At 41.7% G+C, this 62,281-nt stretch overlaps 1 protein-coding gene across 2 annotated transcripts; it reads right to left on the bottom strand.

Annotated features, from left to right (window-relative positions):
* Positions 1-2,670: 2,670 nt before the first annotated feature.
* AAGAB (alpha and gamma adaptin binding protein) lies at positions 2,671-49,732 on the bottom strand. Of its 2 annotated transcripts, XM_049778284.1 has the most exons (10): positions 49,624-49,732; positions 33,820-34,010; positions 33,628-33,724; positions 32,801-32,890; positions 27,561-27,644; positions 13,694-13,776; positions 12,428-12,524; positions 4,627-4,731; positions 4,223-4,272; positions 2,671-3,029 (listed from the first exon to the last, which is right to left on the bottom strand). In XM_049778284.1, the coding sequence occupies exons 1-10, from the start codon at positions 49,694-49,696 to the stop codon at positions 2,952-2,954; spliced, it is 948 nt and encodes a 315-aa protein (XP_049634241.1). In that variant the 5' UTR covers positions 49,697-49,732; the 3' UTR covers positions 2,671-2,951. The 2 variants fall into 2 exon arrangements, with proteins under 2 accessions (XP_049634241.1, XP_049634251.1); XM_049778294.1 differs by lacking the exon at positions 4,223-4,272.
* Positions 49,733-62,281: the final 12,549 nt, after the last annotated feature.

Raw genomic sequence — 62,281 nt, 5'->3', positions numbered from 1 at the left:
ACATCACTAATCATCAGGGAGATGCAAATCAAAACAACGATGAGATACCACCTCACACCCCAGAGAATGGCACACATCACAAAGAATGAGAATAAACAGTGTTGGCGGGGATGTGGAGAGAAAGGAACTCTTATCCACTGCTGGTGGGAATGCTGTCTAGTTCAACCTTTATGGAAAGCGATATGGAGATTCCTCCAAAAACTGGAAATCGAGCTCCCATACGATCCAGCTATACCACTCCTAGGAATATACCCTAGGAACACAAAAATACAATACAAAAACCCCTTCCTTACACCTATATTCATTGCAGCTCTATTTACCATAGCAAGACTCTGGAAACAACCAAGATGCCCTTCAACAGATGAATGGCTAAAGAAACTGTGGTACATATACACAATGGAATATTATGCAGCTGTCAGGAGAGATGAAGTCATGAAATTTTCCTATACATGGATGTACATGGAATCTATTATGCTGAGTGAAATAAGTCAGAGAGAGAGAGAAAAACGCAGAATGGTCTCACTCATCTATGGGTTTTAAGAAAAATGAAAGACACCCTTGTAATAATAATTTTCAGACACAAAAGAGAAAAGAGCTGGAAGTTCCAGCTCACCTCAGGAAGCTCACCACAAAGAGTGATGAGTTTAGTTAGAGAAATAACTACATTTTGAACTGTCCTAATATTGAGAATGTATGAGGGAAATGTAGAGCCTGTTTAGGGTACAGGCGGGGGTTGGGTGGGGAGGAGGGTGATTTGGGACTTGGGTGATGGGAATGTTGCACTGGTGATGGGTGGTGTTCCTTTTATGACTGAAACCCAAACACAATCATGTATGTAATCAAGGTGTTTAAATAAAAAAAAAATTAAAAAAAAAAAAAAAAAAAAAAGAAATGAGGGTTGAGATTATCCTTATGCATGGCAAATTCCAAAACAGTAAGTTGAACAAACTTTCTCCTTATTTGTTATTCTTGCCTGAGATATAAGATATAAGGCCCTGCCTGCCCACTCACCACCCATTGCCGTCTCAACTACAAAATCATAATACACATCTACAGATTAGAAATCACTCGCATTTTAGTCACCTGTCTTTGTTTATTCCACAAAATAGGTTTCAGTTTCTTTTAGGCTGTTTCCCTTATCCACCACATCTAATGCACGTTCTAGAACAGTGATGGCTAACCTTTTTGAGCCCGTGCGCCCAAACTGCCGCACAATGCCCGGTCCTCCCAATGGCCAGTCCTGCCCTATTGCCAGGTGAGCTGCAAAGCAGACACTGACACACTCGCCTCCGCTGAGCCGCATCTTAATTGCGGACCTTCCCGCGTGCCAGCTGCAAGGCCTTCGTTTGCCACTGCTGGCATGCGTGCCATAGGTTCACCATCAAGGTTCCAGAACCTTGCAATGCTTTAAGAAAGCTTTCATTTGGCCACCCAAGAGTCAAACTCCCAATCCATTCCTCATCCACAGCTAATGCAGTTCCCTGAACAAGTGCCTGAAACATGGACAACAGACTGGGGCACCAAGCCCCTAGGCCTTCTTTAGAATAGCAACAAGAAGCAAGAAAGCTTCGAGCCCGCCATGTTCCCTGGAATGTTCCTTGGACAGGGCAGCCACAGAAATGCATGCTGTGCGTTCACTGGTGTTACACCTGGAATCTTGCATTTCTGGGGTGGCTTTTACGGAGCATAGGTGCTGGTGTTCAGGAGGCCCAAAATGTCCATGTGGGTGGTCTATGAGATTGTCCAATGCCCATGAGGCCAGAACTGGCGCAGGGCCTGGTGCCTGTTCCCTCCTGTGCCATGGGAAAGGTGACCATCTGCCATGTCCATAGAAAGGGGGTGCTACTTAATTTTTCTAGCCTTCCTATGGAAACTGTCCCTTAGCAACTTGGAACTTCCTGGAAAGTAGCCAGAGAAGGACACAAAAGTCTGGGAACACCAGCCCTGGCTGTCACATGATACACTTGCTCAGGGACACTCCCCACAGTTCTGTGTTGCCAGTTCTCTGACGCTTTAAGGGAAAAGAGAGTAAGCGTGCTCTTTTCTGAGAGCCTGACATTCCCCAGTGTTGAAGGGTTCAAGAAAGCCTTGTATCTCTCTGTCAGTACCACCACTAACTCAAGGGACCGATCTCAGACACCTGCAGGCCCAGAACAACACTCCCACCCATCCAACACACACACACACACACACACACACACACACACACACACACACACACACACACACATAAACTTGGCAGAAGGGTTGGTCTGAGCCCTACTGGAGTAGGGAAAAACTGTGCTTCATTTATTCTAAGTTAAAAATAAGAATCACACTGTTTCTCCACTTTCTTAGCAGGAGCTCAGACAGGTATTTCAAGTGAAATGCCTGCTGTGTGTTCACTGGTATTACACCTGGAATCTTCAACTAGAAACAGCCTAAGGCCACTATCTCTGGTGGTCCCAGTGCACACAGGCCACACCGCAGCTGTTTCTTTGACTCCTAGCAGAGGCTTCAAAACAAGGATCCCTGCACCTCTCAGAAGAACTGGGACCCCCAGGCCACAAGACCCAGCTTCTGTAGTGTGGTGGGAAGCATGAGCACAGCAGGGCCCTGGGTATTAAAAGGCCATGTGGGGTGGCCTGATGCTTCTTTCTACTACTACGGAAAACTGCACAGACCTTGGCATTGTCCAGCACTCATTCCTAGAGTAAACCAGGAAGTTTATTTGAAAAATTCTTGTTCCTTATTGTCATTAGAGTCCTCACTCCCTTACAATGGACTGAGGGGGAAAAATAGATTTCTCCCAAACCCCCGCCTACAAATTAACTTTAAGAGGACCTGGTAATCAAGGCAAGTGGTCATCATAATATGGGCATTGTCAATAAATTATAACTGGGTCAAGTGTGGAAGCACCTCAGGCAGAAAGAGTTATTATTAGCATCTTTGCTGATAAAGCCCCAGGTAATTTAGTGTTCTTCATCAGAGGAAAGGCCTTCGATTTCATCTCTGTCGCCCCCAATCGCCATCCAGAATGCTTTGGCCACCTGTAGAGAGAGGTGGGCAACAGATTTTAGGCAGCACTTCCATTTAGTTCATTCCCCCTGTCACACTCAGAATTGAGAACTGTAAGTCTGCTCCTGTTTCAGACCTTTAGCAACAGCAATCAATTAAAACCCTGTGATACGCCCATCAGGGATTCCCCCACTTCCAGTGTAGCTGCCAGAAGAGTTGAGATGTAAGCATGAGCACAGCTTCAAATTACTGGAGAAGATATGCACGTGGCATCATGTCCACAGGGAGTTGAACTAGGACAAAACCATTCAACAGAGCACCACAAACCATAGACAAAATATTTCCTGCTGAACCAAAGGTGTGGCAGTGATTGCCAACTGAACAGCTAAGACACCCCCAACCCATGGAGAGAAAGTATAGTGGGTAAGGTGCTTGCCTTGCACAACTAACTAGTTTAACCCATATATGGTCCCCTTAGCACTGCCAGCAGCAATCTGAGTGTGAGTCCAAAGTAACTCTTGAATCACTGGCTTTGGCTCAAAAAACAAACAAACAAACAAACAATTACTTTCCCCAGTCCAAAGGTGAGGAAAGCAAAAGCTTCAGGTCACTCTGTGTACAGTTGGAGAATCTTAGGTCGACTACCACAATGTATTACTGTGAAAATATTTTCTCAATTAGATCTGAGTTAACTGTCAAGAAGAAGCTCACACTAAGAGTCAGGAGGTGGAGAGTGCAAGTTGTACAAGTTCCCAAACTCATTGGTCTTCCACCCCTTTTTCAGAAAAAATAAACAAACAAACAAATAAAAACAAAACCAAGGGGCCGGAGAGATAGCATGGAAGTAAGGCGTTTGCCTTTCATGCAGAAGGTCATCGGTTTGAATCCCGGCGTCCCATATGGTCCCCTGTGCCTGCCAGGAGCAATTTCTGAGCACGGAGCCAGGAAAAACCCCTGAGCACTGCCAGGTGTGACCCAAAACACACACACACACACACACACACACACACACACACACACACACACACAAAAGATAATAAAATAAAATAAAAATAACCAACCACTTAAATTCTACCTTTTCTGATATGGGAGTTCCTAGCAGTGTTTTTCCACTGCCCCAGCAAGGATCTACAGTATAACCCCACTTTGGAAAACAGGATTCTCGATTTCATCATTCTAATTGCACTGGACTTTTTACTGATGATAAAGCCTGCTCACTCCTCACCTTTTCTGCGTGCACTTTTCTTTGCTCATGAGGAAGCGTCGCAGCCTTGTCTAGGGGAAAAATAGAGCTTAAGACATTTGTCTAACATCATGAATGGAGTGTAGAGATGTTCTAAGATGCCAAAACTGGGAGACAGGCGTTAAAGACCAAGATTACAGGGTGTTATTCTAGCACCTGGGAAATCTCACCAGATGGGAATAACAGGAATAAAGGTTAAGAGGCCTACTGACTCTTGTCAGTTCAGAAGAGGAGGGAGAGGAAGAGAAAAGGTAAGAGGAAAACTCCCTCCTCCCCGAATTGTTACCCACAGAACCACATCAGTCAGCTCTCCCCAATAAAATCCCATCACAGAAAATAGCAAAGCACTAACAGGGGAACATGTTAGACAAAAAGGATCTAATTACCTTTCATTTCTTTTAACTTCGAGAATAGTCTTTCAAAATTTTCCACATCTCCTCCACCAGTAGTAAGACTGGCTAGTTCTTGAATATCCAAATCTAACATAGGATCTGAAATAAGAAAGTGTCACATTATTTGCCACACAGTATTAGTGTTGGAACTAACAAGCCCACAGACCTAAGGTAACAGTCGCCCTTGCTCCAAGGAAAGTGACAGTGAGTCCAATGTGGCCAGCTTCACAGCTGCAGGTGTTGGTCCGATGCTACCTGGTTGCTAGTGGTCCCTTACAAATGTAAAGATAGCCTGGAATGAAGCCAGAGATCCTATTTCCAATTGAGAGACAAGAAGACTAGAGCTCAGAGCTGAGGGAGTTTTTTCCAGTCACAGCTCAGAAAATGGAACCCTGCGTTCAGGTTTCAATATTCAAAATTACCACTAAGGCATCCTAATTCTAAAGCATGAATCTGACTTTTCTATGCCCATACAGCAAATGTGTACACGCCTATTCCCTCTTACAATGACCTCTTACAATGGTCGTGTCAGACAGAATTTCACTCTTACACAGGAAGACATCTGGGTTTAAAAGGGAATTCTTGCACAATGCAAGAATTATTCAGAAGTTGTGCTCATTTAGATTTCCACTCAGGGATCACTTCTAGCTGGAAAGGGCACCAAATGGAATATTATATTTGATCAGCCCCTAAATTCTTTGGGAATAAGCCCTGAGCACTGCTGGTTATGATTCAGAAACCAAAAGAAAACAATTTTATGTTTGGGGCGGGGGGTTAGAAAGATAGTACAGCAGGTAGGGTGCTTGCCTCGAATATGTTGACCCAGGTTCAATCCCCAGGATTCCACAGGGTGCCCTGAGCTACCCAGGAGCGATTCCTAAATGCAAAACCAGGGCTAAGTCCTGAGTACCAATGTGACCCCCAAATTAAAAAATATACATACATACATACATACATACATACATACATACATACATACATACGGTGTTTAGTGGGTGCTCCCAAGCATAGAAGATTTGTGGTCAGGGGAGGTATTTGCGGTCATTTAAGGCATACAGCCTGCCTGAGCTATCTTCCCAGTCCCCAGATTCTGCTCTTCCCACTACAAATCCTTTACTAAATCTATTATACCTTGTTACTTGTTAAAAATCAGAGTTTGCTCTTAACCCCGAGTTTAAATCCTCTCTGCTGTGGGCTGATGACACTCCCAGGAAGAACACCCATCCTGGTGCATAGGTCTCCTAACTTAGAAATCCTTCCACGGGCCCGGAGAGATAGCACAGCGGCGTTTGCCTTGCAAGCAGCCGATCCAGGACCAAAGGTGGTTGGTTCGAATCCCGGTGTCCCATATGGTCCCCCCGTGCCTGCCAGGAGCTATTTCTGAGCAGATGGCCAGGAGTGACCTTTGAGCAATGCCGGGTGTGGCCCAAAAACCAAAAAAAAAAAAAAAAAGAAAAGAAATCCTTCCACAAGGTACTATACTGGCACATACGAAGCCTATGTAGTCTCCCACACATCTGTAACATTTGTAACACATTTGTAAAATGGAAAAATTCACATTTCTTCACCATTAACATACTGAACAGCCATTGCATTTCTACAACCAGCTGAGGAAAAACGTGTGACCCCGCTTACTGAGGGATACTGAGGACTCAGTGTTTGCTACTCTAAGTTCTTTTGTGATTGGCAGCACTTTTTTAAGGGGGTGGGAATTTGAAGCCACACCCAGTGGTAATGTTTAGGTGTTACTCCTGGCTTTGCCCTCAGAAATTACTCCTGGCATGGGGGCCGGAGTGATAGCACAGTGGTAAGGCCTTGCAAGTTGCCGAGATCTAGGGCAGACCGAGGTTCGATCCCCTGTCTTCCCATATGGTCCCCCAAGCCAGGAGCAATTTCTGAGCACATAGCCAGGAGTAACCGCTGAGCGTCACCGGGTATGGCCCAAAAAGCAAAAACAAAACAAAAACAAAACAAAAAAAAAAAAAAAAAAAAGAAAAATTACTCCTGGCAGGCTCAGGAGACCATATAGCATGTTGGGGTCTGAACCCAGGTTGACTGCATGCAAGTCAAATACCCTCCCTACCAGTTGTACTATCGATCCAGCCCCCAAGAAGTGCCTTTTTAAAACTAGCAATGACTCATCCTAAGCCTGTGGCTTTAGCCACTCTATTATAAGGTATTTCAGAAACTACTGTTTTAGACTCTTAGCTCCTTGAACACAAGGATGGTACCTTATTATCCTGTTACTACTATAATAATGCCCAATAGTGACTACTGTTATAATGTTAATCTGCTGTTCAAAATGTGTCCTGGCTAGGAATGTGGATCCATGCTAAAGATTTGCCTGGCATGTGTGAGGTAATAGGTTTGATGCTCAGCACTGCATGCTCCCTTCAGTCTTCAGATAATAATCTCAACACTAAGCAGAGTATGGCCACGAATGGCCCCACTGTACCTCAGCCCCCCATATGCATTCCAGTTAATAAATATGCTCTTGGAATTTCACTTGATAGACCATACAGGCAGCTGCTATAGAGGACTAGAGATAACATTTGATGATTTAACTGCATATACAGCAGTGCTTCTCAAATAGTGGGGTGCGCTCCCCGGGGGGGGGCATGAGGCTCCATAAAGGGGGGCACATTTGACCTCGGCAAACACTGTCATAACAAGCTAAGCCCTGTATTTATGTCTCTGTATGTCTCTGGAGCGGAGAGTTGCTGTGTCCTGCTTCAAACCCCGCTTCGAAAAGCTAAGCATTGCAAAACGTGCTCATTGGAGCCATTCATTCAGACATCACCTCTGGTTAAAATTCAGCTCAAATTATTTTATATATTTTTGTTTTGCGGGTTAAAGTTTTTTTTTTAAATAAAGATACTATTTACAGTTGTGCGGGAGGCGCGGAAAATGTTTTCTTCTTCCTAGGGAGGCATGACAGAAAATAATTGAGAAGCGCTGATACACAGTGATTAACTGTGGATATAGGTAAATTCACATATGGTTAAGTTTAAATTTGGCAATTTAAATCTGAACTGAGAAATGGCACTATTTAAAGACTGGGTAAAGAAGAGTATGTGTCCCAAAAGGAGAAAAAATATCCAAGAAACGTGTACTTTTGGGGGACCAGAGCAACAATACAGTGGGAAGGGAGCTTGCCCTTGCATGTAACCAACCTAGGTTTGATGCCTAGAATCCCACCTAGTCCCCTAAGTACAGAAATAACGACTGAGCATCAGAGTTGGGTGTGACCCCCAAACAGAAGTAAAACAAAAGAACAAACTCCAGACCAACCAGCAAAGATTTTTCCTCCCTAGGAAACAATGACACACTTTGTACTAGCAAAGGTATATAGAATTAGGGGCCAGAGTGATAGTATAGCAGGGAGGGAGCTTGCCTGGCATCTGGTCAACCTGGGTTTCATACCCAGTATCCCATATGGCCCACTGAGCACTGCCAGGAGTGATTCCTGAGAACAGAACAAGGTGTAAGCCCTTAGTACAGCTGATTATGGCCAAAAGAAAAAAAAAAAACAAAAAACAAAAAAAACCAAACAAGAAATAAAAGAGAAAATAGTACTTCAAAACAGAGATGGAACCTTAAAACTAAACAAGTACAATATTTGGTCAAAATGAGGCATAGATGATACCCAGGACATGGAAGTAGTTGAGAGCAAGGAACAAAAATTAGTTCAGCAGAGGGAGTGCATTACGGTGGGACCAGGGGTGTGTTGGGACTTTTGTTGGCTTGGTTTCTTTACAATTTCATTTAACTTTTTTTAAAATTTGAAATCAGGAGCCAGAGTGGTGGCATGGAGTGATAAAGCATCTGCCTCACCAGCACTAGCCTAGGACGGACCATGGTTCAATCCCCTGGCGTCCCATATGGTCCCCCAATCCAGGAGCAATTTCTGAGCATATAGCTGGGAGTAATCCGAGTCTCACCGGGTATGGCCAGAAAAAAAAAAATGAAATCACTTTAGTCTTGCAAAAATAGTAGAGTCCCAAAAGATCTTCCCCTAACTTCTCTTATAAACACCAAGTGAATAATGGAAAAGAGCATGTAACTATAGAATTCATTCAAATGTCAAAAGCTCCCCAGACATTTATAGCTCTAATACTTTTGCAGAGATTGAAACAGTTATTTTTTTTCCAAAAGTGAGCTCACCTGATGTAATCAGGTGATTACTAGTAATCTCTAGATTACTAGTGCATTTGTCAAGGATGAGTAAGTCTTACTCATGGTGGTGCTAACTTTTCTCTGTAAAGTAGAATCTGCTGAGGTTTGCTAGCAGAAAAGTACTAGTTTCCTCTGGTTAAAAAGTAGCTTGGGAGTGATGTGCATTCTTTTGTTTTGTTTTGTTTTGGGGTCACACCCGGCAGCGCTCAGGGGTTCCTCCTGACTTTACACTCAGAAATCGCTCCTGGCAGGCTCGGGGGACTATATGGGATGCCGGGATTTGAACCCACCATCCCTCTGCATGCAAGGCAAATACCCTACCTCCATGCTATCTCTCCAGCCCCCATGATGTGCATTTTTAAGACTATCAAACCTGACATTATTTGTCAAAGTTGCTATGTACTGTAACATCCACCACTGGATTTCACCCCCAGCACCTATGACTGCCATTTGTGTGTGGTCAGTGGCAGCTGATAAAACATGGAATTCTCTGTGACAGATAGTGGTGGCCTTTTCTTTCCCAGCTGCTCATTCATTTGTATTGGTGTTTGTTTTTCTATTCTGTGGATCAGAGCCCAATGCTATAGGAGCTTACTTTGCAAGTCAATGATCTCACCACTAACCACTGAAAGCCCTTGCAAATTGGGTGTTACTACTTTCAGCATGCCCCGCTCTGAGGACTTTCCTTACTGAGGGCACAGTGAGATGTTCCGTGTTCATGTTCATGCTCATGTTCATATGCCTGTAACCTAGAACTGACTTGATCTCCTTCACCTTATAGGGTCCCCGAGGGCTCATCAGGAGTGATTCCTCAGCATAGAATCAGGAGTAAAACCTGAGCATAGCAAGGTGTGGCCCTCACCCCCAATGAGCTTCTCCAAGTGGCCCATTTCCTTTATTGACTTAGAAACTAAGATGGAAATGCGCCCATTACCACTAGAGTATTGGTGCCTCTAGACCTTCTCAACAAAGATGGGGCAGAGGGGAGGTGAGCCTCTAAACATGTATACAGACATCTACATTTACTTCTCTATCACTTGAGAGTATTTCTTGTTTTGGGGTTATATCTGGCAGCTTTCAGGGCATACTCTAGAATCTGTACTCAGGGATCACCCCTGGTGGGGCTTGGAAAACCCTATGCAATACTGGGAACAGTGGCTGGGTTGACCACATACAAAGCAGACATCCTACCTGCTGTACTATCTTTCCAGGCTCTTCCAATGGCTTTTTTGTTTTGGGGCCACAACCAGTAGTGCTCAGGCGTGTCTCTGCACTCAGGAATTACTCCTGGCTAGTTTAAGAGAGTTTATGGGATGCTAGGTACTCTTCCCACTATACTATCTCCCTGGTCCCTCCAAGTATATCTTTAAATCCAAGGAGTTCATGCTAATATTTGCTTTTCCAGTCTCATGCCAAAGGGTTCATCCCTCTTTATTTCTTTTTTTTTTTTTTTTTTAATTTTTTTATTTTTTTTTGTGGTTTTTGGGCCACACCCGGCAGTGCTCAGGGGTTATTCCTGGCTCCATGCTCAGAAATTGCTCCTGGCAGGCACAGGGGACCATATGGGATGCTGGGATTCGAACCGATGACCTTCTGCATGAAAGGCAAACGCCTTACCTCCATGCTATCTCTCCAGCCCCCCTCTTTATTTCTAACTTCTTTCTCTATGGAAAACTTAGGTTTCATTAACTAAATGTCTAAAATCATATATATTTGTTCTAATGAATTATATAAATATATAAAAATAATTTTGAACTTTCTAGCCAATACCCCTGTAAGAATTAAAATTAAGTAGAATTCAAACATATTCAGGGTTCCGATTTGCTTATTTGTTTGGGGGCCATACCCTAGAGAGGTCAGGGCTTGCTCCTGGCTATGTGCTCAAGTATTATGTCTAGCAGTGCTTGTGGAAATATATGGGCTGCTGGGAATCGATCCAGGTTGCCTGCATTTTACCTGCTGCACTATCTCTCCATTCGTAGGGTTTTCTGTTTTTAACTTAAAGGTAGAGACCTATTTAAAATACTTGTTTTCTCACTTCAGATGGATTTTTTTATGGGGGTGAGGGCCACACCTTGCTATGCTCAGGTTTTACTCCTGATTCCGTGCTGAGGAATCATTCCTGATGAGCCCTCGAGGACCCTATAAGGTGAAGGGGATCAAATCTAGGTTGGCTGTAAGAGCTCTCTCCACAGTATTATTGTTCCATCTGCTTGAGTTGGCTTTTTTCCAATGGTTTTAGCAATAGTTAAGGAGTCTTCAAAGCAGAGACATTTAGAGGTTTAAAAGCCAGTAAGATTTCATTTAAAGGACAAAGTGGGAGTCATGGAGACAGCACAGATTAGGATTAGTACAGACCCACTATTTAGCCTGGGCTAAATATCACCGAGGGACCCTGGGCTCTTCGAGTGCCACTTGGGATGCCTCCCCTTCCCATCAGTAAATAAGGAACAAGGAGCAAAAACTACAGATAAAAAGGAGTCTTTTTGTAATTTTCCTCATGCTTCTATAACCAAACATTTCGATTTTCTACACAAATTATCTTAGAAAAAAATTGTTGGGTTTTTGTTCGTTTAATTTTTTACTCCAACCTGGCATTACACAAGAGTTACTCCTGGCTCTACACTCAGGAATCACTTCTGGTGGGCTTCAAGGGACCAAATGGAATGCTGGGGTTAGAAACCAGTTAGGTTACATGCGAGCCAAGCCCTAACCATTACACTATCGTTCTACCCTAAAGTATGAAAAATTCCATTTCTGCTAGAGCCACATTCTCTGTGACATTAAGAACAGAGATGTCGGGCCCGGAGAGATAGCACAGCGGCGTTTGCCTTGCAAGCAGCCGATCCAGGACCAAAGGTGGTTGGTTCGAATCCTGGTGTCCCATATGGTCCCCTGTGCCTGCCAGGAGCTATTTCTGAGCAGACAGCCAGGAGTAACCCCTGAGCAACGCTGGGTGTGGCCCAAAAACCAAAAAAAAAACAACAAAAAAACCAAAAAAAAAAAAAAAAAAAAAAAGAACAGAGAGGTCACGACTCCCACATAATATGCATCTCTAGTGATTGTCACTGAAACGCCTTAGCTTTCTGACTTTGGGACGGCAGGTAAGATTTCATTTCAGGACCACCTTAGACACATTTTATATAGCTCTGGAAATCTACTGCATTCCTGGAAAAGAATGTCTATGACAAAAAACTTCACTACTAAATAAAATAAGAAATTAGACAGCACAAGTACACTTTAGCCAGCTCTTCAAGGTCTTCTAAAGCAGCACCACTCTTGTCACCGTCAATTCTGACTTGGGTCAATCCTCTGGAGTGTGAATCCTACAACTAAAAGGCAGCACACTTCCTGGTTCTTTCTGTTCAAGCTAAAGTAATCATGCCAAGAGCTCTCAAGAGAAAGCTGGACCAAAAGATCTGTAGAAGATCTTGTCTTCCTCTTTTTTTTTTTTCTGACGGAATCCATGGGCTCCTTTCATTTATATAAAAATATATAAATAAAATAATAATATAAAATATAAATTTTCTTTCCTGCTCTTGTAGAAAGTCATCTTCCCCTAGATAGATGCTGCATGTCCAGTCTGGGCTCCACAACACCAGCTCTCAGGGGAACTTACCCACCAGACTGTCTGCCTGAGAATCAGCCTCATTCACTGCACCACCCTGGGAATGCTGGAGAAATTCAGTTCCATCAGCTGGTGGCACACGGGTCTGCTGTGGAAGAGCATACAGAAGGATTATTGCAAGGTTCAAGCCAATCAGGCTGACCCCTTTGCTTCCTGGCTGGCTTTAGGGAAAGTTGCTAAGACAGAGAAGAGAAAATGAGTGTTAAACACACACACAAGATCCACATTTTACTACACATGTGAAAAAGCTGGTGCCACTGATGACAAAGAGATCAGCAACAGGTGAGAAACACGTCTGGAACATGTCTGCCAGCATGCTGATCCAGTGTTTTGGAGGACACAGAGCTGAAATGACAATAAAGTTTCTATGGGTAGGGGCCTCACTCAGACTGTGCAGTGATGGCTAACCTTTCTGAGCCCGAGTGCCCAAACTGCTGCACAAAACCAAAGAATTTCCTCAAAAGTGCCAGCATGTCAATTAAACCTTAATAAGAAGATTTTACTATCTAAAAACGATGCATCATGCGCCACATATCTTAATTGTGGACCTTCCCTCGTGCCAGCTGCAAGGTCTTCGCGTGTCACCGCTGGCACGAGTGCCATAGGTTCACCCATCACAGGTAGGGTCTGTCTACCAGAGCTTCTCAGGAAGAATCTCCAATTTTATTTTAGATGTAAATTCCTATCAAGAAATTTCAGCCCATTTTCTTCAACAACTCAATAAAATAAACAACCTAAAATGCAAACACCTGGGAAGGGCTTATAGTTTGTTTGTTTGTTTTTCCTCTGTTCTGCTCGGGGATTACTCCTAGCACCAAAGACCATATAGGATGCCAATAATGAAACCTGGGTTGGCCACGTGTAAGGCAAACACCCTACCTACTATACTATTGCCCCAATTCCAGGGCTTGCAGCTTTAATGTCAAACAAGCCTTCATTCAACAAGCATCACGCACAAAGGGCTGTTCATCTATTTTCAGTTTGGTTTTGTGCTGGGTGCTCAGGATTTAGGATAGAGGTCTGGCTCTATGCTCAGGGATCACTCTTGATGAAGAACAGGGGAACATCTGGGGTGCTAGGGTTTGAATCTGGATTGGCCATATGCAGGGGAAATGTTTTAACCCCTGTACTATCATTTTGGCCTCTTTCATCTATTTTTTATATTCTCTGCCACCTCTCAGCTGGCAAGGGAAAGAGGATAAATGGGTGAGGATTTCCAAGGACAGGATGTATAGATAAAGCAAAAATGAGTGTTACCTCTGAGTGGCTCCGCTCTGCGGCCCCAACATTATGGTGGGCTCCAGCCAGCGAGCTGAGAAGGCTAAAGCCTTGGTTCCGATCTAAAAAGAAAAATACATCAGCACTGAATTTTTTAAATTTGCTGCTAAAATTTGAAAAGACTGCTAATAAAAAAGCAGCTATTATTTCACTAACAAAGCCTTATGTGTAAAAAAATAAAGTCAATGACCAAACTACCTCAATTCTCAATCACTTTCAAACTATCAGTTCAAGTAGGTCAAACAAGATGCCAGCAAAGCTATGAACAGCTCAGGACCACTCAGCCATTCCACAGCCACAGAGGAGCAATGTTAACCTGGTAGTGACCAAGAATGAGTGCTACCATGATGTCTTCACCAAAACTCTGGAAACCCTACTCCCAAGAAGAGCTGTCAGCAAAAAGGCACAGGACTGCATCTGGAGATCTGCTTTCCTAGTAGTCATAACTGAGTGGTCCCTCTGTGGTTCAGGAGACCTGATACTCTTGCTATCTTTGTTGACAAAGAGCAAGTCTCCTTGAACTAACCCAACAGTATTCCTCCAGAATCATCAGGACACATGCCTAAATGACTTCAGTATTCAAGGAACTAACCGTAGAATCCCTACAACTTATAAAAGGCTAAAGAAGGTGAATTTCAGGAAGTCAGGAACAGAGAAATTGAAAAGCAGCATGATGGCCTTGGAGTACAATTGGAGAACAATAATCCATAACAGCAATAATCCGTGACAAGGCAACAGCAATGTCTGAGGGTTGTGTCTTATTTCCTACCCTCCTCCTGCTCTTTTTCTCTCTCTCAGCCCTTCCCTCTTGTCTTGTCATAAAGGTAGCACATGCACACACACACACACACACACACATCACTCTGGGTGGCACATGAGACAATGCTTAGGCTTGCACACACATACCCCAGTTCCCTCCCTCTCTCCACAGAGCACCCAGCTTTCCAGCTTTCAGGTGTCCTTATCCTTTTCTGGTCTGAAATACCCAGGCACTGCCTCCAAGAAGGGGTGTGAGGGAGACTCACATTATATACCAACAGCTGAATCTGTGCCACCCCCACTTTCCTGGTAATGAATTTCTGGCTTTTGTTCCATGCTCCAATGCTCACCTCTCAGAGCTCTGCATGTTTGGTGGCACTATATGTATTTTATAATATGTTTGCTATATGTGTTTCTTTTATCCAAGAAAAATAAAGTGAATGCCCTCAATCAAGAAGTTCTCAAGATAAACAAGTCAGAATAATAAAAAGTTAACGGACTAGTGGTCAGAACACCTAGGTTTAATCTCGGGATCTATTTACCAGAAAATGAATCTATTCCTCTATGTCTCAGGATCCTGATCTGTAAAAGAAGGGTGCTGTGATGTGAAGGGCTTTTCTGCTCCAGAAGTTGGTGACTTTATGCAGTAAAGACACATTCCTTGGTATATCTTGGCAGTCACATTGAACTGGGGCCTTAGGTGCTTTTAATTAGTTGAGAGAATAAAATGAGCCTTGCGTTTCAGAATCCCTGCAGGTATCGGGATGCCTGAACTTAAAATGAGGTTTCAAACTAAATTTAAAGAGTTAGAAGGGGCTGGAGTGATAGCACAGCGGGTACTGTGTTTGCCTTGCATGCAGCTGACCTGGCTTCAATCCCCAGCAACCCATAGGTCCCGAGCCTGCCAGGAGTGATAGCTAAGTGCAGAGCCAGAAGTAACCCCTGAACACCACCAGGTGTGGCCCCAAAACAAAACAAAATAAAAGTTAGAAGGACTTTTGATCAGGTCAGTCTTCCTTATAATATTCTTCTGTGAACCAAAAAGAGAGTTCAACCATGTTCCACTGTTTATGTGCTCAGGAAGTTAAACTAATTTTTGTTTACTCAAAGCATGTTTATTTCATATTAATTACAATAGTTTTGAAATACTTTTTTTTACTTAAAAAAGTAATTAAAATAACTTTTAATTAATTTGATTTTAATTCTTTTGGAAGAATCCTGGTTTGGAGGACACACCTGGAGGTGTTCAGGACTTACTCCTGGTTGTATCAGGGATCATTCCTGGAGGAGCTTAGAGGACCATACGTGCCACGTGCCTTACCCCTCCCCTGTACTCTCTCTCTCTCTCTCTCTCTGACTTAAACTCTTTTTGACTCAGTACAATGTTTAGCAAAATTCTGCCTCTGTTCACCCATTATAAAATTATTCTTGTCATAGAAAAGAATTACATAAACCTTTCCCTCCTCTCTATCCTTGCAGTGGTCCTCAAACTATGGCCCACGGGCCACATATTGTATTTGTATCTGTTTTGTTTCTTCATTGCAAAATAAGATATATGCAGTGTGCATAAGAATTCGTTCATAAGATTTGTTTTTACTATAGTCAGACCCTCCAATGGTCTGAGGGACAGTGAACTGGCCCCCTGTTTAAAAAGTTTGAGGACCCCTGCTTCAGAGTTTTTTCCTGGGATTGGGGTGTGGAAATGCCATTCATTTCTTTAGTAGACAATTGTTGAACTGGGTTTAGCATTTCTTGTTTTATGGATGCAACAAAACACTAGTCTAGCAAGGAATAAATTAATCCACCTACGCTACTGATTCTTCTAGAACATATTAGAGATGCAGAAAAGAAAAGTTGGTGAGGTATAGTAAATTATTCTGAGACCATAAGAAGCATATTACACTCTGATCCTATAAACATCTAATTCAGTTTCAGTAAACTAGTTTAAGTTAGTACCTATGGAATAACACAAAAAATTAAAAAAAAAAATCTAGTGCTGCTGCTTATGAACAAAGAACTACAGGAAATGTCAAAAACTAAACTGTTCCTTCTCATAAGGCCTCTAAGAGGTGCTCAAGGTTACTGGACCTATTTTTTCTTTTTCAGAAGTCTCCTCTCAGTGCCCCCCTATAAATCTATCAAATAGAAAGTGCCCTACACCTGAGTCAACTGCCACCCCTTTTTCCCCTCCAGCATTTCCTGGGGAATAGTGTGACCTTCTTTGATAGAATAAACATTTGAGAGACAAACAGGTAGTACAGTGGGTAAAGCTCATGCCTTGCACATAGCTGAGTTAGGTTTGATACCAGCATTTCAAATGGTTCCGAGGCCTCAAGGAGTAACCCCCGAAAATGGCCAGGTGTGGCTTACAAACAAAATATCAAAACCAAACAAACAAATATTGTAAAAGGAAGTTCTCAAGCCTTGAGTATAAAATTTTATGTATTTAATTTTAAGGTAAAATTTTATTTAAAAAACATCAGGAGGAGGCAAAAGGGAGAAATAGGGACAGAGGACAGAAAGAGAGGAGAGAGGGAGAGAAGTAAAGGGAGAGGAAAGGGATATTCTTTAAACTATATTCTCTCTCTCTCTCTTTTTGTTTGTTTGTTTGTCTTTTGGTTTTTGGGTCACACCCGGCAGCACTCAGGGGTTATTCCTGGCTCCACACTCAGAAATTACCCCTGGCAGGCTCGGGGGACCATATGGGATGCGGGGATTCGAACCAATGACCTTCTGCATAAAAGGCAAACGCCTTACCTCCATGCTATCTCTCTGGCCCCATTGGGTTTTTTTGTTTGTTTGTTTGTTTGTTTGTTTGTTTTTTAGGGTCCCACCCGGCAGTGCTCAGAAATCCTCCTGGTAGGTTCAGGGGACCATATGGGATGCCGGGATTTGAACCACTGTCCTTCTGCACGCAAGGCAAACACCCTACCTTCATTCTATCTCTCCAGCCCCTAAAGTATATTCTTTAAATTTCAAGAAAACTTTAATGCAGCTCAGCTGTAAAACATCTGTCTTACATCACTAAGACCAGTCCAGAATTTGATCCCAGCTCCTCTCCATTCATATGCCCAGATTTCTTTACAAACCAAGAGATACATTGTTATTTTTAAAAGTTAAAATGCAATTCCATGGCAATTTTTACTTAAATTACATGAGACAACTGAAGAATTAAGGATCTCACTAAAAAGGGAAACTTTTTGTAGAGAGAAAAGACAAAAACAATTCTAAAAAGAGTTTTTGTTTTACCCATTTGTTTTGCTTCAGTCACTTGTTTATTAGTGCACCTTGGTGAGCAAATGGACTTGGAGACAGGTAGAGGCAAGATCTGAGTCCGCGTTCTGCTGTTTACTGTGCCACTTAAGTCATGCCAACTCTGAACCTCAGCTTGCCCATTTACACAGTGGGTACAACAGGAAGATGCTGGCTGTACTTATAGCCTGCTTGGGTTCAATCCCCAGAACTACATGATCCCCCCACCCCAGACTTCCAAGCATGATCCCTGAACATAGATCCTAGAGTAAGCCCTGAACACCTCCAAAAAGTAAAAAACAAACTGGGTTCCCATAATCCATTCCTCAAGTTCAATAATTTGCTAGAACAGCTTCTAGAACAGGGGTTTCAAACTCAATTTACCTGGGGGCCGCAGGAGGCAGTCGGGGTGAGGCAGGGCCGCATAAGGGATTTCGCTTACCGAATATTCACAATAAAAAACCGCATTAGTAAGAAAAAATTGCAAAAAATCACATTAAACATTTGCATACCCCGAACGGAAATGCTTGGGGTATGCGAATGTTTAATGCGATTTTTTTCTTACTAATGCGATTTTTATTGCAATTATTCGGTAAGCCAATAATCGCAATACTGCGATATTTGAAGGCCGGCCGTGGGCCACAAAATGTTGTACGGAAGGCCGCAAACAGCCCACAGGCCGCGAGTTTGAGACCCCTGTTCTAGAACTTTCTTAACAGATCACCAATTCCTCTAAAATAACTTTGAAACAAGCATCTGGGCAGGAAGCCCCCAGCCCCTCAATAGACTCAGCAGCAATCTAGAAATTCTCTGCAGCCAGCACATCAGGGTTTCCATGGAGGCTCAAAACTAGACACAACCAATCACCTCACTAGCCATTGGTCCAGAGATGAGGTCGAAAGTTCTAAGCCAAGGGCTAGAGCAATAGCACAGTGGATAGGCATTTGCTTTGCACGTGGTCAATCCGGGTTCGATCCCCAGCATCCCATATGGTTCTGAGCCTGCCAGGAGTAACCTGAGCATCACCAGGTGCAGCCCAACCCCCCCCCCCCCAAAAAAAAGTTCTCTACAAGCTGCTTTCCTTAGCAACCTACCCTCTAATCTTTTAAAAGACGTTACCTTCGTTTGCTCCCTAGCATCCCATATGGTCCCCCCAGAGCCAGAAGCGATTTCTGAGTGCATAGCCAGGAGTAATCCCTGAGCATCACTGGGTGTGGCCCAAACTCCCCCACTAAATCATTACCATAAACTCAGGTGTGGCACAAAGAGACAGATTATGAATAACAGAAGATGCCTCATTGACCTCCATTATTCTGGAACTATCTAAAGAATCAGAATAAAAATATTAAATTACTGTATAATGTGTTTTTTTAAATTATATAAAGAACTTACATAATGGGGAACTGAGACATACTATAGTAGGTAAAACACTTACCAGGGTTTGACCTCCGGCATCCCATATTGTCCCATCCCATATTGTCCCTTAAACCTGCCAGGAGTGATTTCTTAGTGCAAAGCCAGGAGTAAACACTAAGTATTGCTGGGTATGGTCTCCAAACAAACAAAGCAAATAAAACCAAAATACTCATACAACAACAAAACACCCAATCCGAAAACATAAAACTTAAAAACAGATCATCTGAATAAACACTTTTCTTTTTTTCTTTTTCTTTTTTTTTTTTTTTGGTTTTTGGGCCACACCCAGCAGTGCTCAGGGGTTACTCCTGGCTTTCTGCTCAGAAATAGCTCCTGGCAGGCATGGGGGACCATATGGGATGCCGGGGATTTGAACCAACCACCTTAGGTCGGCTGCTTGCAAGGCAAACACCGCTGTGCTATCTCTCCGGCTCCAGAATGAACACTTTTCTAAAAGGGCACAGAGTTGATCAACACGCATATGGGAAAATGCTAATCATCAACAAAATACAAAAGTAACAATATGGTACCAACTCCACCTGTATGAATGAATTTCATCTAAAACAACTGTAGGGGTGCTGACCCCTAGTACAGCGGGTAGGGCTTTTGCCTTGTACACAGCCAGCCTTAGTTCTATGCCTGGCATCCCATATGGCCACGTAGGCACACTACGAATATTACTAACTGCAGAAACAGGAATAATCCCTAAGCACCACCAGGTATGGTCCCCAAAAAGCAAAAACAACTATTGGAACAGGGAGATAGATAGGTTTGGAGTATCTGGTTTGCTTGGATAAAGATGCTATAAATTTGGGGTGGGAGCAATAGCACATAAGGTAGGGCACTTGCCTTGCACACTGCAAACCTGGGTTCAATCCCTGTGGTCCCCAGTCTACCAATAGTGATTTCTGAGCACAGAGCTAGAAGTAACCCCTGAGCACTACCAGGTGTGACCACAAAACAATGACAACAACAACAAAAGATGCTATTATTTTATATTAGAATATCATTCAGCTACAGAAAAAAAAAAGATGCCATTTGGGGCCGGAGAGATAGCATGGAGGTAAGGCATTTGCCTTGCATGCAGAAGGACAGTGGTTCGAATCTCAGTATCCCATGTGGTCCCCCAAGCCTGCCAGGATTGATTTCTGAGCATAGAGCCAGAAGTAACCCCTAAGCGCTGCCAGGTGTGACCCCCAAAAAAAAACAAAAAACAAAAAACAAAAAAAGATGCCATTTGCAGCAAAGAAGAAGGAGCTAGAGTAAAATAAATCAGTAAGAAAATGCCAAGTAGTATAAGATTTTGCTGTACAGTACTAGCAGAACAAAAAAAAAACCTTAATCAACAGACAAACAAAATAAAATGAATCAGTTGACACTGACAACAGAATCAAGAAACTTGAAGGAAGAAGGAGAAAGAGCAAGGTTGGGGAAATATCTTTCTTAAAAGTGGTAAGTTTTTTCTATTAAAATTGTTCTTAAGTTTGCATCTTATGAAAAAGATCAAGAATATAAAATAAATATAAAAATAAAAAAATAAATATAAAATAAATCACCCATACACCATATTTCCACCCACAAGGTGGACGGGTCTGAAGAAGTATGGTAACAGTGAAGAATTAATTAACCAAGCCAGTCAAGAGAGAGCCATGAAGTCTGTCTGCGCGTTGTGGCCTCTGGGCCTGCGCCCACCAAAAATAAAAGTGCTGTTTCTTTTATTCTTAGTACAAATTCAGCTGGGTGGGGGATGGTGGAGCAAGATCCAGGTGGGCTTGTGAAAAGGAAAGAAGAAATTGGGGGAACGCTTTGTTTTGGGTTAATGGCTGGGTGTCATCTTGCATAAAACGATATCAACTAACCAAACAGTTATACCTGTGTACCAGGAAGACATATTAATCTTTCTTTTTTTTTAAATTTTTTCTATTAATCTCTAACATAACATTCACCTTCGACTGCAGCACATAATTCAATCTTTTTACACTTTGAAATTAACAAAAGCACTGTGTGCCAGAGGTAGTCTTAATCCAAACAGAGGAGAAAAAAACCTGTTGCGACTAAGAAAAACAATTCAGGGGCTGGCGAGGTGGCGCTAGAGGTAAGGTGTCTGCCTTGCAAGCGCTAGTGTAGGACGGACCTCGGTTCTATCCTCCGTTGTCCCATAGGGTCCCCCCAAGTCAGGGGTACTTTCTGAGCATCAAACAATTCAAAAACAAGTATTTATTCCATTGATCCAAAAGCCTTATCTGCAGCTTGGATTAAATGGACTAGATATTACACCAACATTATTTCAGGTAACTTCTTAGAAGGTTTTATTTAAAAGGTAATAAAAGAAAAGCAGTACAAAATCTCAGATATGATCATTACCTCCAAATTAAAACAAAACCTAGTTAAAACTCTAATAGGGTTAGAAGACCTGGGTTGAGGGGCTCCAGCAGGGAATGAAGTCTGGCTCCCCAATAATTTTCCATGTAGTCCAGGTAAACTATATAATAGCCCTGTGTTCATTACTCTGATTAGCCATTAATGTGAATCAACACAGCGTCAGGGAAAAACACAACAATCAGGAGACCTGAGTCTCACTTCACCTTAGCCCCTAACTTCATGAGTGAATGTGACTTGTCACCTCTCCCTAGTGGATCATTTTGCTCATCTGCTTAAAAAAAATATGCCACAGCAGAAGCAAGCGTGGGCAAACTATGTTCTAAATGTTGTCACCAGGCTAATTCACTATACTGTCTCAACAAACAAAAGTGTCCCTTATAAAATTCTTTAAAGTTCCAGAAGATGTGGTCTGGATACACTCAGACTTGATTTAAAAACAAAACAAAACACCTTTTTACAAAAAAAAAAAAAAATAATGCAATGAAAAACATGAATTCTCTGGAAAATAGGTTCTTTCTTTTTTTTTTAAAGTAGGATGACATGGTTCCAGTAGAATAAATGTTTTTGGTTAGGGGTGTCAAAATAGTGCACTGCACTCAGACTCAAAAGTGCTTGAACCTTCACCAATGTCCCTTCTCTGCTCCCTCCCTGCCAACTTCCACTTCTCTGGTCACCTCCGTCCTATTAAAGATCTGAGAATCTAAGGCTGTGTTTCCACTGGACACTGTCTATTTCCTCACTGTCTTGCCACTGACCATGTAAGCGAGATTATTTGATGGCTTTCTCCTCACTTATTTTACTTAAAACAATGACCTCCAGTGATATGCTTGCTCTATCAAAATCTAAGTTTTATCTTTCTCAGAGCTCAATAGATCCACTGTGTATGTGGACAACTTCTTTAGCCACTCAACTGTGGTTAGACACTTGTGTTTCAAAAAATCATAGTTGTAAAAGTTTAGGCAAAGTACTTTCCTATCTACTTTCTGCCCAGTTCATCCTAGTCTCAAATAGTCTATAAATTATTTCAAACAGTAGTCAATAAAGGTTTCATTTCGTCATTTTCGCCTTAAATTTTTTTTTAATTTTGAAAACCACTCCAGTGATTCTCAGTGGACTGTGCAGTGCTGGGGACTAAAGGGCCATGCATATTCAAGACATGAAAAATAAAAATAAAGACAAATCTCTCTATATAAATCCTACACTACAGAATATCAAATTAAACCCTTCGGAGCTTGCTCATTTCCAACTTATTACATTAGATATCCTCTGTTCTTCACATACCCTTGACCACTTTAGGAGCTTTGAGCTACATCTCTTCTGGCTCTGTTGGAACTTTCTTCACCTATTAGGAAGACTAAAAAGAAGAGTGTGAGAATGGAATTCAGTGACGGGAGTACAAAAATAATCACGGAGATAGAAAATCTTCACCACTGTGCTCAGCTCTAGGACACAATATTAAATGATAGTACTGCCACCCTGCCACCTCAGTTACTACACCTAAAGAGATTTTACCTACAATGAATTTAGAGAACAGGTCTTGACTTCTCTATGGATTAACTGCATCTAGGACTGCTTCCCTAAGTTCTGCATTGCCTGGTAATCAAAGTATTCAACCAAAAAAGTGAAATGATCATCTGGCAAGACTAGTATAATCACACAGTCACACATCACAAGCCCACTAGAACAGTCACAAGACATACATGAGCATAGTCACACACACACACAAAACACACACTGACTAGCACAGCACAATCATACAGACTCTCTCTCTCTCTCTCTCTCTCTCTCTCTCTCTCTCTCTCGATGGAACAGACTAGCACTCAAATTCCTAATGGTTTTTGATCCAGATACAGTTGAGAGACAGAACCCATGCTTCCCTATCCTACTGGTAGGACTGTCGGTGAAGGGGCCGTGTTGGGAGCAGAGAGTGGAAGGCACATCTGACAGGCACCCCTGTGGGTGTCTCAGTCTCCATTCACTCTGTATTAAGTCCCCCCTTCCCTGCAGTTCACAGCAACCTATTCATCAAATTGCTTGGGCCCAAATCCTAGAATTCTCCTTTCACTCACATTGTTATATATATTTACTAAGCACAATTTTTGTTTTGTTTTGTTTTGTTTTGTTTTGGGCCATACCCAGCAGTGTTCAGGGGTTACTCCTGGCTGTCTGCTCAGAAATAGCTCCTGGCAGGCACGGGGGACCATATGAGACACCGGGATTCGAACCAACCACCTTTGGTCCTGGATCAGCTGCTTGCAAGGCAAACGCCGCTGTACTATCTCTCCGGGCCCAATTTTTGATTTTTTAATTTCAGGACACACCCAACACTGCTCAGGGTTTACTCCTGACTCTGAGCTCTGGGGTCATGCCAGGCAGTGCTAAGGGGACCATATGGGTGCCATGGATCAAACCTGCAATGGCCATGTACAAGGCAAATGAAAAAAAAAAAAAGTGCCAGAAAGATGGCTCAAAGGACTCTGGGTCAGTTTTGTATGCAGAAGCCCACGTTCCAGCCCAAAAATATCAGGTATAGAAAAAGACAAAAAGTGGAAAGTGTGGGAGAAGAAACAGCAAGAAATTAAAGAGAAGCTGCCACCTGCTGGCTGTCATCCCAGAAAAACCCACAAAAAGGAAGGTGCTACTGGGCAAACAGCCAGCAGGTCAGCCCACCAGAAAAGCTCCAAAAGTCTACCTGGGCTGCAGTCGGCTCAGGAAGAAAGGGGGACCCACTGCTACCTATTCACTTGGCCAGGTTTCTAGTACCAGACAGGAGTGTATGGGTACGACCCTGCTTCCTAGCAGCTGCACCGTATACAAATGTTTGCACATAAACACCCAATTTGCGAATGAATTATGGTTCATGACAAACCAACATATCAAAGCTGTAGAAAAAAAGGAGAAAACAAAGATTCTTCAGGACAAAGAACTCTGACCAATCCAATCTGTCTCTTTGTTTTGCCGTTCCCTTAAGATCAAGGCTAGCTAACATCTGAAACCAGGAGAATGGCATTGTTTTCCTCAAGAAAATACCTTTGACAATTCCAAAGTAATAAAACGTGTTCAGTCCAGCTTCTAAATTCAGAGCCACAAATATAAATTATAAGGCATTACATCTTTATTATGTGGACATATTGGGCATATTTTTCAGAAACTGGAAGAAGTCTAATAAGCTTTTCTGAAAATATTTCTCATAAATCTAATAAGTGTCACTGAATATAATTTTATTCCAAATTGATCTAGTTTATGTACCATACCTCAAATATATTTTTATGGAGAAAGTACTTCTCAGCAATGTCTCAGTCTAACAAAGGCATGGCAAGAGGAAAGAGAAGGATTGGGTCTCAATTTGAACATTCTTGTTTGACTCACAAGAAGGTCATGTATGCTAAAGTCCCCTTACTCTATCTACCTCCATCAGGGTCTCTATAACTGTTATGAAAACCGAATAAACTCTGACATCTTTGCCATTCAAATGCACCAGGCAGGGTCAGAGCAATGGTACAGAGGATAAGGCATTGCCTTGCATGCAGTCAACTTAGGTTCCTATATGGTCCCCAAGCCTGCCAGGAATGATCACTAAAATGCAGAGGTGGGAGTTAGTCTCTAAGCATTGTTTGATGTGGCCCCAAACAAGGCAAAACAAAACAAAATCAAAAGCATCAAACACATTAGATTCTGTCTTAAAAGAGAGAAGAAGAAAGAAAAAAAAACATGGTTGATTACATCTGAAAAAGTTTCTCCAATGGTGGCATGATCTGAGCTCAGGTAAGCTGAAAAACAGCCAATCTCACTAATGCCCCAACTGTGTGTGTGCGCGTGCGTGTGTGTGTGTGTGTGTGTGTGTGTGTGTGGATGTGGGTGTGTAGGGGGGGGGTGACCCCAACTGTGGTTGAAGGGGTGTAAAACATTCTCCTGGGAAGTGGATCTACCTACCTGTGTATCTAGGCTGAGGGTGACTCCCCTCCCACCCCCTAAAATCCATTGAACCAGTCCTTCCCTACCACCTTCAGAGAGAGAGTGGCCCAGGATTGCCTTTAACTGCCTTTACAACAGCGAGACAATGAACACAGACAAGCAGCAGCAGCAGCAGCTATAGGCCAACTGTGTTGATCAGGCCCTACTCTTCTGCTGGACTACAAGGGACCCCATCAGCCTTCAAGCCTGCAGTCCCTGGTACTGCAGCAGAGCACACCATGCTGGGTATGATTCAAACTTGGGGCCTCAAGCACACAAGGCATGTGTTGTCCTTTCTTTTGGGGAACCCTCCCAAGAGGTGCTTAGGTGGCCCCTGGGATATCTTCCTAGAAATTCTTGGGACCATCAGGCCCTGAGTATGCAATGCTGCCCGGGCCCTGTGGTCCTAGGGATCACCCGGGTCACCCTAGGGGAGCTTGGGGCATCTAGGACCATATCTATAATGCTTGGGGGGATCTGGTCCAATGGTAACAGAGAAAGAAACCATTCAATGAAGAGGTTCTGGGGTGGGTGGGTGGGTGATGAAGAGAGCCCGATGATCCATGAATGACCCAAGATACACTGGAGTACTCAGGGGAACATACAGTGTCAAGGACTGAGTTAGGTCAGGTTACAAACAAGGCATGGTCTTAGCCCGCATCCTTGCTCTGACCATAGGATTGTTCTTCTAAACTAGTCCCAATTGATACACCAGAATACAGTGTTCTTATTTATTTTTAATTATTAATTTGGTTTTTGGTCCACATCCAACTATACTCAGGCTCACTGGTGGTAGTGCTTGGGGAATAATATGCAGTTGGGAGTCAAACTGGGGTAGTGATATACAAGGCACAAAACCATTATTTTATTAATTTACTTATTTTGGAATTTGGAGGGTGTTTGAGTTTTATGTGTTTGTTTTGGGGCCACACCCAGTGACGCTCAGGCTTGGGACCACATGGGACGCTGGGGTATCAAACCACAGTCCGTCCTAGGCTAGCACAGGCAAGGTGGATGCCTTACCATTTGTGCCACTGCTCTGCCCCCCGCCCCCCAGACTCTGTGCTCAAGGATTCTTCTGGGGGCCAGAGAGATAACACAGTGGTAAGACGTCTGCCTTGCACATGGCCAACCCAGGATGGACCCGGATTTGATTCCTAGCATCCCATATGGTCCTCTAGCCTGCCAGGAGCGATTTTTGAGCACAGAGCCAGGAGTAACTCCTGAGTGCTGTCGGGTGAGGCCCAAAAAAAGCAAAACAAAAAAAAAGAATCTCTCCTGGTAGGGCCTGTGGAGGACCATATGGGTTGCTGGAGATGGAAATCAGATCAACACACATAAAGCAACTGCTACTAGACTATCTCTCTAGCCCTATACCACCATGATTCTAAAGACATACCTCCTCCTCTTCTCTCTGTGAATTTCCCCTTTTACCACTCCAAATCTGGGATAGTTCATGAAGACTACTTATTCTATTACTTTCTCCTTTTGGCTGTCTCAGTCACTCATGCCTGGAACAAAGACATCCCTTTCATCTCTATGCATGATCTCCTCTGCCAACCACTTTAGACCACCTGGCATAGTTGCCCGACATTTCTCATGAACATGCTTTGACCTCACAGTAGCCCTCATGAGCTTCTTACAGTATGGTTCCTACTGTAAGGAACCCTAGGAGGCAAGAGCAAGAGTACTTCAGGGAGGTAGCTTGCCTTGCATTTGACCAATCTGGGTTCAATCCCAAGCACCTGATATGTCCCCTGAGCCCTGATAGAAGTGAGTAAGCAAAGCTGAGTATGCGACAGTCCTCCAAGAATAAGGTTGCCATCTTACAATTTGAGGGTTATTTCACAAAGCCAGTAATAATACTAGACATATTAGAAGCAAGCTCAAATGCTTACTGAATTATTAAGCATGTTTTAAAAATCCTTATATATCTTAATATTGGTTCTTTCTGTAATTGAGTAGTACTTAAAGTTGAAAAACACGCACAGATCTCCTAGAATCTCAATAGTTATGCATCTAGTTGAATAATTTTAAACTTAATAAGAGAAAAAAAAAAAGGCTTTCAGTCTAAGTTACTTACCATTCTTCATCACTGCATTGGGCCAGACATTGGCATTCAAGGCTTGTACAATCCGCTTTACTCCTGTAGACTCTGGGAAGTCATCTAATCAGGGAAGAAAAATACACATATTTATATATACATATATCACCTAAGCCATGCTGTAAATGATTTAAATAACTATGACTAATTTCACACTATAGTGCATGAAATAAGGAAAATAATCAATCTAGAGCTTAGCCCTCCTGACACAAATATACTAAAAATTAAAACAATGAAGTAAACAAAAGAGTTTTCTATAATAAAAGTCATTCCCCTTACCTAACCAACGGCAATACCACTCTTTTTCTCCTGAAAGCATTATTCCCATTAATTACATAATCCTAGATTGTGTTAGAGGTACTAATCTTGGTTATTTATAGAGAGTGGGTTTCCTAAAAGCAGAAATGGTCTTCTTCATGTGCTATGAAATCCTTTAAGTGCCCTCTTTCTCCTTAGAAGCATAGTAATGAAAAATAAAAATAAAAAAGCATAGTAATGATTATTCATCATGGGAATTTAGAGAATAACTTCTTAATCAGAAAAAAAAGGGCTAAGACAGATATCAAATTGCTAAAATCCTAAGTGTAAGAGACAGAAGATGGGCAGTAAAAAACAAGGTAGTTAATTTAGTATTGGTGCTACACTACTTTTAGAATTTCACTAAAACTGGGGCCAGAGAGATAGCATGGAGGTAGGGCATTTGCCTTGCATGCAGAAGAAAGGTTTGAATCCCAGCATCTGATATGGCCCTCCAAGCCAGGAGCGATTTCTGAGCGTAGAGCCAGAAGTAACTCCTGAATGCTGCTGGGTGTGACCCAAAAACAAAAATACAAACACAAACAAACAAAAAAGAATTTCACTAAAACTGCAGAAGGAAGGAAGGAAGGGAGAGAGGGACGAAAAAGTAAAAGGGGGAAACAAATAATAAGATGGGGGCTGGAGCAATAGCACAGTGAGTAGGGTGTTTGCCTTGCATGTGGTCGACCCAGGTTCGATCCCCAGGCATCCCATCCCTCAGCCTGCCAGGAATGATTTCTGAGCACAGAGCCAGGAGTAACCTGAGCACTGCCAGGTGTGGCCCAAAATCCGTCACCACCAAAAAAAAGAAAAAGAAAAATCCCCATTACTGAGACTATAAGCAACGTCAATCAATAGTGAGGTGAGAGTCTCAGCTACACAGCAGGTGGAGTGCGTACAAAGTATATTCTGCCAATAATGACTATAGGCAGCACATGGAAAACAATGGCACAAACAATTTTCCAGTGTTTCAAAGAGAAAAGTCTTCAGTTTCTAAAGCACAATCTACATGTATCAGAGTTACCTCTGGCAACTGACGTGGGCAGTTTAATACAAGAGTACACAATCAGAACTCAGAAGAACTGAATTTAACATTTTAATTTTAAATTAAAATTTAAAAGAATGTAATGTTTGTAACTTATTAGTTACAAACTAATGAACTGAAAAAAGGGCAAGTCAGTCATAGCATTCTCAAAGAGTGGGAGATGACACTCTAAGGAAAGATCTTCCTGAACATAGGATCTACTGGGGTAATCTCCCACTCGAGAATAGACACACTTTGAGGGAAGAATCCTGCCCCGCTGAGTTCTTTTCATCATTCTCACTATCTGATATGGCACCTGAAAGAGAGTCACCAATCAGTAACTGCTGGACAGACGACTCATTAAAAAGTACTAATCCAGGGCCCAAGATAATATAGCAGGTAAGATGCTTATTGCATGTGGCTGACATTGGTTCAATCCCCAGCTCCACAGCACTGCCAGGAGTCATCCTTGAGCATGGAGCAGGCATAGAACCTAAGCACCAAGAGGTAAGACTCCAAAACAGGAAAACAGACAAGAAACCCACAACCTAACACGGTGGGGATACTCTTCAAAGATGAGTTTATCATCTTCAATATTTAAATGAAAAAAATTGTTAAGACATGTTAATGCTCACTGTGAAAGACTTAATTCTTAAAGACCAGCAAACTGAGAATATGCTCCAATATTTAAATGAAGACCAGAAAGGCATGTTTATCTTTACTGTGAATGACTCAATTCTTAAAAGACCAACATACATCAAGAGCTATAATGAGCAATCCAAACCATCAACCACAGTACAAAGCTAGAACTCTGAAGATTTATGATACAGTATAGTTTGTATCTTAAAAATCTAGGAAGGTCAGTACTTTCCTAAAATTTATTTTAGGGACTTGCACACCTATTTTCATAGCAGCACTTAGTACAATATATGAAAACAACCTAAGTGTCCCACATGGAAGAATGGCTCAAGCAGTTGTGCTCTAAGAGGGGAACACCATATACCAGGGGTGGCTAACAGGCAGCTTTCAAGCCGCATGCGGCTCCCAGCCAAAATGAATGCGGCTCTTTGCCTCTTATCATTCTTTTGTATACCGTGGCTCTTTGCCAAGTTTGGATTTTGTTCTGCTGCTTCTAAGGAGGGACTTCTGAGGAGAGATCTCTGAGCGATCTCATAGTCCCGCCCCCAGGCTGCGTCATCCTGTCTCCCATCCCTCGGAAACAACTGTACAGGCCAGCGAGCAGGGGACCTGTGTGTCACCTGTTGTGTCACATGTTGCCGAGAGTTCTTAGTGTGGAGGATGTAGCACACCCTCATCATCACTGCAGGATTTTTACCCTCACTCAAAATGGCAAAATGCAATATGTGTTTATTATTGTTAAAATGAGATGCTTTTCTTTGTTTTGGCAGGTCACTGCGTGGTGTGGCTCTCTGACTCTCACAGTTTAAAATTTTGGCTCTTTGTGTTGAACTTGTTCGCCACCCCTGCCATATATAGAACAGAATGGAATACAATGCAGCTGTAGGAAAAGACGAAATGCAGCAACTCGCCAGTATGCAGATGCTGTGTGAAGTCGATTAAGAAAAGGACAGCTACAGAACACTTTTTCTCATATGTGGGAAATAAAGATACACAATAGGGGAGTAATAAAGGGTCAAAGGCAACAGAACTGGAGAGTTTGTTCACAGAACTAAGCTTCCAGGAGGGCTAGTAGGACACTGGTGGAGAGGAACAGACAATAATAAAACAGTAAATAAAATAAAATAGTAAATAGTAAAAATGGAAGGAAAAATAACCAGAATGTACTATCTTCATGGTACTTCCATACCAGTATTTTACATACAGCTAGACTGATTTGCTAAATGTTTATAATTCTATATCTATACTCAAATAAAAGTACTGAGAAATGGGCCCAGAGAGATAGCACAGAGGTGTTTGCCTTGCAAGCAGCTGATCCAGGACCAAAGGTGGTTGGTTCGAATCCCAGTGTCCCATATGATCCCCCGTGCCTGCCAGGAGCTGTTTCTGAGCAGACAGCCAGAAGTAACCCCTGAGCACTGCCGGGTGTGACCCAAAAACCAAAACCAAAAACAAAAAAAAAAAGTACTGAGAAAGAGAGACAAAGAGAGAGACACAGAGAGACAGACAGCGAGAAATTCCTTCTACTGGTTAATGTTCAATGTCTGATAGTTCTTTCAATGTACAGGGAGAAAAATCAACATCCTTTTCTTTTTAGTCTTCTCTGGCATGGCTTTATTCCTTGTAACAGCATTTTTGAAAAGAAATTAAAGAGCCAGAATATAAGGGGCCAGGAGATAGTATAAGCAATTATAGGATGCATGCCCAGCATGCCCTGGACTTAGGCTCTGTTCCAGGCAAGGTCCCCCCAACACTGCCAGGTGTCGCCCTGAAGTTTCCCCAGCACTTCCAGAGTGGCCCAGATATCTCAGTGCTACAGGGCTCTGCAGGACAATCCTTGGACCCTTGTACTGAAGCACTGACCCAGATGGCTGAGCTCATCAGAGGGGCTTGGACCTCCACAGCACTGCTTGGGAGCCCACTCCCCACTCCACCCCCCCAAAAAAAGCCAGAATGTGAAAAGTTATTTAATTATTAAAAAAAAGTTTCATAAAAAAATATGTTTTCTGTAATGATTACTTCCATATACCTAAATTCACACTGACTGCCCCTGTTTCCAGGATCATTTTAGTGAGGGTGGGGCTGTAAAGAGCTCACAGGGCCAAAGCAGGGTTTATAAACAAAGGAACAGGTTATATCCCCAGCATCACACAGTCCCAAAGGAACATCTAGATGTAACCCCTAAGTATTGAGCCAAGCCAGGATTAGCTCCAGGGCACCACTGGGGGAGAGGCCCCAAAGCAGAACAAACAAAATAGACTACTGTTTTGGAGCAAATGGCACCTTTTCAAGGCCTCCTCCCTACCAACTCTGTAATTCTAAGACCAAAGGCTTTTCCATTTCTTCTCCCCAGAGTAGCTAACATGTGAGTTCACAGGGCTAAAGCTTAACATTCCAAACAGAGAAACTCTTACCGATCTCTGAAATCCCACAGCTCTAATCTTTTCCTTTGTAACTCTTAACATTCCACCTAGAAATGCAGTTCTTTGTAGAAGTGACTTATCTCTTACCACTTGATTTGGGTAGCTTTCAAAATGGAAGAAGAGCACATAGGAAGAGGAGTGGAGAGAGCAGAAGAAAAGGCCCCAAAGTACTGGAGAAAGCAGTTCAAGGCAGCTACCCAAGGGATGGGGCACTCTGGGTCCGTTTTATTTCAAATGTCAAAAAAAAAAAAAGACATCCAAGAACTGGAGAGGTAGTAGGTCAGACAAGCCACTTTCCTTGCATGCAATCGATCCAGGTTCAATCTTTGGTATCCCATATTGTTCCCTGAGCCCCAAGACAAGTGATCCTAACTACTGAGCCAGTAATTACCCCTGAGCATCATCAGATATGGCCAAAAAACCAAACAAACAATAAACACCACCAACAAAAAGAGACACATGAATAAACCTGAAGTGCCCCTCAGGTTCCTGCACATTCGAGGAAGGAATATAAGGCAATGGAATATAAGGAATGAAGGCAGTTATCTTTATGCACCAGAGAAAGAAAAGAGATAGGAAAATTAGTAAATTTTAAACCAGGAATCTTTTCAATAAGAAAAGTAAGGAAAATTTCGAAATTTCCAAACACATAGGTTATCCAATTACAGAGATTAAAAAAGATTGAAAAGAAGACCACATAAATGAACTTTGAATATGTGCTTTCAGCTGGGGGATGAACACAGCGGATTCATAATTCACTCTGATTCTTCTACCCTGAATAATCTCTTGTATTTGAATCCAAATGCCATGTTTACCCGTGACATATGAACACTTACCATCCTCCTCAGGCAATTCTTCCGGACTAAGTTCCACCAATTCAAAGCTATGTTTGATACACCATTCTTGAGCTTTCTGTCGAGTCACACCTAAAATAATAGGCAAAAGAATTTTCATAAGTAAGAATACATAAACATCACCTACAATATTATCTATATATCTTAATTGTCAATAACATTCTAAAGGCACCTTAAATGACCCATCAGGTAAAGAAAAGTTTGCAGAACCAGAGATAGGAGGGGGAGGGGAGGCTATGGGAGGGGCTAGGTGCTTGTTTTGCACAAATTGATCCCAGTTCGATAACCTGGCACTATACATGGTCCCTTGATCACTGACAGGAGTAATTCTTGTACTAGAGCATAACTAAGTGTGGCCCCTAACTGCCCTTTCCCACCCAAATGTTTTCATATACTCCCCAGTACCAAAAAAAAAATTTCAAGTTCAAAGTGTTTGGCCTCCTTTTTAAAAAAGAAAAAGTAATGTAGGCCAGAGAGACAGCATAGCAGTAAGGTGTTTGCCTTGCAAGGGGCCTACCCAGGACAGACCCAGTTCTGATCCTGCATCCCATATGGTTGTCCCCCAAGCCTGGCAGGAGCAATTTCTGAGTGCAAAGCCAGTAGTAATGCCTGACTGAATCTGGGTGTGGCTCAAAAATAAAAACAAACAAACAAAAGTAATGTAAATCTTGAACGTTCAAAAGGGAAAATAATGAAAATATTTTTGATATAGGTATACTAAGGATACTGCTCTAAGAAGAAACAAATATAAATATTTATCAAGGAGAGCGAACATATGTACCAACCACCAGTCCATCCAAGTACCTTACCATTTTCACACACTCGATCACAGACCAATATCATGACCTCAGGTAACCATGCTTCTGCTAGTGGGAGCCATGAGGAGACACTATCAAGACCAGATTTCTAGAGAAAAAGAAAATGCATAAACAACAGAAAAAGAGATACTCTTAAGAGAATTCACAAAATATGCAGAGGTGGTGGGCAAAACCAAACCTTACTTGTGTGCTATCAAAGTAGACAACAAAGGCTTGAACAGTCTTAGCAATTTCTGCAGTGACGAGAAACTTGTTGGGCACCACACACAGATTGATGTCTGCCGAATAGTATTTATTATCAATGGTCCAAGGGTAAAATCTCACAGCATCGTCAGCAGTTGATTCTACCACAAGATCTTCGATCCCAAGGATATCTAAGTAAATGATACAGCATCACCAGAGAACCAGTAAAACTAATGGTGAAAAATCCCATATGGTCATTCTCAATGAGAAAACAGAGCAGTAATATGGTACTCTGGCTGGGTTTCAAAGGGTTTTATGCCACCTAGATTCTTAAAGTGCTATAATGATGTTCCTTAGGGCCATACTGTTATTAGAGCAAAATATGCACTTTTAAAACACAAAAACGATTGAGACTAGAGAATAAAAATGTTATTTAACCAGATACCCAGAAAGGAGAAAATAAATAAGAAACAAGACAACTGCTTTTTTAATTTTATTAAAACCACTGTGATTTACAATATTCTTCATAGTTGAGTTTCAGACATAAAATCATTCAGGGCTAATCCCACCACCAGTGTCAACCTCTCTCCATCAATATTCCTGTAGTGCATCCTATGCTACCACCCATTCCCCCAGCCTGCCAGCATAACAGGTCCATTTTAAGTTTAGATTGTTAAAGTTTGGGTCTCTTGATTCCAGTGTCGTTGACTTTGGCTTGGATATTTAGTTCTGTCCTTTGGTAACATCATCAATGCACCTGAGAATCCTGGGCCCTAGCCCTCATCCTTTCAGATTTGTGTTTCTTCTCTACTCAATTTCTTTCCTTCTCCTTGCTATATTTTGGGCCAAGAGTGTTCAAGATAACTCCCATGTTAAACCTTTGCATTTCTTCATGTAGTTATTCTGAAGACCACGTATAAGTGATACCATTCTGTATATATCCTTCTTCTTCTGGCTGACCTTATTTTACATAATATCTTCCAGTTCCATTCATGTTGCAGCAAACTGCATAATTGTGTCATTTCTTATAGCTATTAAGTATTTCACTGTGTGTGTGTATGTGTGTGTGTGTGTATATATACACACACAACATCTTCATGCTAGACATCTAGATTGATTCCAAGTCTTAGCTATTGTACTGAGAGCTGTAATAAATAGCAGTGTGCATACTCCTTTTGGATGGATGTTTTTCAAGATAGCCACTTTTATTGCTTCATAGAAAATGGAAGAGTTTAACAACCTTCAATAGTTTATTACTACTTCTTACCTTTTGCATGCTAAGAAGACATTAAGGATAAATAAGATTTATTTATTTATATTACAGATAAATAAGCTTTTAATCCATATTTCTTGGGCTAGAAGCATATTATTATTAGAAGCATGTATTAATTCAACCAGTAAAATGAAAGAATTGATAATGATTGGGGCCGGAACGATAACACAGCTGTAGGGTGTTTACCTTGCACACAGATGACCTGCGACGGATCCGGGTTCAATCCCCAGCATCCCATAAGGTCCCTGCTAGGAGCGATTTCTGCATACTGTACACAAAGCCAATAATAACTTCTGAGCACCACTGGTGTGGCCCAAAAACAAACAAAAAAATTGATAATAAAAAAATTACCCAAATTTCATTTCCTCTTACTTGAAAAGACACTCCTGGCAAATTTTAAATATCTAATAACCATGCAAAGTAAATTATTTAGGATATAACAATATCTTTCAGAAACTCTATGCATCATGACTATAACTAGATTTAATGTGGTCATTAAATCATGGAAGCATTTTGCTTCCGTAATGTCATAATATTTAGAACTGGCAGAAATATTAATAATTATTTTAACCAAACACCCATTTTTCATATTTATACCCACAATGTCCATCTCAAACAGTGTGGAAAAGTAGTTAGAAATGTAAAATGACATGCCACTAACCAGCTGCTATAAAGGGACTGAAGAGATAGCATAGAGATTAAAAGTGCTTTCTTTCGAGCCCATTTTGAATACCTGGCACCATATACGGTCCCCTGAGACATCCCAGGTGTGATTCTATAGAATTGAGCCAGGTTTAAGGCCTGAGTACTGCCTGGTGTGGCCACAAATCATCCCACCTTTTTTTTTTTTTTTTTAAAAAAGAGAATATTACATACTAAGATAAACATAAAATATTCCCCAAATTCACAATTAACAGACTAAAAGCTAGCAGTCATTTCAAATTTTAGAGCTAAGATTATGTATTTGAAACACTGAACAGTTTTTGCTCAACAGAAAGATATGGGAAATTACTTCTTTCAAAAGACTGACTGCCAGGGATATAAGGAATAAAATTAAAAAGTTTCTGTGCACATTCTTTCTTTTCATTGGAAAGTATTTTATCACGTGGTTATTAGAAAGAACTGCAGAAAATAAAATTTCTGTTTTAAGAAAGACTGGGTCCAAAGGTTCGCTCAATAGCAAAAAAAGTACTTGCTTTGCAGATGTGAGGCCTTGAATTTGACCCCCAGTGTCACCACATGCACCATGCATGGTCCTGATTGTTTTGCTTTCTGGGACCTCTGGGCAACAACAAAGTACGCCAACAAAATGTCTGCAAGTACCACAGTTAAAATTGTGAGCCTGTGTAGAAGTAATATAGCACCCCCTGGGGAGTACTCAACCAGACTGTTGTGAGCACCACACCTGATGGAGGGTGTCCCCAGCAAGCAGTACAGCCAAAGTACACAAACACCCCGGTTGTCACAGCAAAGCAACAAAGGAAAGGGGAAGTAATAAAAATAAGAAATTTAAAATATATGTAAGGACTGGAGTAACAGCAGAACAGTTTTAGTCACCTGGAACCTGCTTCGGTTCCCAGAAGCACAGCTCCCCTCCTCAAAGCATGGCTGGGTATCTATCACCTGGCAGCTCCTAACCACAGTCCTGTGGTCCCGAAGGGCCCCAATGCCACAATGTACAGGCATCTAAGTTCTGAAACTCAGATACTGAACCCTAGCCTAATTGCCACATACTGCAGAGAGCTTGGGGGTCAGGAGGCCCCCCAAATAATAAAATTAATTCCAGACTTCATCTTTAACGTATAACTTATTTAACATCTAACTGATTTTTTAAATCAAAGCCAGAATTATTACTTTTCAATTACAGTAATAGGCATGTGCCAATATTTTAAAATATGAGTTTACCATATTTCCCTAAAAAGCCTCTTTACTTAATTTTCTAATGAACGCATCATCTTTTAGGAAGTACCCATCAATTCGAGAGCAGCAGCTAGGTACAATATCCCTTCAGAAGCATTATGACAAATTTGGGGTGAGAGAAGGAAGCAGGAAGAACAGAAAGTTACAAATTCTGTTTTCATGTAAGAAATCTAATAAAAGATTAGATTTCTAAGTCTAGATAAGAAATCAGAGTTAATATTCCAACATCAAGGGCCCGGAGAGATAGCACAGCGTGTTTGCCTTGCAAGCAGCCGATCCAGGACCAAAGGTGGTTGGTTCGAATCCCGGTGTCCCATCTGGTCCCCCGTGCCTGCCAGGAGCTATTTCTGAGCAGACAACCAGGAGTAACTCCTGAGCATCGCTGGGTGTGGCCCAAAAACCAAAAAAAAAAAAAAAATTTTTTTCCAACATCAAGCAGGTGACAGGATGTGTGGCTGCAAAAAGTCCATGACCAGATTTTCTTGAAGATAAGACTGATCCACCCATAGAACCAGTCTTTATTAATGGATACTTTAAAAAAAAAAATCTATTATATCTAGAAGCACAGAGAATAAAACAGATCACTAGTGGTGAGCTCTTTTCTACCATCCCCACAAGCGGTGCCATCTTCAAATAGTCCCACAGATAAAAATTGCCAGAAATTCTGAGCTATAGATCTCAAATCAGTGTCTCAAATAACATGAAATAAAATAAGTAAAAATGTTACCAACTCACCAGTTACCATTTAGAATGCTTAGACGCATTACAAATTTTATTGATCAGTGTTTAGAATACAAGATAACAGGACCAGGGAGATGGTTCATGGAGCTGAGTGCTTTGCGTGCAGGAGGTCTGGGGCTCAATTCCCAGAGCTGCCAGGTGTGGTCATAAAATAAATGAAATAAAATAAATCCTGTCTAGAATACAGGAGGACAAACCAGCCTGTCACCCAGAGCTCTTAAAACATTTCCACTTTGTACTTCGATTTTCAAATGGTTAATTTGTTTTGTTTTGTTTTTTTGGGGGGTCCACACCCATTGACGCTCGGGGTTACTCCTGGCTCTGCACTCAGAATTCGCTCCTGGCTTGGGGGACCATATTAAGATATTTACAACACGCAGAAAGAAGCTATTTGTTTCTCTTCCTAAACCTGGGAAATATTTTTAAGAAAATGAACGTCACCTCTCAATGTTCGTATTTTATGTGTATTTTATTCATGGTACTACCTAAAGAGTGTGCTCAATTTACAGGACTCAAATATACTTTTATTTCTTTTTCTTTTTCTTGACGCATCTAAAAGTGAACCTCCCACATGCAAAGCTTTTATGAATTCTCTCCTGGGCCCTCGGGTCTCCTTTGTTCTAAAGACTGGTTAATAAAATGAACCATCTGCAATGAAGTTTAATACGTTAAGCTGAAACTGGTGAGTTTGGGACACTATACTCATTCATTGTATTTCACATTAACTGAAGATTCTAGTTTGAAAAAGTTGCCATCTCTCCACTGGACTACATTCCCTGGCCCTTTGGCATTTTATATTCGATCAGATAAATTCAAGGAAGGCTATAAGTGGGCTTTACTATCACACCCGTGCCCTCTTCTACGGTGAGGGAAGAACTAGTCATTCTACTTTGTTTTAATGTCCTTATTTAAGCACCATTGTTATAAACATGTTTATAGTTGGATTTCAGTCATAGAAAGTATACCTCCTCTTTTCATCTACTCATTATACCTAAGCTTAAATGTTGTTTTCTTTTTTTGGGGTTTTCTGGCCACACAAAGTTCAATGTTGGTATTCAGGGGTTACTACTGGCTCTACGTTTAAAAATTACTCCTGGTAGTCTTGGGGAACCATATGGGATGCCGGGAATTGAAGCTGGGTCAGCCCCATGCAAGGCCAACTCCCTACTACTATGCTACTGTTCAAGTTCCCTGAACTTATTTTTAACGTGAAAAAGGGGGACCTGGAGATGTAACGCCTGCCCAGCAAGTATGAGGGTCAACATCTGATCCTTGACATTGGCCAACAGCATAATCTGTCACACCACACCAAAGTGTGTGCACATGCCGCAGTCAAATGTGTGAGCCCTGAGCCCCACCACCACATGTGTGCAATCCCTGGCACTGCAATGACCACCACGGCAACAAGAACAGAGATCAGCAACGGGAAAGGGAAAAATAGACAAGGTGATACCAACACAGCGTTCTCCCCCCATCTTTGTAACTTGGGTTCAACAATTAATTTTTCTCCAATTTCAAACAAAAATCACTCACATAATTGTGTACCTGGCAAAGACTACTGGGAGGCCGGCCAAAATACAAACCTCTTCCCTCGCAGGAACCAGGCAGGATGGCTGCAGAATCAGGTCACCAGCTCTGCTCCATGGTCACGAGACCATAAGCAAGAGTCCACAGAACACAAGTGACAGCAACATGGGCTAAGAGCACCTTCGGTTCTTTCTTAAATGTCATGTCAAAGAAGGCACCAGAATCTACCAGCCCTGCAGCATTGCCTAAGATCCAAGAACCACTTCTGGGTTCCAAGATTTGCATGTCAAGAATGAGCTACTTGATTTTTTTGGACCTATGCAAACAACGGCTCTTCCTACTATCACACCTTTACTTTTTTTTACTTTTATTCTTTAAGGAAAAAAAATACAACTTACTGAACTTAAAAACAAATGTAGTAGAATGCCTGTCTTGAATACAGGCGAGGGATGGGAAGGGGGTAATTCTACACTGGTGAAGGGGGGGTGTTTTGGTTATGACTGTAACCCAAATATGATCGTGTTACTTAAAAAGTGTTCTTTACATGACTGAAACCCAAACACAATCATGTATGTAATTAAGGTGTTTAAATAAATTTAAAAAAAAATCCATTGATAGTACGCAAAAAAAAATATATATATATATTAAAAAAAAGAATGAATGAGGGAACTGGAAAACCTGTCTAGAGTACAGGTGGGGGGATTGGGATGGAAGGAGATTTGGGACATTGGTGGTGGGAATGTTGCGCTGGAGATGGGGGGTGTTCTTTACATGACTGAAACCTAATCACAATCATTTGTAATCAAGATGTTTAAATAAATAAAAATATTAAAAAAAAAAAGAATGAGCTACATGACAGTGGAAGCCAGGCAGATTTCTAGAAAAAAAAAAACACATAACAGTTTTCCTGTTTTGTTTTTTTTTTTTCTTTCATGGTTCTTCACCCAAGTGAACTTTGATAGCACCAAAATAATGCAAATATAAAATCCAGAGCAGCATCCCTCACTCCTGGTGCTGGCAGCCACCTGGTGGAGCTCTGATCCATTGGTTCAGAGAGAGATAAAAGGCACTTGCCAGGGATCACAGGAACATCCTTCATGGGTTGTGTTTTTAGATGGCAAGTTTAATGTCAACCCAGTCCCAGCAGGAAAAGGAAGCATACAAACCTTTACCACAGTTTGAAATACAGGTCTAAGTCACTTTCCAGTTGAGAAACTTGTTTTGTGGCCACATTCAAAACAAAGCACAGTGAGAGCTGGACCAAACCCCAGTTAGCTGTGTGCAAACAAGTGCTCTACCTGCTATACTATTTCTCAGGTAGCTAACAGTTTTCCAGCTACTCCTATTGCTTTCTAACTCTGTTGGTGAATTCATTTCTCCTATGACTCCACAGGGCATATTGAGAAGATGCAAAAGGCCAAAGAAAAACCATATACCAAGGAAGCTATTTCAGCTCAATGATACAACTTCAACTCTTCTCACCTGACCTTGCACACTACTCCTGATCTAGCTTAATGTGCCTGCCCTCAGAGGAAACACAGATTTGGCAAATAACAAGTGAAGGGAAGCAGCAAACTTTATATGGCTCAGAATCAGCAAGAGGCCCTTGTCTATCGGTCTGACTTTTCTTGTTCCTTCCGTTGTCCCACTTTCTCTCCCTCTCTTTCTTTTTCTTCTCTCATATACACTAGAGTCCTTCACACTAGCCCCCACCAAATACACACACACACACACACACACACACACACACACACACACACACACACACACACACACACTCACTCACTCACTCACGTGAAGTCCTGGGGCCAGAAAGTGTAATGAAGACACTTGCCTTGCAGACCCAGGTTCAATCCCTCGCATCCCATATGGTTCGCTAAGCACCACCAGGAATGATTCCTGAGTGCAGAGCGAGAAGTAATACCTGAGCATCACCAGGTGTAGACTAAAAATGAAAACAAACAACATAAAAAAAGGAAGTGCATTTTAAATAAAGTACAATGATGTTCTAGAGTGTTCTCACCTCCAGTAAGTAGTAGAAACTAGGAAGCTTTGATAACAGTAAAATAAAGACACTGAATTAATCATGACCTTCTGGGTAGAAAAAAAAGTTGTCTTAAAGTTTTTTTTTTCTGGGGGTCAGAGAGATAGCACAGCGACAGGGCATTTGCCTTGCAAGCTGCTGATCCAGGATGGACCTGGGTTCAATCTCCAGCATCCCATGTGGTCCCCCAAACCTGCCAAGATTAAGATTTCTGAGCAAAGGAATCAGGAGTAACCCCTGAGAGCTGCCGAGTGTAGCCCAAAAACCACAAGTTATTTTTTTCTGGGACGATGCACACTCAGCAGTGCTCAAAGCTGCACCCAGTTCTGTGCTCAGGTGTCACTCCGGAGCCACCTGCCTATGTTTTATCTCAATTCCAGTAGGGAATGAGAGGTGCTGCCTCCAAGAAATCAGTGCTTCTGAGCAGGTGGTGGCTACTTTCTTTCTCACAGAACTGAAACAGCCTCCTAGCCACACATCATGCCCTCCTAGCCCACAAGTGAGCGATTCTTCTGACTCTTTTGGTTTGTTTGTTTATTTTTTGTCCATACCCAGTCGTCTGGACTTATTCCTGGATCTGCTCTCATGAATTATTCCTGGCGGTGCTTAGGGGACTCTATGGGAATGTTGGGGATCAAACTCCCCAGATGCAAGCAAGACAAGTGCCCTACCAACTATAATCTCTGTCCCCATGGGTCTTCTTGTGAAACCCAGAAGCAACCCTCTCCCTCCCTGAGGGACAACAGTGTTAACCACTGAGTAGGCCAGAAAAGGTAGCTCAGCAGAGTGCAGTTCAGTTTTAAAACACGGGTTGGCTCCATAAGAATCCTCTACCACACATTCCCACCCCTGAAATGGAAACACAAAGTCGTCATGCGAGTTCTTTAAGATCAGGCCACACAATGGACAGGACAGCAGAGTCTGAGCCCATTCCCCTCCTGTCCTGGCTCCTTCTCAGGGTCTGGGGCTCAGAGGTTTGAGAGGTGCTGTGGAGAGTCAGTAAGAAACACAGCGGCTCCCCAAAGCTGCTGGCCCCAATCCCGTCCCCAAATCTGCCTTCTCAATTCTATTTTCCATTGCGAAGGCACAGACTGAGACGGAAGAGAAAGCAATTAAGAAAATTATAGAAGGCAGCAGAGTCTGACATCAGCTAAAGGAGAAAGTGGCTATTATGCAAAAGAAAAATTGAGCAAAATGTGAGTTGAAGGGATAAAAATATGAAAGCCACCATTTTCATTAGCCAGAGGGGAGAAGCGAAGGAAACTGTTATAAACACATTCCCCAAGGCTGCCACCAGTTACAAGTTCAGAACCTGCGTTTCTCACAGCTGGCAAAGCACTGTTCCTGCCCTGCAAACACTTCCTAACACTGATGGCTCTGTTACTTCTCAAGGACCAGGACAGAGCCTCCAGTTGGAGCTCTAGCTATGGAGCCCTGAAGCCGCAAAGGTTTAAAAGTAACAGTTGTGCCATAAGCCCTGCCTTGTATGTGTGAGGCTCGTGGGGCAATCTCCAAGTTCACAATAAATAAATAAAGCATACAAACAACAAAACAAAGATTATATAGTGTCAAAGTCCCATATTCAAATAGGCTCACGTCAGGATGGTCCCTTTGATCATGTCTGGTGCCTTCTGATATCTTGGTTTCTCGAGGACAGTAACTAGACAAAGCTCAAGTAGCAGCCCATTGCTGGGGACAATGGTACGGCAATCCTGGCTTTTGTACAACAATTACCTTCTCCTCACACAGGCCTCTCTGCTCACTCCACAGCCAGTGTTCAACATGCTTTGGGGCTTTTTCGAATAGCAGTGGGAAAGTTTTAAAAGATGAAGCCAAGGAAAGTCAATTCAGTCCTGCCTTCCCTAAAGTTTCATTTCTCCCAGCAGCCCTGTGGAATTGGTCACCGAAGTTTCATCAGGAAATAATTGGAGGGGAGGGGCCTTGCACGGTCTCTGCTCACCCGGAGAGACCTCACAGCCCAGGGAGAGACAAAATGCACACACAGAGGGAAGAAGCTGGAGAAGTGGGGTTTCAGGCCACAGCACAGCCAGCAGCTAGCTGCTCTGGTAGAGGCAAACCTCTCATGAACAGTTCTGGAGACAGGCTCGTGGCCTGGCCCACCTGCAAAGGAGGTCCTTTGAATTCCATCACAATCTTTACTCAAAATGAAGCCCCAACAGCTCATACCAGGGTTCTTTAATGGTCAGGGAGGATCTGGAACGTCCCGAACAACCATCAATGCAGTGACATGGTCACTTGCAGAGAAATGCTACTGGGATCCAGAAGGCAGAGACCAAGGATTCTGAAGGAGATCCTAACATGTGAAACCGGTCTGTCTCTTCTCTCTCTCTCTCTCTCTCTCTCTCTCTCTCTCTCTCTCTCTCTCTCTCTTTCTCTCTCTCTCTCTCTTTCTCTCTCTCTCTCTTTCTCTCTCTCTCTCTCTCTCTCTCTCTCTCTCTCTCTCTCTCTCTCTCTCTCACACACACACACACACACACACACACACACACCATATACACAGTCACTTACCCAAAGGGTGGAGGAGGGAGCAGACGGCCCCAAAAGTTAAAGCAGAAGAACTTTAGAACTGACAGTGGTCAGCAGGAAACAAAAGTATACCTATTTACAGTCTTTCTCAAAATTCAACATCATAACCTTTCACCCCAGCCAAACGTCTTCAACTGGATCTGTTATCTTATAACCAGAGGTTTTTTATTTTCCAAACAGTGCTAAGGGGAGCTAGGGTGCAGGTGGTTCTCCAACTGGCTAGGCAAATCCAACCTGTGAATGCCAGGGCCCAGAAAGCATATCTGATGGTGTTCAGTAAGCCTAGAACTCTCTCTCACCAGCTCCTTCTTTTGTCATCCACACCATAAAAATCATTGTTTTGATTTATAAATGTATCTTATGTGCTTGGAAATAGCACCTAATTAGGGGCTTTCCCAGAGAAAGGATGTTTAAGCCTAAATGTGAGTTATGAGATCAAGTAATTTTTATATTCTGATGGTAATTATTCATAAACATATCAACATGAGAGTAACACCAAAAAATATTAATATCCACTCAGATGACAACAGTCCCTGTAGCAAATACGTAGTGACTTACTCCAAGAGAAGGACAACGTATCTTGAGATGACATTTCCAACAGCGACTAAGTTGAAATAAAATGCTTCATTTTTTTAAACTTTAAGCTTCATTTTCACTAGAGCAGAACCAGTGTTCTGCCAGCTAATGTTTCTGTATTCAAATACTAATAAGAACAATCCACTGGAAAGCATCATTGTTATTACACACAATACACCATAATCAATGCAGCCCTTCAAGAAGGAGAAAAATCACAACTAGATACACATGATCCATGAATCAGGGGAAAAAAAACCAATAAACTGAGTTTCATCGACACTTTCATTTTTCTCTTTCAAGCGATAGTTGCAAGAAAATCAATGGGAGAAGGTATCTGCAAAGTCTAAACTGTGATGAGGAAAATGTGACCATAATATATACACTTCTTATTAATAAGAATCCAAAAGTGACTATAAAGTTTTTTGTTTCTATTTGGTGTTTGGCTTCGGCCATACCCAGTGGTACTCAGGGATTACTCCTGAGGGATTCATATGAGGAGCTGAGGATAAAGGGCGTTCATACAGGGTGTAAAGGAGTGCCTTCCCCACTACACTGTCTCTCTGACCCGAAGAGAAATGAACCATGTGTGCACAATAAAGTTGTGACAGAAACATAACCTGAGCTGCCATCTCCCATGCGCCAGATAACAAAGATAAAACCATGTGTGCCAACAATGAGCAGACAGCAGAATCCTCATACCTGAGCAACTGAACAGGGCACTTGCCTTTCACACAGCCAAACCAGGATTAACCCAACACGACTTAGGATCCCTGGTCCCCTTCAGAGTGATCCCTGAGCACAGAGCCAAGAGTAAGCCCTGTATCTCCCCCTCTCCCCAAAGAAAAAAGTAAAAGAAAACAGAACTCTCACACATAAATGATGAGACCATGAAAATGAGTAAAGGAGAAAATAGAAAGTATGGCAGGTTCTTAAACTACTACAGTCCTTTTTCTGGAGGGGAAGGGGAGAGGGCACTGTGGTGCTCAGAGGTGAGTCCTGGCTCTGTGCTCAGGGGTCATTCCTGGCAGTGCTGGGGAGAGCATATAGGATGCTGGGGATCAAACCCAGGTCAGCCCCATGCAAAGCAAACACCCTACATACTCTGCTATTGCTCCAGCCCCAGTAGATCATTTCATAGCAGATCCACTGCAACATTATTCATAATAGCCCCAAAGTAGAAGCAACTTAAATACCTATCAACTGATGAATGAATAAACAAATTGTGGCCTCTGCATATTGAATATGCATATATATGTGTGTGTATATATATATATATGCGCAACATGGACCCATCTCAAAAACATCCATGTGCACTCCAGGAAAGAACCAAGACACCAGAACTCACCATTACCTGATTTCTATTCTAGAAAATGTCCAGAGTAGGAAAATCAATTAAGTCAAAAAGGGCCTTGCAAGGCTGCCTAGATGTTGAAATAGAACAATGAGACAATGAGATGAATGGCTACAAATAGACATCCTTTTGGGATAACGGAAATGGTCCATACTCAGAAGAGGTAAATTTTGTGGGATATAAATTACCCATCGAGATAGTTGTTTACAATTAGGCTGGTATGTGGAAGGCAATGAGATAGGTGAACTGAGGCTCTTCATGTTTTAGATGATTTAGGATCACAACAGCACATGTAAAGACATTGGCAAAAGTATGGCAAATGAAAAGTTGGTATGCTTAAAATCTGGTGGTTGGGAAAAGGGCAGAGCAGCTCAATTCACAAATATTTTCCTCCACAAAATTCTTGCCCAACCACAACAGATTTGAGACAACACAGTAATTCTGCTAGGTTAGCCTAACAGGACTATTCATTACTAAAATATTACACATATTCCTGCTCTAAACACACTAATTTTGATCCAAGCAAAGCAAAATTTTGATCTCTCCCATCTCTGTGTAAAAGTACTTAGGGCTATACACAAAATTAAACCCTATGGAGCTTCTTTGTGACTATACCTAAAACATTGCAAAGGCTCTAAAAGGTCTCAACTGTCCTCTCTTTGTCTAAGGCCTGCAATGGTGAATCTACGGCACGTGGAGGCTTTGCAACTGGCACATGGGAAGGTCCGCAATTAATAGATTTATAAAATGTATAAAGATATTTAGATACTAAAATCTTGTTATTAAGGTTTAATTGACGTGCCTGGCACTTTAAGGAAGTTCTTTGGTTTTGTGCGGTAGTTTGGGCACTTGGGCTCAAAAAGGTTAGCCATCACTGGTCTAGACCAATCTGGCATCAGGTAAATAATTCTAAGAGCTAAAACTGGTGTCCTGTAAAGTGATGCCAACATAAATACAACTTTGAGTCCAAATGGCTATTCCTACCAGTCTTATTATTCTCATACTTCAACATTTCTTTTAAAAAAATGGTTTCATACCAGATTTGTTTGAGTGTCATCATTTGTTGAAAAATTGTTTCTGCAGGGTAAAAAAAGCAACACTTTGTTTAAATTAATGATTTAACTGCATCATTTCTAGATGTTTTTACCTTTTGTGCCAAACAAACAAACAAAAAGGCAGTAAGTGAACCAGATATAAAGGTCTAAGTTTAGATATGCTCTGAATATTCCAGGATGATTATAATCTCCCCTCAGTGCAAATGGTTCTGTCTTAGCCTAAAATTCTTCCTTTGGGGTATCACCTCCTACTCTCCACCCTCAATTATTAGTATGTCATTTACTGGGACAACAAACACCTTATAATTATTTCCTGCATCAACAATTATCTAGAGAATCTGTTGAAAATTTAACACATTGCAACTCTCTTCTCCAAAAGTGAAACAAAATGGGTAGTAATATGGATCACAGTTCATCTATGAAGGCTCCATTAAAGTAAACTTTCACTTATTTTGAGTCACAACAATTCTCACTCCTGTAGTAAAAATGCCCGCTGTCATTTCTGCTATCCATACTACCTCCACCTTCAATACATGTGGTTTCCAGCTGCTAAGAACTTTTGATCAAATGTCATATGTGAGGAGAAAATGAATTTGTATTTAATCTTTCCCTCTCTCTTTGGCTGATGACTTAACATCCTTCTTTCAATGAAGACCAAAATTAAAGCCTTCTCTCACTAGTCATTAAAAAGCAATTAAAGAGTGGCTGGAATCTCAGTATAACAGGTAGGGCATTTACCTTGCATGTGGTCAACCCAGGTTTGGTACCCCAATGGGCCCCTCAACACTGCCAAGAATGATTCCTAAGTGCAGAGCCAGGAGCAATCAATCTCTGAGCATCACAGGGTATGACCCCAAAACAACAACAGAAAATTTAAATATCAGTATCACAGCTAGTAACAAATGACATTGCTATTGAAAGTATGAATACGGGGCCTGGAGAGATAGCACAGCAGCGTTTGCCTTGCAAGCAGCCAATCCAGGATCAAAGGTGGTTGGTTCAAATCCCGGTGTCCCATATGGTCCCCCGTGCCTGCCAGGAGCTATTTCTGGGCAGACAGCCAGGAGGAACCCCTGAGCATCGCCGAGTGTGGCCCAAAAAAAAAAAAAAAAAAAAAAAAATTAAGTATGAATACTTTATGCATCACTCTGTGGTGACAACTCTACGACCTTTGTAATGAATCTTGTGGCCCATGCTTTCTGCCTTTGAAGAAAATGAACAGGGAGATACAGATGCCAATCAAAGTTAGAGTCCTCCTACCAGAACAGACTAACAACCTTGCTTAAGCAAGAATCGTCACAAATCTCCCCCCACCACAGTAAAGAATAAGTACTCATAATATCTCAAACAGCTATAAAGGGGGATGCGCATTTTATGGCTGAAACCCAGTTATACTCTAAATATGTTTGCAAATATGGTGCTTAAAGAAATTATTTTTTAAAAAAGAAACTAATACAAATTAGGAGATACTAGTTAATTCCCATTTTGTTGCTAATTTTCTAATTTTTTGTCTAACTTGTACAGCACCTATTTTTGAAATAATCATATTCTCCTTAGTCAATGACCTCCAAGTCCTATTGTCCTGCTGGAGAGAGAGGACAGAGGGTGAGGCATTTGTCTTGCACACTGCTGAGCATTGTTCAATACCCCAAACCAGAGGTGATCCCTCAGCTAAGAACCAAGAATAAGCCATGAGCATAGCCAGGTAGGATCCAATGCTGCTCACCTTCTCTCTCCTCAAAAATGGAAACAAAACAAAAGATCCTGCTGCAAGTTTAGGGGACCTGAACAGATCCAAAAAAAATCCACGTCATACATGAGAAATGGCTTTGCTTGTCATATAATTGTTCTATCTGGTTTTGCAGTTTAAGCAACAAAGGACCAGTAAACTTTCTGTGCTCAACACGAATTCTGTACATCACAAGTGGAACATCCACTGCAACTTTAAAATGAGGTTACTGGGGCTAGAGAAGACAGTACAGCAAAATAGGAGCTTGACTGTGACTTGCACACAAGTGGACGGGGGGGGGGGGGGGTTCCCTCCTCAGCATTCCATGTGGTCCCCTGAGCATTACCAGGAGTAATTCCTGAATCTGTAAAACAGGGCTGATTCTTCAGCTTTCACCAAAAAAAAAAGAAAGAAAGAAAGAAAGAAAGAAAGAAAGAAAGAAAGAAAGAAAGAAAGAAAGAAAGAAAATGAAATGAAGATTACATACTATAAGACAACAATATTTTATATCTAGGTGAGATTTCAGAGCTGTCTGGAATTGGCTTGGATTTGCAATGGCAACCTAACAAAAGAAGGAGGGCAAATGACACCCATGGTACAGACTCAAAACTCTGGAGGGGAGAGTTTGGGAAGGTCCTGGACGCACAGGCATGCCCTGCATTGGAGTTGGGAGCCATGCAGGGAGATGGGGGGGATGCAGAGCTGGGGCCTGCAGAACCCCAAACCCCAGGGGGGGCAGCACAGCCCCAAATAGCCAAAGCAGTCCCCAACCCCTGCTGTTGCTTCTTCTTCCCCTAAGCACGACTCTGCAGTGGATTTGGGGGGATTTAGGGTGCAGCCTCAAGAGCTCCCGTGGTCGAAGATGGGCCTTGCTTTGCAGATGACAGTTCACGACGCCTGGAAGGGCAGCAGATGCACTAGGGCCAATGCAGCGGGGTGACACCGTGCGGGGTGCAAGGCCCAGAGAGAGCCGTGGCCTTGCGGGGGCCTCCCACGGAGACTCGAGGGGCCCGGGAGCGGCCCGCGAACCCCGCTACTCACGTTGCACCAGACGATCCCCGGGGAACGCGGAGGCGCAGCTGGTAATGAGCGCGCAGGGCACGCCCGCAGCCATCGCTGTGTTCCCGAGCCGGCTGCGTTCACGCGCCGCTTCCGCATCGGGCCGTCCCAAGAACCGTGGCGCGCGCGGGGGGGAATCGCGCGAGAGTCTCGCGCCGAGACCGGAAGCCGCCGCCTGGCCCCGCCCCTTGGCCCCTCTTCCGCCTTCCGCGTGGACCGCGCCGGGCGTCGTGTTGCCATGGGAACGCGCAAGCCCCGCCCGGAGGGTTTGCCCGCCGGGTCCCAGGCCTCCTTAGCTCTATCGCAAGCCGTGGCCCAGGTGGCTGAAAGTTATGACCCCATCGGAACCATCTTAGTCCAGGTGGGAAATGGAACGGGCTGCTCCCAATGCTGCGCAGCCTCGAGAGCGCCGTCCCCCAGACCTTGCAACCTGCCGGGGTTAACGGTTCTCCCCACAGTGGACCCCCTCCTGCACCGCCTTGCACCCCAATTTCCACCCTAAAGTCTCACCTGCATCCCTCAAGCAAACCCTTCTGCCTCGGGTCAACGCTGCAGCCCTTGACCTTGAGCTCTACTGGAAAAGACCCTTCTTACACTGAGACACAATCATACACTGTCACCTTCAGAAAACATTGGGCCCAGGATGGTGGTGGTTGGGGGGTGGAGTGTACACAGACATTGGGAGAAGCTGAAATATTTGAACTTCTTTTTTTTTGTTTGTTTTTGTTTTGGGGTCATACTGGGCAGTGCTCAGAGGTTACTGCTGGCATTGTACTTAGAAATCACGCCTAGTGGGCTCTAGGAACTATATGGGATGTCATGATTGCACATGGGTCTTCCATGTGCAAGGCAAGCACCCTATGGTTGTACTAATCAATCACTCTAGCCCTTGACTTCTTGTTTCTTCTCATTTTTATTAGAACACGGTGATTTACCAAGTTTTCATAATACAATTGTTTTAGACTTTGTTCAGATACCAATCCCATCACCAATGTGGCCTTCCCTTCACTGGTGTCTGCAGTTTCCCACCCAGCACCATAGCCTGCCTCCATGCAGACACAAATGCACTTCATATTGTTTGCTACAAACAACATGACCTCTTCTGTTTGTTTGTTTGTTTGTTTTGGGCCACACCCAGCAGCGCTCAGGGGTTACTCCTGGCTATCTGCTCAGAAATAGCTCCTGGCAGGCACGGGGACCATATAGGACACTGGGATTCCAACCAACCACCTTAGGTCCTGGATCGGCTGCTTGCAAGGCAAACACCGCTGTGCTATCTCTCTGGCCCAGACCTCTTTTTTATTTTTAAAGCATATTACACACCCCTCCAAAAGTCCTGGGGTTGTAATGTAGAGCTCAGTATACTGTATGGTGGCTACAATTAATAATAGAGTTGAATGCTTCAAAGATATCATTCATGAAAAAGTTGACAACTGGAGACTTTTTGTAGTGCTCTGCAAGATCAGAACATTATGTTCTGACGCAGTACAATATTATATATCCATTACATCTCAATAAAGTAGACAGAAATACTTTGCCTGGGAGCACACACAGAGGAAAGTATTCAAGATAACCTGGCTAGTAAATCAAGTTAAGGGTCTTGAACAGAGAAGTGTAGGCAAGTCTGAGAACTCAGAGAACTTCTAATCTGAGAGAATTTTAGACTTAACTTCTTTAGTAGAATTCAGTTTACACATACTTAGATGTGTCTGAATAATAAAAAGGATCACAGATTTGTTTATTTTTTACACTTACAGATGGTAGTTGTAGAATGGTTCCACAGATATCAGATATTGTTACTTTTTTTGTGTGTGTGGTTTTTGGGTCACACCCAGCAGTGCTCAGGGGTTATTCCTGGCTCCAGGCTCAGAAGTTGCTCCTGGCAGGCACGGGGGACCATATGGGACACCGGGATTTGAACCGATGACCTCCTGCATAAAAGGCAAACGCCTTACCTCCATGCTATCTCTCCGGCCCCAGATATTGTTACTTTTAGCTCCTATATTTCATTCCTGCTGGCTGGATTAGTTGGCCAAATGTCACTCTATTCAGATTCCCACTCAGGTCTGTCTATATTTTGATTTCTTGTGTGTGTGGTTTTTTATTTTGTTTTGGACCATTCCCAGAAGTGATCAGGGGTTACTTTCTTCTCTGCACTCATAAATCACTCCTAGCAGGCTCAGGAGCCTTATGGGATACCAGGGATCAATCCTGGGTTGGCTGCATGCAAGGCAAACAACCTACAGCTATGCTATCACTCTGGCCCCATGTGGATTTGATTTCTGTCTACTAATATTATGATCACTTAGAAAATTCTCAGTTGGGGTCATTTTTGTTTTGTTTTGTTTGTCCCAGTGTGTATTACTCCTGACTTTGCACTCAGGAATTGACTCCTGGTGGTGCTCAAGAGACCATGTAGGTTGCCATGGACTGAACATTGGTATGCTGCATTCAAGGCTAGTGCCCTACCCTCTGTACGGTGGCACTTGGGTTCTTGGCTGAGATTTCTTTAAACTTCTCTCTTCAAAATACAAACCATTAACTCACCAATTTTATAACCTTCATTATAAATCATATCCAAATTTTCTGACTTCATTTTTTAGTCTAGTCTATGACTTAGAATGAATTTAATCAACTGTAAAGTCAGAGAAATTGTCCCCATGTTACTTCTATACCAGCTGCCAGTCTAGTTCTTGTGGTATACCAGCTGTCTACATCTTTGGCCCAGTGACTAGAACTAACTAGAAATTCCTATGCTGGAGTGTGATTTATAAAAAAAAAAAAAAAAGAAAAAGGGTGAATATTAAAATCAGCACTGGGAATCCTAGAGGTTTCAATTGAAGCTTAAGAATCCTTACCCCATAAAACCGTTGATGGCATTTCTTCCTTCTCATGACCATGATTTACCATTAATTAGGGTACCTTTACACTTCAGTGTCAGGTTTTTTGTTTTTTGTTTGTTTGTTTGTTTTTTTGGTTCGTTTTGGTTTAGGGGCCACACCCAGAAGCACTCAGGGGTTACTCCTGGCTCTGCGCTCAGACACCGCTCTTGGCAGGCTTGAGGGACCATATGGGATGCCAGGAATTGAACCCGAGACTGTCCCAGGTCAGCCATGTGCAAGGCTAATGCCCTACTGCTGTGCTATCTCTCCAGCCTCACTGTGTTCAGAGTTGTTACTGCCATTCAATTCCACACTGTCCACACTGTTGACCCTTCAGTCTCTAGTCCTTACTAGAGGTAAAACAAATGCCTTCATACTCTTCTAGAGGTTGAAACTGGTACAGTATAGCTCAAAGTTCCATCATATTGTTAGATTATTTGGTGGCTAAAGCCCCCAGACTAAGGCACTTTAATCAAACTGGACACATCAAGGACCACCAAATCATATTCCAGGATCCAAGATCAAAGACTAGAAGTCTCTGAATAAGATTGATTTTTCACTGTGAATATCCCCTTTATTACAAACTGAAACTAATTGGGTCACTCATGGACATAGCTACCCAGAAACAGCCAATTTCCCCCCAGAGTTTCTTCCACATTGACTACATTACTTTCCTCTATTTTTCAGATCTGGAACATATCCTTAAAAAACAGGTGAGATTGGGGCCAGAGCGATAGTACAATGGGTAGAGTGTGCTTGCCTTGCACATGGCTAACTCAGATTTGACCCCCCCCCCATACATGCAGTATGACTCCCTAAGCACCTATAGGAGTGATTCCTGAGTACAGAGATAGGAGTAATACCTGAGTATCACCTGTATGAGTATCACCTAAAACAAAAAGGTGAGGTTCCAGAGAGAATGTTGCCATTCACATTTTCCTCAAGATATTTCAATTCCCTGGGACTGTTTACTTTGTGGTTTTGAATTGTATAGAATCCTGTCTTGATTAAAATGCCTAAGTAAAAATGCTTTATCACTTCATTGTAGGATCTGAAGGTAACCCTTTTGTCAACCCAGGACACAACATTATAGTGCCAAACTCTGACATTGAGTTACAAAATGGAATCAAAGTGCGTCAGCTTGTTCTATTTATGCTAATCAGATTCCCTTCAAAGGGGATCACCTCCGAGGGGATTATTCTGCATATACTAAATAAAAGATTGTATAAGGAAAGAAGACATTTCCCCTGTTTCCTATTTTCCCACCAACTCCTGAGCATTTGTGGTCATGTGGCCCCATTCTTAGATATGCAACATAGATTCAGCTTCAGCCTGATACTTCAATTAGTTTACTTCAAATCAATGCCAATTCACAGTACATTGCATTAGAATACTAAACTATGATACTGGCAATGACATTCTTCAGTTGGTGATTTTAGGCTCATCTCTTCGCTTCTCTTGGCCTCTCTTCTCTATTGGTTAATATACAGATCTTAGATTAAATCTACCTCTGACTTTAAATTGACCCAGTTTCCCCCACAACTAGGTAAGATATTGATAACAACATACTAGTAGTTGGAGACTTCAACACCATTGTCAACCTCTTGATAAATCAATTAGACCAAAGCTCAGTAAGAAATACTTGCTTCGAAAGAAGAAATAGAAAAGGGGGTTTTAATATGCATATGGTTTTTCATTATTTAAAAGCCAAATCCACATTTTTTTTTAAAAAAAAAAAAGGTGCGTTCTCTAAAATAGTCCACATGCGAGGACACAAACCATACCTCCATAAAGTCAAGAAGTTAGAAATTGTATCAACTATCTTTTCAGACCATAAAATAGAAATCACAAGCATAAATGTAGGATTAATACCTTAAATACTTGGAAATTCAACAGCTCTCTACTGAACAACAAAGTGGGCCAGATAAAAACAAAAGAGAGTGAGGACATGACCTATGAGAACTTGTGGGACACAGGAAAAGCAGAGTTGAGAAAAGTTTTTAGCTATGCAAGTGTTCATCAGGAAAGAAGTGAGGGTCTACAAAACTAACTTTACTGAAGAACTTAAGAAACAGGAAAATTAGCAACAAAAGAAGCTGAAATGAGGCAGGAGAAAAAAAATATTTTACCTTAAAGCAGAAATTAATTAACTAGAATTTAAAAAAAGACAATCTGAGGCCGGAGAGATAGCATGGAGGTAAGGCATTTGCCTTTCATGCAGAACAATGATGGTTTGAATCCTGGCATCCCATATGGTCCCCCATGCCTGCCAGGGGCGATTTCTGAGCATAGAGCCAGGAGTAACCCCTGAGCGCTAGTGCTGCCGGGTGTGACCCAAAAACCAAAAATAAATAAATAAATAAATAAATAAATAAATAAATAAATAAATAAATAAGACAATCTAAGAGATTATTGAAACCAAGAGTTACTTCTTTCTAATATAAATTACTTAATGAAGGCCATTTATTACACAGTTGCTCATAATATATTTGTTTCTGCTTCTCAGGTTCCAACATTAATCCCACCACTAATGTAAAATTCCCTCTTCCATTGTCCCTGGATTCCTACTCATTCTCAAACCTATCCCCTTAGCAGGCACAAAATAATATATTTTTCATTAATTATTTACAAGTAAGAGCTAATTAAAATTTTTATAAAAGTAAAACAATAAGAAATTTTGTGAAAATTGTGAAAAATCTCATGATGAGGTTATTCATTGTTAGGAGGTTTGCCAAGTAATTTGTTGCTAGGTGATTTGTTTTGTTTCTGAACATTTGGTAACTTCAAATCCATGTTGATATCTAAATTGGTGTGTTCCAAGGATGACAGTATTGAAAAAAATTGGAGCAGTCTAGGAATTCCAAGCTCTTTGGCTGATATTGCACCTTTAGTGGGATGTGGTTTCAGCTGCCAGGGCTTCCAGAAGTGTGAAAAGGAGCGGGAGGGTACCTGTATTCATTCTAAAAAAGTTCTGGTGATATCAACCCAAATACCAGCATACCTGTTGTTTTGGTTCATTTGCATCCCTGCAGAGACAAATAGGTGAAGCTGGGTCATTAGCAAAAAACAGTGATGTGAGTGATAGGTTCAAGCTGTTGTGGCTTCTGCAGGACATGGACTTGACCTCCCCTCTTCTTTTGAGATTTTAGCTGTGTCGCTGTTGGTACTTACGGCTTGGTTGGTCTTGTGGCTTGGTTTAATATCTCTTAGAAGCTAGAATGAGTGTATACAGTTGGCCAAACGCAGACATGGTAACTTCCAAGAACTGGTTTTTTGAAAATAAAGAAAAATAAAATAAAATAAACAAAATAGATAAACCACTACCAATACTCACAAAGAAGAGAACTCTAATCAGAAATGAAAGGGGGACATCACAACAAATACCACAGAAATTCAAAGGATCATTAAAGACTACTTTGAGAACCATTATGTCACAAAAGAAGAGAACCTAGAAGAAATGGATAAATTCTTAGATTCCTATAGTCTCCCAAGGCTGGCCCAGTAAGTTATGGAACACCTGAAAAGACCTATTACTTTCAAAGAAATTGCAATAGTAATCAAAAGTCTACTTAAAAACAAAAGCCTAGGTCCAGATGGATTCACTACTGAGTCCTTTAAACCTTTAAAGAAGACTTATTGCTAATACTTTACAGGCTTTTCCAGGAAATTGAAGCAATAAAAACACTACCAAAGACTTTCTATGAAGCAAACATTACCCTAACATGGATACCACAATAAAGTATAATTATTATCTAATATTCCTGATGAACAACAAAGCTAATATTCTCAACCTAGCAAATAGAATCCATATAAGCCATGACTATGTGGGGTTAATCCTGAGGATGCAGGATGGTTAAACATATGCAAATCAATTAATGTAATAACATATCAATAAAATAAAAATAGTATCATATTAATAGATGCAGAAAAACATTGGATAAGATCCAATACCCATTCATGATACAAATTATGAACAAAATGAAAATTAAAGGCAGTTTCTCCAATATAGTCAAAGTCCTTTACCACAAATCCATGACAAACATTATACTCAATGGGGAAAGCTAAAAGCCTTTCCTTTAAGATCATACACGCAACAAGGTTGCTCACTCTCACCAATTTTATTCAATATAGTACTGATTGTACTTGCCATACCAATTGACCAGACAAAGATATTAAGGGTTATCAGATAGGAAGTAAAAAAAAAAAATCAAACTCTATTTGTAGGTGTCATGATACTATATTTAGAAAATTCTAAGGACTTGAGGCCAGAGAGATAGCCTGGAGGTAGGGTGTTTGCCTCTCATGCAGTAGGACAGTGGTTCGAATCCCGGCATCCCATATAGTCCCCGAGCCTGCCAAGAGATTCCTGAGCATAGAGCCAGGAGTAACCCCTGAGCGCTGCCGGGTGTGGACACCCCCCCAAAAAAAACCCCGAAAATTCTAAGGACTCTACAAAAAAAGCTCTGAAAAATAATATATTTGTATAGTAAGGTTGCAGGCTACAAAACGAATATGCTAAAGTACCTGTATTTCCTATATACAAATAACAAAAGAGAAAAGAGAGATATTAAAACAATCCCATTCACATCTGTGCCTCAGATAATCAAGTACCTCGGAATCAACTAAAGAGGTGAAAGACCTATACAAAGAAAACTACAAAACACTGTTTCAAGAATTAAGGGAATATGAGGAAATGGAAATACATCCCCTGCTCATGAATTGGCAAGATTACCATCAAAATGGAAATACTCCCCTAAAACACTGTATACATTAAATGCAGTTCTTATAAGGATACCCATGACATTTTTCAAAGAAATAGATCAAACAATCCTGAAATTTATAATAAAAACTCCTCAAATACTAAAGTAATCCTGAAAAAATAAAATAGGAAGAACCACTTTCCCTAATTTCAAACTATTACAAAGCATGAGTAATAAAACAGAATGGTACTGGAATAAAAACAGACTCTCAGATGAACAAATTAAGAGTTGAATATTGGGGCCGGAGAGGTGGTGCTAGATGTAAGGTGTCTGCCTTGCAAGCACTAGCCAAGGAAGGACTGCAGTTCCATCCCCCCCGGCATCCCATATGGTCCCCCCAAGCCTGGGGCGATTTCTGAGCGCTTAGCCAGGAGTAAGCCCTGAGCATCAAACAGGTGTGGCCCCAAAACAAACATACAAAAAGCTTGAATATTCTTATAAAACAAATAAAGGGGGAAAAATAAAAATAAATAAATAAATAAATAAATAAATAAATAAATAAATAAAGGCCGGTGAGGTGGCACTAGAAGTGAGGTGTCTGCCTTGCAAGCGCTAGCAAAGACGAATCATGCATGGTTCGATCCCCCCCCCACCCCGCGTCCCATATGGTCCCCCAAGCCAGGGGCAGTTTTTGAGCGCTTAGCCAGGAGTAACCCCTGAGCATCAAATGGGTGTGGCCCGAAAAAATAATAATAAATAAATAAATAAAAGAGAAAAAAAAGAAAAAGAAAATAAAGAGTTGAATATTCTGCCAGATCCTCAAGTAAATGATCAATTAATCTTTGAATTAAGGGAAAAATATGAAGTGTTACAAGGAAAGACTTTTCAATAAGTAGTATGAGAAAACCAGTCAGCTACAAAAAAAAAAAAAAAAAAAAAGAACTCAGACCTCTTTTTAATGTCATGCTAAATAGTAAAATCAAATGGATTAAAAGACCTTGATAGCAGACCTGAATCCATAAGGAACACAGAAGAAAATGTAGGTAGAACTCTCCATGATGTTGAATGAATCACCACTGGCCAACCAAGTGGAAGAAGAGATAAACAAATGGGACTGTATTAAGAAGCTTCTGCACCTAGAAGAAGATTACCAGCATATGGATTAGGAAAAATTATTCACCCACCAAAGATCTGAGAAGGAACTAATATCAAAGATATATAAGGCACCGGTAAAATTTTATTTTAAAAAAACATCCAATATAGGGTTGGAGTGGTGGCGCTAGCAGTAAGGAATCTGCCTTACCTGCGCTAACCTAGGACGGACCGCAGTTCGATCCCTCAGCATCCCATATGGTCCCCCACGCCAGGAGCAATTTCTGAGCACAGAGCCAGGAGTAAACCCTGCATGTCACCAGATGTGGGCGAAAAACAAAACAAACGAACAAAAAACATCCAAATACGGGGCTGGAATGATAGCATAGTGGTAGGGTGTTTGCCTTACATGCAACTGACCCAGGACAGACCTAGGTTTGATCCCCAGCATCCCATATAGTCCCAGAGCCAGGAGTGATTTCTGAGTGCATAGCCAGGAGTAACCCCTAAGCATCACTGGGTATGATTCCCCCCCCAAAAAAAAAGAAAAACTAAAAACAAACATCCAATACCATCAAAAATGAGGAGAAAAGAGGAACAGAAACTTCCTCAAAAAACATACAAATGGCCAAAAGGCGCATGAGGGGCCAGAGAGATAGTACAATGAGTAGTGCAGATTGCTCACAGCTGCCCTGACATCCCATCCCCTAAGCACTGTCAGTGCTAGTAACTTCTTGAGTACAGATCCAGGAATAATCCTGGGCATCAAATAGGGTGGCCCAACCCCCCAAAGCAAACAAAGCGGACATGAAAAAATGCTCTATATCACTAATAACCAAGAAAATGCAAACCAGAACAATGAGATTTTACATCACAGAGACTAGCATACATCTAAAAGAAGAAGAGCAGTCTGGTTCTGGTATAGATGCATTGAGAAAGGGACTCTCACTCACTGCTGGTGGGAATGTCAAAGGTTCAGCCTTTCAGGGGCTGGAGAGATAGCATGGAGGTAAGGCATTTGCCTTTCATGCAAGAGGTCATCGGTTCAAATCCCAGCGTCCCATATGGTCCCCCGTGCCTGCCAGGAGCAATTTCTGAGCATGGAGCCAGGAGTAACCCCTGAGCACTGCCGGGTGTGACCCAAAAACCACCAAAAAAAAAAAAAAAAAGGTTCAGCCTTTCTGGAAAACATTCCTTAAAAGTCTATAAATTGAACTTCCAGCAACTCATCTTCTTGGAGAATACACCCTGATCCCCCCAAAATGGAGACCAGACATCTGCACCCCTATGTTTCTTATAGCTCTGTCCACAATAGCCCAAATCTGGAAGCAACCCATGTGCCAAAGAATAGGTGACTGAATAAAGAAAATTAGTACAGTTACACAATGAAGTATTCTTGATCATAAGCAAAGATAAAGTCATGCAATTTGCTGCTACATGGGGAATATCATGCTGAGTGAAGTTACAGGGAGAAAGTCTAACACAGAATGATCTCTCATATGTGGAATATAAAGAAACATAATAGAATGCCCAAACACAATAGAAACAAAGAATATAATGAACAGGAATTGAGTAGGAAACACAGCAACTGAGGAGCCTGGGGAATAGGACAACAGGGTGAAGGGAAGGACTTAATCAAGAGGAGGAAGAAATGTAGAAAGGTGGTAAAGTCCCCCTCTCAACAACAGTGCAACAAGGATTACAGTCTTCCTACCTAAATTAGCTTTTGGAAATCACTTATTCCAAAATCTAAAAGTTGCATTGTTAACTCCAATTGTTAACACTGTCAAACCACAGTGAAAAAAACAAACAAAAAAAAAAAAGTGCATCTTGTAGAATGGTGGGTGGGAAGCAAAAGAGTGAAGGTGGGGAAGGAGCATTGGTGGAGAGAAAGGGACAGTGGTGAAGGTATTGTTGTTGAAATACTTTATGCTTAAAACCCAATCATGAATGACTTTGTATATAATTTCACAGCGACTAAACTAAAAAAAAAAAAAACAAACTTCCATTTTTTTCTATTATTTTTGACAATCTTTTACAGATTCATCTGCATTTTATGTTTTCAGGTTTTTGGAAGAAAATGAAAATAAATTTTAATCAATCATTGTGAGCAAGATTGCTCTATTCTTGATCATCTTATTTTCTTCCTTCTTTCCTTTATTTTCTCTTTCTTCTCCTCTTCCTCCCCTTCCTCTTCTTCCTCATGCTCCTCTTCCATTCTTTTTTTTTTTTTTTTTTTTGGTTGTTGGGCCACACCCGGCGGTGCTCAGGGGTTACTCCTGGCTGTCTGCTCAGAAATAGCTCCTGGCAGGCACGGGACACCAGGATTCGAACCAACCACCTTTGGTCCTGGATCGGCTGCTTGCAAGGCAAAAGCCGCTGTGCTATCTCTCCGGGCCCTCCTCCTCCATTCTTAATAGTGATCAGGATACTGTGCAGTGCTGGAGATCTAACTCAGAGATCATGCACTGTAGCTACTTGAACTATCTCCCCTGTCCAGAACTACCTCATTCCTAGCTAGAACTGTATGAATGTTATTATTTGGCAAATAAGGCATTTCTCTGTTGGGTAGTCAATTTACTTAGTACAGCCTAGATTATTCATTACTCCAATATTCAGTAATGTATGTTCTTGTAACTATTTTGTTCTATTGTCCGATCATGTATCAAAGTCCATGTTCTCATTTTTTTTCTGAACATAATTGATAATTTCTACATTAGAGTTTTGCTAAGCAGAATTATGCTAACCACTTTTTATTCTATTTTCAACTCAATAATTTAGACTTTTATCAACTAGCTATAGCATTTAGATTTTACTATAGTTTTAATAATCATAATAAAATAGAGTCCAACATTGAGAGCCGGATATTTATGTGAAATCTTTAAATGATCTCAGTCCTATACAAACACAAGTCCAAATACAGTAAATGCACCCCCATATACACTTCAACCCAGGCCCTTTGTATGGTCTGTATTTGAATAGGGGGACAAAAAAAAAATTATCTCAGTCCTAAAGAAAACAGAAGTGGTTTATTAGGTGATTCTTAAAGAAAAGAAACTAAGATCAAAGAAGTGATTTGGGATTGGACAACCTAGTATGCCTGGAGCCCAGAGCCGGTCTTATGCCAGAAAACTTCAGAGGTAAGGTCTCCTTGTATTTAGGTCAAGGCTTTTTTTTTTTTTCATTTTCCCATATTTTGCTGGGCCTATGCAAACAACAATTGCCACTCACACACCGTTATTATTGTATTTTTTAACTCTTATCCTTTAAAAAAAATAAAGAAGAGCTTACTAAACTTTCTACTAGTGCTTTAATGAATTCATTGGTGATTCAATAATTTTCAAAAATATACTTCCTACTGAATTTTTTCTTTTTTTCTTTCTCTTCCATCTCTTTAGTTTTTCTTTCAATTTTCTATTTTTTTTTAAATCATGTTGCTTTTGGTCTTCCTAAAACAAATGTATTATGACTAGTTATGTCAACTATGTGATGCATTTTCTTTAAATAAATAAATAAATAAATAAATAAATAAATAAATAAATAAATAAATAAATAAAATAGGGCCTGGAGAGATAGCAGAGCGGCGTTTGCCTTGTAAGCAGTCGATCCAGGACCAAAGGTGGTTGGTTTGAATCCCGGTGTCCCATATGGTCCCCCCCGTGCCTGCCAGGAGCTATTTCTGAGCAGACAGCCAGGAGTAACCCCTGAGAATCGTCGGGTGTGGCCCAAAAAACAAAACAAAATAAATAAATAAATAAAATAAAATTGGGGGAAAAAGACAACAAAAAAGTGATTTGTCCAACATATCATATAAATCTAGTGTTTGCTTGAAGAATTGTGGAGGGGATTCTGGGATGTTTCTTAAAGACTTTCATAGTAACTAATACTCTTGGAGCCTTTGTCTTTTTCTGTAATCATGTGATACTTGGTATCCTTTTTTTTTTTCAATTATTTGTGGTTTGGGGG

The sequence above is a fragment of the Suncus etruscus genome, chromosome 1, assembly GCF_024139225.1.
Source record: "Suncus etruscus isolate mSunEtr1 chromosome 1, mSunEtr1.pri.cur, whole genome shotgun sequence".
Lineage (NCBI taxonomy): Eukaryota > Metazoa > Chordata > Mammalia > Eulipotyphla > Soricidae > Suncus > Suncus etruscus.
Note: the sequence above shows the minus strand (reverse complement) of the source record. Positions and strands in the feature narration are given on the sequence as shown.

What these genes read in the sequence shown, in the direction of transcription:
- AAGAB (XM_049778284.1), bottom strand. Translation starts at nt 49,696, where the DNA reads ATGGCTGCGGGCGTGCCCTGCGCGCTCATTACCAGCTGCGCCTCCGCG. An exon ending in TGATCGAGTGTGTGAAAATG is followed by an intron (nt 32,891 to 33,627) that starts GTAAGGTACTTG and finishes CTATTATTTTAG; the next exon opens with GTGTGACTCGACAGAAAGCT. An exon ending in CAATGCAGTGATGAAGAATG is followed by an intron (nt 13,777 to 27,560) that starts GTAAGTAACTTA and finishes TTTTCTTTTTAG; the next exon opens with ATCGGAACCAAGGCTTTAGC.